Source organism: Rhopalosiphum padi, chromosome 3, assembly GCF_020882245.1.
Source record: "Rhopalosiphum padi isolate XX-2018 chromosome 3, ASM2088224v1, whole genome shotgun sequence".
NCBI classification, from domain to species: domain Eukaryota; kingdom Metazoa; phylum Arthropoda; class Insecta; order Hemiptera; family Aphididae; genus Rhopalosiphum; species Rhopalosiphum padi.
Window position 1 is genome coordinate 50,335,945 of NC_083599.1, and position 72,089 is coordinate 50,408,033.

Here is a 72,089-nt window from a genome sequence, read left to right on the forward strand (position 1 = left end):
ATAATAATAGGTAGTATATATGTATATTTATAGGTATACCCCAGATTCGAACAAAATATAGGTGGTGCCGCTTTTCCGGGAAGAAATCCTGCTAGTGTAGCACTTTGTCGGTTTCTTCGACGTTTATATTTTATTATTATATGTGACTCAAATATTATATTTTATAATTATCCCTATGTACGCGTGGTAATCCGATCGGGTCATCTGTACTATAGGTATCAACACTACTACCAATTATATATGTACGTATATTCTATTTATATTACTATAATGTATATAAATCTCGACCTCTCAGGCTCTCAATATATTATAACAACAACAATAATAATAATAATAATAACAATAATAGAAGACATCTGCAACGCGCTTCTTGCGCGGTCGGCCACGTAGAGCTCAAAAGAGAGATCGCCGCCTATACTATAGCTCTCTCATATTTTATTATATTAAAATATATATTATATATTATTATTATAAACGTATAACCGTCGCGTTCGTTGCAGCTGTGGAAAGGAAGGTATATATATAGTGCTGCAGTGTGGAAGTATTATTATTATTATTATGTGCGTTGCACGCAGACCGCCGGACAAACCTAATCTCTCCAGCGCGCGGTTTTTTATTATTATTTACTCTCATCCGACGACGGTTTGCCGGTACCGTTAACCAATAGCCGGGCCCGAGGCCGCCCTCCCCGTCGGAATGCTCGGCCGGCGCGCGCGCAACAACACTGGAAATTAGCAACGCCTCTGCCGGCTGATGGTCGGACGGAAGGACGGACGGACGGGCGGGGAGAGCGCACAGCCTTTCCCGCCCGCCGAGCTCGGTCGCTCGCACACACGGGCGGGCGCGCGCGCGCGCCGCGTAATTCGCTTTCGTCGGTTTTTTCCGCCGCCAGCGTTTTGGCCGCGAGCGCGCGTATTTCGCGTCGACGGTCCGAATCGCACGAGAGAGAAACGACACGCGGATGGAGATTGCGTACGATAATATCATAATAATATATTAAATATGGACGATAGTGTGCGTATTTATTTAGGCGGTAGACGATGGGCGAGAGCTTATTTTAATATTTACATATATCATATCATCATAGGTCGTACTTGCCGAGCGGCTGCCATAACACACACACACACCGAAAAAAACGTCGAAAACGCGTTTGAAAACGATGAAAAATTCTGCGCATAGTACATCCGTTTCCTATGTACAGTAATGTAGTAAACACATCCGTGTACGAACGGCGGAATAATTAGGTTATTAATTTTTGTAGGCGAATGTCATCCCGAAGCGGTCGGCTCGTCATCGGCTCGTCGTTTATATACATATATATAGCAGTTCCATTAACCGTACAGCAGGCGATAATGATTTGATCATAAAATATAATAAACGTTGTCACGACGGTATGTTCAGAGTATTCTCGTTATCCGCCGAATTCAAGTTTAGATAAAACGATTTCGCTGTAGAATATTAACCACTTTATTATACACACGGCGCGGGAGTATTTTGAATAATATTTCCAACCATCTGATAGCTGATGTATAGATACCGTGATAACGGGTTATATAAGTTATACGCGGAATACGGAGACTGTGTATAATAGTGCCTATACCTTAACGATGTATATACTATTATATCACGATTTTAAGTCTTTGTTACTATATGACGTAGGAACTCACCACGGTTTATTAACTTATTGTCGGGCACTGACAAATTTCAATTATATATATATATATATATTATATATACATATAGGTTACTGTATAAGCGTTGGCAACGTTGGCGTTTATATGTAGATTTGCTTAATGCGTTTTTCGCTGTCGAGTTGGTTCGGCGTGTTACGTATGTAGTATGTACAAATGCAATAATATTACATAGGTAAAATGTATAATAATAATAAAACAGCCGTGGTTTATCGAGCGTTTTATACGATTACGATTACATAATATGCGATATACCTACAAATAGTCGTAAAACACTAAAATAGGTTTTTAATTTGTTTTAATATACTGACCCGCTGATCTTGCTGCCGTTATTGTCGTTCAATTACCGGTAGTCGTCTACACCCACCCATATCATGTATTTAAACGACCCGCGATAACCTACATAATATATTATTATAGTATTCCGAGATGGGAATAACGCAGCATGACATAAATAATATAAAAATTGTATGCGTTTTACAGATTCTACGTAGGTAGGTGTTCCCCTCGTCGCTAAAGAACCCGCAACAGTCAATACGTAATAATATATTAATATATTTTATAGAACAACATATTGCTTATTCACATTTTCGTATGTATACAGAGGGATAGGTATACGATTTTATTAAATTATAAGAATATTATTTTTACCCGCAAACATTATTATCTACTGTCGAGATTTTTCCACGAACAAAAAACCGATATTTGCGAACATTTATTTTATTATGTTTACTTAATATTATATTACACTTATCTCTGATATTATATTCTCGTTTAAACAGAAACGGCTTGCGGCATCTGTATAAATGACGATGACATTATTTATTATGATTAATAAATAATAATCATTCTTAATACGAGTATAGTAAGCCTTCACATTTTTTAAATGGAAAAATGTTTTAAACGATACACGACCGACGTGTTATTAAAATTTCAACTTTATATAGTTCAGTGTGTATAATATTGTATTGAAAAACAATAAAACTCGCACACCTATAACTGCGGCGAATAACCCGCCGATCGTTGAACGAGTATATATTATAATATACGCACCGGGTGCACAAAGAGCAACGAATATTATATTATTATAATATTCACCGAGGAATAATGAGATTTTGATTTGCGACACGAATCACCGCGAGACGATTGCCGTTAGAAAAATATGTATAAATGCATCACACACAGCGGGCGCATAAATATATATATAACGTACCTATACATGTAACGCGTCCAATAAAATATAATATGTAATATACCTATGTGGTTATATAGTATGTGTTTGTAAAATTATGATTCGCGTTTGATATTCAATCAATCAAAAAAAAAAAAAAGGTAATAATATAAAGTATAAACAGCTATTTACGTAGTTATTTAAATTGTCCAATCAACCCGCCACTACGCAGATATACTGTACCTATTATCGTTTTTTATTCAATAATATTCTAATAATTATGTATGTATATATAAGTGTGTTACTCTTAAAACTGCATTCAATTTATTTTAATAATATCAGCGCTTCTAGAAGATGCGTTCTATTATTTATAAAATATTTTATCGTTTGTGCCTTGGTGTATGGCTATATAGTGTTTTACTACAATACTTATTGAGTACTATTATTATTCTAGTAAAAATAAAAGTGTATACGATGTGCCTGTATGATAATATTTAGGTGTTTACGTGTACCAACCAATACTATTAATTATTGTCGTTGTTTGCACCTATATATATATATATATATATATATATATAGTTCTACCTACGACTGCGATGCCTCAGCCGCACACAGTTTTTATTTTAACAATTCGCGGTCGCAGCCAATAAGTGTATATATAATATAATATAGCTGTACGTATTTTATTTATTTATTATTAATTTTAATATTACGTTATAATAATTTTCACATTCGATAGAAGGTCGAGTGGTAATTATATTTTATTATTTCTAGTCGTCCGTTAACGAATTTTCTCGGATCCCTCTGCCACCACCCGGAGGGATATATAAAATATATAATACGCACAAGCGCTCCATCTCTATCACCCTCTCACTCATCATTCCCACTCTCACCAACCAGCGCGCACGCGCAACGGGTGAGCGAGCGACGGTGGTCCCCGCAGGTCGCAGCAGTCGTCGTCGCCGCGTATACACGCGGGGGGGAGCGCGACCGATCGCGTCGCACAACGCACCCCAAAACGTAAAACTAGTTGTATCATCGGCCGCCGTGGCAATAGCGTCCCCTATTTATCCGTTATCCCCGCCGAGGCCTCGAACGGGTTCTTTTCCTGTAGGTACATAATATTTTATTATGATTTTTTCTTTATTTATCCGCGTGTATATGTGTGTGTTTATATATATATATAGAGAGAGAGAGGTACAAACGATCGTTATATATTATAACAGAACCCCTAGCCGGTGGCACCGTTTGTACCTAAGCGCGCGCCCTTCTCTCCTCCACCCAGCCCTGATATATCCGCGGTACGAAATCCCAACCCCCGTCGGAAACGCATAGTATAGTAGTCCTAGGGCGATTGGTTATATCCCCTCCTCTTGAGCATATACAGCGTACCTTCGTCGACGACCCGTGTCGTAAAACGGTCCGGTTTGTGCAGCGCGTGGTAATACCTATCTATGATAATATCTGTACAATAACCATCTGCAGGTTGCGTGTGATTATTATTAAATACACACCCGCGGGTTCCTATATAGATATCATTAGTATACCGCGGTCGCTGTCGTCGCAGGCGGATAAGTGCCATCATTTGCCGAGTGTTCAACAAATTTTACGAATTACGGATACGTGTGCAACACAAAAGCGGTTTCCATCGCGTCGTTCGCCACGCGCCCAGTTCAAGACCATAATGATAATATTAATTTAATCGTCATTACAATACGTCCGACATGCGCGATTCGGCTTCCGCCTTCGCCGACTAGAACGACACAATTTAGTACCCATCACTGTTGTTAATACCGAGTTGCCAACAAGTTTTTACATACTTATTTTTCGTAATGTTGCCACCGTATTATTATAGCGATGCGTACCTAACAGATACAAACAGATATTTTAATTGGCTCATTTTTTTTTAAAAAATTTTTGCAGCTTTAATTACTATACCGCTTGAATTTTGCTCGTGTGCGTCTGCCGTCTGTAGGCATATTATACTCGTGCATAGCTGTACGGCGTTGTATAATTGTTATTGTCGTTCGTCTCCGTTCCGTTTTGTTGCGGCGTTCAACGACCCGTTAATAAACATTCAAATTATGTTTTTAAAAAATTTATAATTTTCCTTCGCACAGCGTGTATACCTGCTACACGCGCATGCTCGTAAATCGTAATGGTGTTATAATATTATATTTTTATCGTGTTGTTTATCGTTTTGTACCCACGCTGTACGCGCAATGACGATTTATACATTATATATTATACACGATGACGATTTCTTTTGCGTTGTTGCTGGCGTGTAAAAATGATGATGTACTCCACATGTGTTTCGCTCACAAAAGACGGGGTTACACGCGTACCAATACACTTAACAAAACCCCAAACCGTTTTGGACACAATCCCAAAATATATTATGTAGGTCCCACGCGTGGATCCCTCGGTGATATATACATAATATTATACACGTATATACTGCACGTCCGCCACGCGATTTACAAATAATTAATCGACAACGCCTAGGTCGTTTCATTTTTACCCGACGTAACGCGTTTTTAGGGTCCTACACGATATATATGTACGATTTTATTATATCCCTTTTTTTTTTCATTCATCCAAAAACACAAAACGGTAAATCATATCATCTAGGTCTGTGTTCTATATATAGATACTGGGCGGATGTGGTACTGTCAATTAAATACCAAGATTAATGGGGTATATTGCCGCGGTATACCTAAAATCATTTCGATTGAAAATATCTCCATTCCAGCGCGATATAGAGAAATCACTTATTGATAATAATTATTTATGAAGGCAGTAACGTACGGAAACGTTCACGCCTTTTTTGGATAACTGAATAACAATAAAAAAAAATCAAATTATACTAATGAAATACCTAAAACGACATGATACGAGGAATGCTCTACATATATTGTCCATATGCACCGAGCCCCATAATTTCCGAAAACATTTTCAAAAGGTATATTTTTTGTATAATAATCACCTAGAAATCATAATTTAAGTTTGGTTGTTATAATATTATGCAGTCTCAATGAGAATATTTTAGGTATATAGTTATTGTTTATAATTTGTGTACCTACAAATTATTTAATCAAATGTAAACTCGATTAATAATGATAACAGTAAATTACAGTATATACATGTAAATCTGTAAAAAGTTACGTTTTTGCTCAAAAACAGAATCGAACATTATAATATAATTTGTTATACGCTATGTAAAATTAAATTAACAATAAAACTGAATCCGCTATACCTATAACAAGTCAACCGGTAAGTATCCAATAACATTGTATACCTATTACCATTTTATTTATCTGTTTATATAAATTATTTATGATTTTAATAAAATTAGGCATAGTAGGTAGGTATGTGGACGATTCATTTAGTATCAAATTTATGGTTTTTCTAGTGGATATAATACTTATAGTAGGTATCTAAATATTTTTTTTTCCTTAGTAATATGGCTGATAATTTAAGGATTTTAATATATAATTGAACGATTATCTAAATAAGCCCTACGCTTAGTTATATCTATACTCAATATTTTGTTTTGTTATGTATATTGTATGTAATGTGTTTATATATATGTTGGTAGGTATATTATGTATAATGTATATACTACAGTGTGCGTTGTGTACCGGTAATTTTTTCTTACAGTTCTTCATAATAATTCGTGTTACATAACTTACGTGAAATATAAAGCAAACAAATGGTTTTAGGGGGAAGTGACAACAGTAAAAATGACATTACATTAAAAAGCTGAAAATGTATATATTATGCTAGAAAACGGTGGAAAGCGAAGGGGACGGGAAAATAATAACATTCAGCATTTCTAACACTTTGTGGGAATTACTTAATGCCAGGTGGATTTGACTTTATGTAAATATACAAGTGGGGGACTGAATGGGTGGAAAAAATAAAATGAAAATAGAAGTGCTCTGCTTAAGGGGTGATGTTTCAGGAAATCCCGTCGGAAAAACTTTTCGATGGGGATTTAATTTTTCTTCAGTTTTGTCTCCGTGACAGATAACAACTACGACTAAAATATTATATATATATAGCCGCAAATGCCTCTGTATGGTTGTTTAGATATACAAACAAATATTTCGTATATATGTGGCGTATTACGTATATCAAAGCACATATTTCACGATTGCCGCGTTTCCGTGGCAAAATACATCCGATGCCGCTAAATTACCAGGAGGGGTGCAATCATAATTGGCTTATCGAAACCCTTATACAATGGCCTTTTAAAAGTCTTGACGATGTTATTATTACTGCACATTGGAAAGGGTGCGCGAGTAATAATATCAAAATTGACCTATACGCACCGCGGTCGAACACATACACATATATACATAGACCCTCTCATAATATATTTTGTATGTATAATGTATAATATATTATTTAATTATTATATCACACGTTTTTAGCTTTCTTGCTCCTATCATGTTATTACTATACACTTTATATTTTCCAAATAATTCATATTATCATATTATATATAAAAGGACAATGTGCATAATCGATATTTGGTATTATATTTACACATATCACTAAAATCCACTTGTTTATTATATTCTATCCATAAATAAATATTTTACATTACATAGCATACATGGAAGTGTATGACCCGCATGTGTGACGAATACCGATATATTATAGTTTAATGCCGACGCTGTAGACTGCAGTTGTAATAATGTGAGGTTTTTCCATCATTATAAAATGTATATAGGTATAATATCATTATGCCGGGTGTAAAATTGGTCGGGTTCTTAAAAAACCTCGAACAAAAAATTTCGGTTTTAATATTTTTTTATTAACTCTTCCTGTGCATGCGATTGATTATTGAGTGCATTGCGTGCTAAACGACAGATTAATACGATAGTAAAGTATACGTATATAAAAGACACGGATTGTTGCCGAATATGAAAAACGAACTTTGCTCATGAAAAGATAAACCGTTTACATGTGTAATGGGCCAAGAAATTATTGTTGAATAAACATTTGATTTAATTCTTTATGGATACGGTGCTTTTGGTTTGTACATATTTATATTACGCATACATACACACTCATATACACATCCACCCACCGACCAGCTTTAGACCCCTTAGCATCGGGAGTCGCGTGCAGGGTGTGGCAGAAAGTCATAACCAAACAATCTCGGGGGTAGGAATTGATTTTCGTCTCCCCGGAGACTCGCGAATGCGTTAAAAATGAACATATTGTTGTTTCATGCGTTTAATCATCGGTTACTATATATATACACAGTAGTGTGCATATATACACACACATATAAAATGTATACTCGCGCTTTTATATATATATATATGTATTATATCGCCTGCAACGAGCCCGCGAGTCAATGGGGAATTTAAAATAATCATATAAAACGCGTCAAGGGTTCGGAATTCACGTGTGTAATGTAGGGCGCCGGCGAATGCTGCGAAATACCCGTAAGATATTATTATATTACGTTATTATATGAACGATATATTCTAAATGCGTGCGCTCACATTGTGAGGGCGAATTCGCGAGGTTATTCAAATGTGTAATGGAATTGTCGGTGGAATATCGTACAATATTATTATACACTACTATACACTATTACACCGCCTACTACCGCTGCTCTACAAAATTACGCCAAGAGTATATATTATAATAATCAGTAATCAGTAATCACTATTGCGTATAATAACGCAGTACTGTGTCCTGTGTATGCTTCTAGAGCATAATATCATGTAGGTAATGATTATGTATAATATGCACAGACGGTGCGTATGTGTTGCCATAATAATGTATTGCTTAGGTACTCTGCTGAACGTGTAACCAAAACATTCGCTGCTCGGGCGTTTCACAGTCATGTATACATATAATATGATAATAATTATTGTGGCTTAAGTTATAACCACGTCGGCAAAAGTATATATAATTAATGATATACGCCGTTAAATCGAACTTTCGGCGTTTGGCGCCTTCCCAGCGACGACTATATATTCAACACGGAACTTCTTGCGGAACATGCGTAAAGGTAAGTTTTTTTATTTATCGATTTGAAATACATGGATTAGGCATATTTAACCTATATACTATACATAATACATTTATATATATGTAGATTGTACGAGAAACAAAGAAAATTCGTCCATTGTTTATACATAGGTACCTCTATACAATATATACATACTATACCTGTATTTAGAATCGACGCATGATATTATGTGATAATTATTATTGTGGTATTAGGTGCCTATAGGTATCTACCTAAATATCTATACAACAAAAAATCAACTTGCAGGTAATGGTGATATTCTATTTTCCGTATTATTCAAATTAATATACACTATATTGTCTACTATAATAATAAAAATATAATTTAATATTATTATTATTATTATATATATAATATTCAAGACAATTAATATCGCATCCAATGATCAAATATAAGTAACATGTATTATCTATTTAATTGTCAATAATAATTTGCATATCGACTGGGATAATTTTTCAGTTTCTAAAATTGGTGTATACCTAGTACCGCAACAATGAATATGATGATGTATATATTATACTAAGTTACATTTTATTACAATAGTATGTTACAAGAGATATATACCTATATGTAATGCAATATAATAATTAAATAAATTCAAGTATAAAAAAATCTAGGCATAATCTGTTATAACTTATAATGTGTGGGCATATTATACTGTTTTAAATAAAAATTCAATCTAAAATATGACTATATGTAGAAGGTAATATATACAATTTACAACTTTTGTCTCTATAATGCTTCTCTTTATTATAACACATTTGTATAATATTCTATATGGATAGCTTCCGGATACCAGATATGCATTTATATAACATATTATAGTAGTGGCGGTGTATATCTTAATGTATTATATAACATAAGTACTACATATTTTTAATGGACTTTAAGTATTTTTAATCTAGTTAAATTGTATACGTCTATATATAGATATATAATATATATACAAGTGAAATATATAGTGTAATACATTTGACTGTAGTAATAAACAATAAGAATGAAAATAAAGAAATAATAAGTAATAACTGCAATAAGTAATGCTGAAATCACAATTTGTTAATTTTTTTTTTTTTAAATTTGAATTAAAAAAAAAATATACATTAATTATTATTATTCACAAACAGTACTTAATTTCTTACATTCATATGTATTGAAAACGTACATGTAAGTAAATATTAAATACAAATCGTAAATAATATTCAACATATTTAATTGCATTAAGCCATTAGCATAATATACATTAATGTTTATTCTTATGTATGTAAAACTATCGTGTCCAATTGTCAATTTAGGCTGCTATGCAGTATTGCAGTAATAGTTGCATACAAATCGAAACGGAAGAACTTTAACTCGCTCTCGTAGTCTCTTTATTATTTTTCGTCATTGTTTCTCACATAATTTATTACATCACGTTTACGTTTGACAATATATCTAGGGATGAATAAATAGTGTCTTTGCGTATATAATATATACCAACAATACCACATTACTACGACTTACGATTATATTATAAAAAAAAAAATTCCAGTGGCTTTACCTTAGCTATACCTATTTAGAAAGGTTGGGTTGGTACTTAGCATAATATATCATAATTTTCTAATCCCTTGCGATAATACTTCCGAATAATATGAATATTTTATTGCTGTTTAGTTACAGGGAAACGCAATGAACCATTATAATTTATCACGTTAGATATATAGGTGTATAAGTTTTGTATTTTAATTATAAACAAATCACTGTCGAAAGCGTTTAACGCTGAAAAATATACACCGTTACTACCTACCATATCACTCTAAAAACCGAAAAGGTATTTAAAAGTATAAAATCTATAAATGTTTGTATTTTTTTTTTTACAAGAGCTGTGATTTATTGTTTTTATTTATCGCTTTTATGTATATTTACGTGACACTCGTGACAGTAATTCGATCGTATTATATTTTCCACACACTTATCTTTAAATTCGCAGAATCTAACTACACTTTTGAGCTTTCTTATATTTTCGATTTTATCTTCTCTAAAAATGTGACAAAAATAAATAACAAACATTTTAAATATATACCATGAAAATAAAATTGTTTCAATAGTATCAATCTAATTTCTCGTTAAAACTATCAACGCATATCTAAGATTTGGATTTTTATCAACATTCGATAATGTATAACTGAGCCACAGAATTTGATTTTAAAAGAATATATTGGCTTGAAGAAGTTTATGAAGAAGAGTTTTACTATATATTATGTGTAAATATATAATATACCTATATAAATATAATATAATTTAATACAACGCATCATGCTCGTAAAATATATCAATATATGCAATCACGGTGCCCTCATCCCCCCATATATTTTATGTGTGTGTGAGTCTGTGCAGAAATCCGAGAAAATCCGGGTGATTCGAAACGCATATATATAATTATACGTGTGGTAGTAGCAGGGTGGTTAGGTAATATATATATAAATATATATACCACGTATGCCCACCGAGGACCTCTTAAAAAGGGTCCGTCCCCTCCGGGTCGTCGTTGGCAGTAAAACAATCCGAATTCCGGCGGGCGGGCGAGCTAATTACAATAATAACGGACGAATCGCGGCGGTCGTCGGGGCAAACCCGTCCGCGGGGCCGTTCCTCCTCTCGAACGGCCGCCGCTGTATAGTACAAGCGCGAGTGTATATTAAAATAATAATATTATATATCATGATGTAGGTACCCCGGTTGTTTTATTTTGTTTAATATATTACACATCTCATCCGTCGAATGCTGAACGCCTCTACGTGATACCATGATAGAGTACAATATGGCAGCGAGATGAGAGACGTTTTTATTTTTGAACCTATTCAAACGGTAATATTTGTTAGTATTCATTAATATTTAAGAACCGAACAGCTAGTGAATCTAGTCAATACGAGGTGTAAGACTTGTTTATAAAATATAATATAATGTCCACATATCAGATTTATTTCGGATTTCCTATATGCATAATCTAACATTTAAATTTAATAAACTCGACAAGCAAAACTGCTGGGCTCATGATCATCACTCGGATGTAGAATTACATGGTAGTCGGTCAAAATGTCCAGCTACAAAAATGACCTGCAAGAGGAAAGCTATTAAAATTAATGGATAATAATTTAGAATTCGTATAATTTGAATATAGTATAGGTTTATAATTACTAATTAAAATTAATATTCCAGTCATCCATGTGATTTTAAAAATGTAATAATAATATATATTATTTTACGTCTTATGAAATTTTATATCTATGAATTTATTATAATTTATAACTATTTATAGGTATCTAATATTATTATAATATTTAAAATTATAAAATAACAGCTCGTCTAAAAAAATTAATACTCATTAGTTATTTTACACGTAACCTAAATTTGTTGTTTTAATAGAAACAACTATAGTGTATACTGGTATACTATAATTTATACTGTATTATTTTAATAACTAATGAAAATATAATTTGAAATACGATAATAAGTTTGATATAATATATTTATCAATATCGGATTGTATAAAATAAGTGATATACAATCTACTCTTTGTAAATAAGTCGCTGAGTTTCTACTTTACATGTTATAGTTTGTTCGCATTTTGAACGTGAATGGTTCGGCGACAAATATCTCGGGATTCCGCAGTATAAATTGTGACCTTGTAAAATGAACGGCATTCGGTCTAAACTGGTTGTTTATTAAAGGGACAAACTTCGTCCGGTAAAGCGCGTTTGAATAAGGTTTAAATTACAAAATAAATGCACTCACAGGATTTTAGCTGGTTTGGATCGGCAGGGGACCTATAGCTATTATTATAAAGCAGTGTCTAACGTCATCCGGGGATTAAAGCAACGCTATAGAATAAGTGTATGTATTTTTCTTACACTTGTCTTTTGAAATATAACATAAAGCCTATTATACAATATGTACAATTGTATCAACTATATATAAAATAATGTAATACAAACATGCTTTGTCCAATGAACAGTACTTGTCCAGCACTGTGGTATAATTTCAATGATCCAGAAGTGTCTTAACGACGTTTATTATATAACACAGAAGATAGAACCTACCTGTAGGACCTACCCTATTGGATTTAAAATAATATAGGTATGTATGTATACAATTGATTGTTATAGTACTATCTGAATGGGGTTAACATAATAATTTATGCTATATGAAATATAATTGAAGCATTTATATTCCTTTTTCTAAGATAAAGATGGTCATGGGATGTTATGCAGATTTAGCCTCTCAGACGAGCGTATAGTTTCTTAAACATATGTGATATACCTACACACTATCACTGACGCTTTTCTACACTGCAGTTATAAGTATACAACATAATATTATGTTCAATTGTATACTCATTAAGACTATACCATAGACGTGAGTTATACTTATTTATAGTTATATATTATATATCGGTATACAAAATATATCTTATTATATTATACCCATCTTATATAATTTATTATTATTATATATGCACGAGAGTGTATAATGGATAATATGATGCAGTGTGACACTGTGAGCAACATATAGCAATACAGTATAATAATATTTTAGTCGCCAAATTGTTGTCAACGTCGCCCGTACGAATATTGCAGTAGGCATATTATAAAATATTATTACAGTGTATATATAGGCTCCTATATTATACATGTCTACTATATTCCTCGCGATGCGCACTATAGTCTCGTTATATGTTGTCCAATACACTCGCCCATTGTTACGGATATACCTACAGCCGTATGTGTATAGTGTTAGTGTACAATGTATAATGTATATTATATTATTACTATCCATTATTACAATTGTTGCAGGTTATACTGCTTATATAACTTTTATAATTTATAACTTATCTTGGGGGGACCAACGTGTAATACAGGATGTTCAGTATAGACCTGTTAAAACGTTAACTATATATAGGTATGATATATTTAAGACGTTTAAGTTAAACGATGTCCCTTGTTAAATTTTCCTTTGTTGCTATTTAAATAAACAAAAAATTTTATTTTATGTAACAGTATACCTATAATATAATAATTTTAAAATTATTTATATAGGTCATATAATAATATAATATTTATTGGAGAAGAATAACGAATACATTTTTTTTTTAAATGTCGACATGAAAATAATTTAAAAATTATAATACCCGATTAAATGATGTTATGCCAACACTTTATACTATATATAGTATATATTATTATATTTACGCCGCAAGAAGTAGTTGATTGATTATGGAACGGGCTGTTTCGCAGAAAAATACAATTTAAAAGAATATCATAATATCTGTATAATATTATACATTATTCAGTACTTGCATGGCGAGAATGAGTGAGAAAAAACAATATAACTTCATTGCAGTAAACGACGTTAACGCTGGGCGTGCGTGAAATTAACTTTTTGCCAATTTTTTGTTATATTTAATACCGTGCAACAATTGTCAGGTACTCAGTTATAATAATCTTATTAATTTTAGATTATTTGATTAATATACAATCTAAGGAAATAATTTATACCTTATAAATTAATCCAACTTTCTATAATTTATATTTTACTCAGGTATGGTGAATGGTGATTACTGATTAGTCTTAGTTGACTTATGATGGTTTGGATGGATGGATTGTTGAAAGCAATAAGTTTGTTTCAATTATATAAATATTGATGTATTATATAATTTAATTTTGTATAACTTATATAGGTATATTTTATCTGAAATTCTAAATTTTGCGGTCAGACAATTATTTAAAATATTTATGATCGATTAAATTGATAATAATTTCACTTTAAACGTAACATTTTATATTATAATATTATGATGCTTATGAATTTTTACACAACAGGAATAATACGTCAATAATTTTATTTACTGCAATAGGTATAAATATGACGTTTTTTCGATCATAGTTACAGCTAGGAGATCTACGTATTTTTAATCAATTGGGATAACTATAGTACCTAATAATACCTAGCTATATATAGGATCAATATAATTAGGTACACGTCATGTGTACAATTTGATGATGAGTTTTATTATCTATATGTTATATTGATATATTACTCGATCGCGATCGACTGGTTGGCGACCCCGTATTGGTGTATTGTGTAGAGTAATTATGTTATTGATTTGCATTTGAACATGCATATTATGTGTTCGTAGTGTTACTATGGAACTAAAAAAAATAATCAAATTTAATACATTTTTTTTAAAAATTATACCTAGTTCTAATTTTGCCTATTTTAGGTTTAGAATACATGTTTTAATTGATTAATTCGATAATGATATTCAAAATGGGGGTCGTAATTTAAAAAAATTAAAGTTGTGCAAAATAAATGAGTTAAGAAAATTGTAAGTCATAGGAATTTATGTTCCATTAGTTTAGTTTATAATGTTCTGCTGACAGAATTGAAAAATAATGTAAGGGTAACGAGTGAAAGATTACTTACCTACTCTATTACCGCGGACACATGGTATTTCATAGATTTTTATTATTATTGCCTATGACATTTAAGATTCTATTTTGTTCACATTTCATTTAAATATGCTTGTGAATATATTGCCCATAATACTAATGTTCATATTAAAAATTCTCACAATGTAACCTTTTTATTTTGCTGGTAGGTAGGGCTAGAAATCATGTTAATTACGGCAACTTTTTAATTCGTAGTAGGTAAATTGTATCTCCGAAAAAAGGATACAAACAATTAATACTGCGTGAATTGCGTCTCAGAACATTTAAAACAACATGCAAAATGAACCATATACAGTTTGAACAGCCAGGGGAAAAAGTAAAAAATTGATGGAATAATAAATAATATGAAAGAAATATAAAAAAAATATTATTCTTTTAGTGGTGTGGAAATTATCATATATCCATTCAAATATTAATACAGTTATTATATTACCATTATAGTGCTATGTCTGAAAAATGGAAGAAAAATTTTAATTTTTCAAAATATCGCTTGATGTAATTTAAGTTTGAATAAAAAATATTTAGGGTACAATTTTATTTACATATTAAAATTAAAAATGGCACACAATTTGCATCCCATATATTATATTTACATATAGTACGTTAAAAACATAATTATGTACACGTATAGTTTTAATAAAATCAATTGTAATTTGTAGGAATAAACTGTGAAGGAACGTTTTAATATTTTTATAATATCAGCACAAAATTTAATGTAAATTATATAATCCATATTCCGTATTCATACTGTAGGTAAATATAATATGTGTGTATATAATTAAATATACTATGTAACAATATGAATCATAAAATGTATTTTCTGATATAATCCTGTGATTATGATATTACTTAAAGGTATACTATATATTATAATACGATAATATTTAAAGATTATTGACCTTTTATTTTGATATTTGCGAAAACGAATTAGATATGAATGGTAATAATAATAATATGCTTGTCAGATTTTAAACGCATCTCAAACGAGCCATCTGTAATGCGTGAGGTAGCCTGTGCAGTAGACGACAAGATACCTACCAATATATAATAAGATAATATAATATATTAAATATATTATTCGTTGTAGCTCTTACTTTACGTGATCAGCCAAAATAGTTAAGTGCAAAATATTATCGAATAAAACTTTGAGGCTAGTTGACCAGTTATTCCTAATCCTATAATAATCTCATAAACGCAAACCGCCACTTTGATGGGAAAATCAGTGAGATTTACTACACTTTATTAATTATTAATTACTAATCGGATATTTATATTTTTTTAGCGGGTATCTCCTTATTACTACGTTTATTAAGTTCGTCGACCGTCGTATATCTACATTATGTACATCTATATTCGTGTACGCGTACAATATTCGTAACATGTCCGTTGACATTGATACCTATTTAGAAATTGAGTACAAATTTACTAAAAAATAATTACAAGGTACCCATACAATTAAATTGCAATTTATACCCATGGGTATAGAACATGGCAGGTAAAATAAATATACTAAAAATAATCATTAATCATAGTAAAAATAGAAGGAGATCCTAGAAAATTATAAAAGCGATTCTACCACAATATCATACTTAGAACAACAAATCAATAACATTATAGCAGTTCAAAGCAGATCTCATATTGATTTTGCCTGTGCGTATACCTGCTATGAGTAAATCACAAAAACCTGTAACTTTTAATAAATGTGTCTCTTTAATACACTAATTATTTTTGACAATAATAATTAGAAAGCCCGTTATTTGCGATTACAAACACAGTAATAACATACTTATACAACACCATACATATTTTTAACAGGTATTAGGTAATTTTTGATGTTGCAAGTACTCTCCAGTCCTCCCATTAATTTACGTCCGTGGATAGGTACTCAGCTTTAATATGGTTTTAGTTTTAATTAAAAAACTAAAACTTTTTAAATTAATGAGACATTTTTACAAAAATCAATTAATATGTTTTCTTTTTTTCTTTAAACATTTATAACTTATTGTATAATCTCTACATTATTAACTCCTGCTTCTGTGAATTGTGTTTGACAGAAACCTTATAAGATAATTTCAAATAAAATTCTTTTGGTACGAAAAATCTTTAAAAAAAAAAATTAATTAATAATATTTCATACAAATAAGTAAATAATATTATATTATATTTGTAATCATTGCAGTCTCTGCGAAGTTAATAAAAACTGCGTTATTATTGTTCAGAAATCAGAATCCATAATTAATTTTTATAATATTATTGAAACCGCATAGGTATATTTATATATTATAATTTTCTTCATATTAAAATACCATCATTTACTAGATTTACTGTTATTTCTTCAAATTTTTGACCGTGGATCATGAATAATATTTTTAAAGGTTGTCTCATATAGTTTCTAAATAAACTTTTAAATAGGAGATTTTTATTTCAGTAGACCATTTTGGGGGAAGTAAATAAGCGTTAAAATAATATGTAATTATTTTATCAGAGAACGATAATTATAGTTGATTTTCAAAATTTTCAAATTTTAATTATAAGTAACGAATTAAAAATAGTAGTAAAAATAAGTTAAAAGTTAGAATTTAATATATATTTATTTTTTTTTTTTATCAAAATTGAAGATAAATTTGTTTATATTATAATTATAAATTATAAAATGTTATAAAAGTACCTACATTTTTTCTACATTGTTAAGCATATAGCTTGTACCTTGTGTGGAAGGTAGGAAGTTATCTAGTATTAATACATACAATAATCACATATAATATGCTTTAGTTGATGATTACAGGATAACAATAAAATAAAATAGTAAAATGTAAATAATAATTATAATAATAATTTATAATTAAGATTCAAGACAATAGTCAGAAAAGTAATATCATATTTTTTATGATAGATTTTTTTTTACAAAAAATTGTTTTATCATACATTTATTTTTATATAAAAAAAAGTAAATTTATAATAGTACAAACTAATTATATAGAAACGATGGATTTTAACGTATACAGTAAAATATTAATTTGTAAAGTAGTAGGTATATAATATAAAAGCTTATTATATCTAGAATTAGTATTAACAGTATCTATTTAATCTATTTTATAGTGTTTTAATTGTTATTCTTATGTACAGCATCGTTTAATGTTTTTAATTTATTATTTTTTTTTTAATTTGTAATTTATCAATGAGATCTAAATTTAAAAAGGTACTGCAGACTTAATGTTTTTAATTCATGACGATTTTGTTCCATTCGGGTTTTTAAAAAAAACGATAATACATCACGCCATCTAGTTTTGCTGCCATGACTTATACGCCGGTTGAGGAGATGTAATATGTTCCTCCTTCTTACATGATTCTAGCAAGTAAAAACACATACATACGTTAGTTTATGTGGTTTTCAACCGATGTACCTCGAACGTCCTTGAAGTGTGCTGCGTTTTATTTTGTATGATGTATGATGTGCATAATATGTTTGGTATATTATATGGATTCGTATGTTGTGAAAATTGTGTAGAAGACGAAGTGTACCGCATTGTTATAAAGGTTGAAAACCACTAGTTTATATATTATAGTGAAAAAAATATTTTATTTTCTACACACTATAGTTAATCACGGTAAAGATTTGAAAATGTTGAATTAATATCTATCAAAAAATTAGAATAAAAAAAAGTTATACAAGAAAAAATCTTTGATTACCAGCAAAAAAATATCGTTATTCGCTAATTGACTGTAGAATGTTTAGATTTGAGAAATAAGTTGCAAAAATTGTATTTTTTTCTGTACCTACCTATATTTTCGAATCTCGTAACACAATATGTTGGCAATAATCCTTAACTTGTGACTGTTATTTAGTTATTAGGTATTTGTTGATTGCATTTTTAATTTAATCATATCAATATAAAACAACGATCTTACTCGATAACTTTATGCCTACAAGGCTACAAAGGTACAAAACTACAAAACCGAACGGATTTAACTACATCATCTACTCTATAATATTATAGACACGCTATTATATTCTTGAATAATGTACTTTTACTATAATTACGTGGTGTTTAAATTTTATCATTGTATAGTATAGTATTATATAGTGTGTACTGTGTAGTAACTAATTTAATAGTTCAGTTCTACTATACTGCAACATAAGCGTATAACCATATAGAAACTATTATGTCTTAATAATACACATGTATAATATATAGGAAATATATGATTTATTTTAGCTATTATAATTATTATTATCTAGGTAAAAAAACCCTTCACGAAGCCCAAGGTACCTATTTACTATACAACAGAGTTAGCGCAATACCATAAATCGATAGGTACTTATAGATATATTATAATAATATTATATTATATCGTGTATGTTATGTACATATTATTAGTGTATAGTGTATTAACAACGAGAGTATCAGCAGTTTATGAATTGTCATCATAGTCTATGGAAAGTGAGGACAAGCTTTGTGCAGGGATGATCGGATATTTTTTCTACGTTTGTTTACAATAGAAGTTTACCAATTGACAATTACACTTAAATTATTTTCAAGATCGAAAAATTGCAGTTACGCTCGGTAATTTTCAGGATTAATAAACCAATAATTGGTTTGTGCTAAATTATAGCCGTTGATCATATATAGTTAAAAAATATATTCAATAAAACTTATATCACTTTATAAAAACATGCAATAATAATAAACATTTATTATAAATATAATAAAAATATGAAATAGTCAATAGTATAACATCATTGTGTTACTCCATATTATCTCAAACTGTAAATAAATGCAATGCAATGCAATATTGTAATGAATTGATTAGAACTTAGAGCTATACATATATTGATAGCTGTAGTGATAATCACTTAATTTCATCTATACTATACTATCTCTCTATACTCAGTCATACTTGTGCATGTTATTGGTTATAATTGCGTTTAATTGAAGTCCCAAACCTTATAGCTATAGAATATAAGTTTCAAATCAGGTACCTATTAAATATATTTTAAATGCCCGAATATTATATTTTTCTAAAACAAAAGATACTTAACTAATGACTCAGTGATAAATATAATATAAACTTTCAACTTTGAATTATTTTAGCATACAGCAGGTACAATGTGTGTGAGGGCCGGCGTTAGGGGTGGGCGACCTGGTCCTACGCCCAGGGCGCTTGTTGAAAGCGAGGCGCCTCAATGATATAATAATATTAAAACTACGACTACTATTTACATGGGAAGGGGTGCATATTTGTTTACTCGACTAGGGCGCCAATGACTCTACTGCCGGCACTATGTGTGATAATTCAATGTTGATGCCTGATGGAATTATAATGGACTTAAAGATATTTTTCATGATTTAGCCAGAAGGTAAAGCAAAAGTTAAGCACAATCAGTTGCTTGGCCTTAAATTTAAGGAGTTCAATAATTGGTACACACTGATGTCTAATCCTTAAACACAAATTTTGTTCTAGGCGCAACTCGCCGCAACTAGTCCATACGTAGTATAATATTATTATGTACCGTGATGACTTGTTCGGTCGAAATATAACGTGGTCGTTCCCACCATGTGATAATCGATCGAGGTCCGTGCGTTTTATACAATCGCGTTTCATGTGTGAACCGTTCATGTCATAGTCATTATACATATTTGATATTGAGTTAATGCGTGGCGTGTGTGTTGAATGGAGGGGAGGAAATAAATAAATAAACACGACGAACTGTAACCGTATTAGATTCTCACATTGCAGCACTTGCACCTGTTGCCTTGCCGGAATTATTGTCATGTGTTCGTCAGTGGAAAACTTGTTCAATATACGCAGACGGGCATTTACGTAACCATATAATATATACTCGCGAGCATTTCGTTTTTCTCGTGGGATACCTACCTACCTCCTAAACACTTCTGGAACGGAAGCCATTGTGTATCCGTTCCGCGTGTACATTGTAACATACACACACACGCCGTACTCACCATACTCGCAGCAGCGTGTTGTGTATATACGCCACCGGTAAACAGATGTCATACGCGTAAGACACGCCGCCGTCGGTCGGTCGGACGAAGACGAGAAGAGCTCGCCGGCTATAAGTATTATATTTAAGTGTTCATATATACATATTATTCGTTTATGGACATGAATGTGTGTGTGTGTGTGTGTGTGTGTGTCTGTCTGTCTCATACACTTGAGTCTACGGCGGAAACGCGGAAAACCCTACGGGTAACGCCCCGCTGCGGTGATGGTGGCGTGAACGCGCACGAAACAGGAGAAGAAATTAATACTAATAACATGTCGATACACATACACATTACACACACACACACATACACACACACGCTTAATAACATGGCTATTAGTCACAATATGTTTGTATCATCTAATGAACCACCGCCACAACAACCTTCGACACATGCTCGGACTACGGACACCGTCTGTACACGAAAAACATAATATACAAACACACATCTATATACACCTGTGGCTATGTATTATATGATTATAATTATTATTATTATTGTTATATACCCGCAGTGGTTACCACCGTACATATAAGCAACGCACGCACGCACACATACACACACTCACACGATAGCATAATAATATAATATAATATGTATTACATAAATGGCCGAGTGTATTTTGCCCAATCATTATTATTATTATTTAAACGGCACACAAACAGCTGATACGCATTTTCTAAGATGTACCTAACCTACCTGCAATAAATACCGAGTGTACTGTACACTTAACTATTCGTTAAACCCAGTCACATATTTCGTGTACGTACATGACTGTCCGTATGCAGACTGCTATAGTTGCTGGGCATATGCGGACATGCGGTGACGAAACCCGCGGAACATAGACGAAACGAATTGTGACGATGGACATATATATTATGTGATATTATATCATATGTGTTTCTATACCTATATTATACGAAAATAATAATATGGTAATATTTGTATTAGGCTAATTTTATTAGATTTTTGGTAAAAATAAGTCGACGACGTGATGAACGAATCACACTGCCCATAAAAAAATGATTCATGGATAATATTATTAATATCCTAAGTCCGGCCGCTTTAAATTATAAATCTAATTAGGACTCTGAACTCATACACTTATGCATTAATAAATTAAAGAAACACAGGACTATCAAGTATTGAGGGACTAAAAAAAAAACATCAAAACCTGTGTACGTATATATATTATATTATATGATTTAATTGTGCTATAACCAATCATTTAAATTTAAATGTTGTATACATTTTTAGAACATTTCACGTTTAATGTTATGTACAAAATTACAAAATACTTTAATGTAAAAAGTTCTAGTGGTCTACAGTGGTTATATTACTCTTATTATTATGGATGATAAAATGTCCTTATACTATCATCTTATATTTTACATTAAAATCATACCTATACATTGACGTCTCAGTAATTAATTTTTTAATTTAAAATACAAAATAATAATTTTGAGTTGTACGTTGAACTTTTAAAATAATACTTCTATGCAAATAACGTTTAATTATTATATTATTTTATTGGTTCATTTAAAGTAATTATCTGCCAAGAACAGTATAATAATAATTGTACTCTTGTGTGGCCCTCTGTTGAAGACAGAAGAGGTATAATAGTGCTGCGAAGTAAGTGCGTCGGTTTCCACTTTCCATTTGCAAAGCATCTATTTATTCAGTAGAAAAACCAAAGTGTGGTCAAATATTCAAATAATATATTAAGACAGATATTATCTCTGCGATCCTTCAGACAACCCATTAACACATACACTTACCCTACCCTTAGAATTTTAATAATTATAAAGGACATATAATATGTAGATAAAAAATAATAATAATAGCATAATGGAATGTGCGATAAAATTGCATTTACGAAAATGTTTTCGTGAATGGTTCAAAAAGCTTTTGTTGTATCACTTTCATTTGGTCACTACCGGAGTGTATACATATATAATATAGGTACAATATACATAATATAATTTTCACGAACCATGTATAGCCAAACAGAAATTAACATAATCACCTCGGTTTTTATTCTCCCCTTTATCTTTTAACACGAATAAAAAATATGAGAGGGCGAACAACCCAAGTCCTTTCATCCCATTTACTGTATATATATGTATTATGTATATTGCTCGTGAATTATGGTAATGCCCATTGCGAGGTACCACCCGCAGTGATTGTATTTGTTTGTTTTTTTTAACACATCGCTTAAATCAATTATCACATTATAAATAGTTTTTGTAAACATTTCAATTTCACGCGTTTTGTGTATGGTTAGGTTCATCATATGCCACCTTCATCATAATATATTGTCTATACAATTAGTGTATAAAGAAGAAAACATATAATACCATTGTAATATACACTGAATACAAATATATAAAAGTACCAATAAACTGTGTATAGGGAATCGCAGCACACTCGAGTGTTTTGTACTCACGTGCGTGTATTATATAATATTATTATACTCTATAATATCTCAAAATCGAGAATTTGGCATTATTTATTTATTTATATACATACGCTGTAAATATTATGATAAATCATTAAAATGTGTATAACCCCTTTTTTATATTATATTATCATTTTTTTTTTATTTTTTTTTTGTTCCTCCGAAGTTAATCGAAACGGAGAATAATAATGGCCGGACGATTTAGCGAAAGTCCCGCCATCCGGTGTCAGTGTCCGGAAACTTATTTCCCCATTTGTCCCGGGCCACGATAAATTTATAGCGGGAAACATTTTCTCTCTCTCTGTCTGTCTGCGCCCTCATTTAAACTCTGTCCCTCTCTCACTCGCGTACTTTCCACCCGGCTCTTTACCCCCGGTTCACCAACAAGGGTGGAACCATAATACGTATATAGCGTGAAAGGCCGGTAATAAGACCCTCCTCTCCTTAATAAATATCAAGGATGGCCGCACGGCAAATTTATAGTTTTAGGCTTACGCAGGAATTTAATTACGAAACATTTCACCGCAGAAATTATTATAATGTGCGCTTATGATACGACGATTGCAGTGCGCCGTTTCACGATGGACCGTGCGATATTTGTTTAATTCGTTTTGTGTCGACAACACGTAACCAAGTACCCAATAACCACGACAACAGAGACGTACCTATTAAAGGTATAATACAAGAGGAGCAAAACTCTAAGAAATATTTCATATCATAAATTCACTAAATAATATGATAATGTAAAAATTATTTATGTTTTAGTTAATAGCAATGTATTTTGTTAATTATTATTTTGTCATTTAAATACTATACTGGTGCGGTAGCATAATAATAATGTCAATTTTTTGTTACAGAAAATCGAACATCCATCGACCATCATCATCACACGTTATAAAAAAAACAACATTTAAATAAATGACGAATAATTGCAAAAAAAATAAAAAATATATACCAATAATAATATTGTTTTAAGTGGTCATAAATAATATTACGAAATCTATAATAAGTAGACACCTATTTATTGCACTACGTTTTATTATACTCGTTATCCCATTGTTAATGAATATTAATTTTACTTGTAAATATATTTAGGTCATTGTAAATAAATCCATACTAATTGTAGTTTAAACATTTTACATAGACGAGTACCTATTATGATAGTTAATAACATTAAAGTATCAATTATTTTATATTTATTAACAATTATTATTTAACCATTTTTAAAATATATTGACGTTTTAGTCTTACGAGTTAATTTATTTGTTTATTTAAAATCGGACTAAGCGATGGACTAGCTCAAATGATTTTTATGTAACGTTGCAACGTTTATTGTTTTGACTGAAATGTTTTTGACCCAATATAATATAAACCTTACTATATTGTACACATTTATATATATATACTGTCAGGTACTGTATATTTATTATGTTCTGCGATGCGTAATACGCGTGTATAGTTTTTTTTTTTTACAGCTACGGTAGCATGGTCCACGCCAGCAGTATATAGGCGCAGAATTAATTACAGGCAAGGCGCTAGTGGAAAGAGGCAGGAAGTGTCATATCCTATATAGGCAGCAAATGCCGGATATCCGGTTCATCTAGTGAAATCCCCTAGTTGCTGTATATACGCTGACAATGTGTATACGAGTAGTATTACATTATATGCGCACGCTGTATGCGAGTGCACGTGTGTAATATATTATTTCCGATGCAGTAGTACAACAACAGCTTCGAAAACAGTTTCGCATATAACTAAACTGCAAATCCTATAGCAGTATAGCAGTCTTTTCAAAAATGATTACAAATTAATTGCAAATACCATATTATAATATTATTATTTTTATTCTTAATATCAGTCTTATTCGATTTTAATATTTAGTGATCTGCAAAAAATATCCGAGTCCTTTGAGAAAAATTAATAATTTTAAAAGTTCGAAAAAAAAACAGAAATTAATATACTTAAAAGTTAAAACATTATATATTTATTATAGATGTGCAAAATAGTATGTTTTGTGTTGAAGATATGGCATGCAAATTTATGCAAAATTTTACTGATTTCGTTCAACCGGAGATTATGTAATATGCAAACATCTTGATAAAGTTATATTTAGGCCACGCAAAAATAAAGTATTGCTCATATTTCATTATCATACTAAACTTAATGTTTCAGAATTTATAAACCATATTGCAGTCACCATTGCCAGCTAAACATAAAAAAGGTTTTCATTATAAATTAATTTTTTTAATGCAGTTTAGTATATTTCGTAAAATTATTAACTAGTATAGTTTATATAATAGGTATATATGCCGAATTCGTAAATAATAAATCAAAACATTTTTGCAGTTTGATTTATAAATGAATATTCGTTTTAGGTTACACATTATATGAAACAGACTAATAATTAAGAGTTAAGTATATCGAGTATTGTAATTATTGAAATAACAAAGTAAATTACTATATGCATAATATTATCTATAATTATTTTTCATTATTATTCATGTATAATATGTGTATAGAAGTATACACTATACATATAAAATAGTTGTTTATTTTAATGCTTATTGATTGATTGTTTTATTTTAATTTTAATTAAATTTATTCAGGTTTTATCTATAAAGTGCATAAAATATAAAGTAACCATTACACTACCATAATAAATAATAATAGTTAAATAATATATATTTTAAAAATAATAAATAACAAAAATATTTGACTACAATTTTTATGTACCTACTTGAATTTGGTTATTTATTTTTAATTGTTTGTTTAATTATTTTTTTTTAATTAGGTTTATTGGCTTCTCTGCAATGCATTACAATTAACGAGTAAAATCATTTGCTTTTAATGATTTGTTCCAATTGGAATGCTATATTCAATGTAAAATATATAATAATATAAACTACTATCTACCTTGAATAATTGTTAATTGTTATTCCGTCGGCCGGCTGTGCAAATATCTATAATAATTGTACTCTTAAGACGTTTAGTGTCTATTTAATTATAATTTAACTAAAATGAATCTATATAATAAATTTAAACACAATTTACTCATGTATAAACGTTAAAAATAATGAAAGTGAATAAAACAGTATTTATAGCTACCTATATGATATAATGTATACATATTAGTTGTATTCAAATCAAATTGTTCGCATCTCCCGTCAACAGTACAAAACAATTGTTGAACTAGACCGCTAAACAGATAATCGAATTTAGAAGTACCGTTAATAGTGTTGATACGTAACGTGAACAAAAATCATTAAAAAGGTATGGGTACATATATTATATTATTTCATCACTGCACTACATAACTGCTATAATGCATTAATATTAAATCAAATTGACATTTAAAATATTAATTTATGAAGAATGATCAAATTTCAATAATGACACATACTCGCATATTAAATATTATTATATTAAATGAACTGTTGGTAAATAGGTTATAGGTACTTATTCAAGCATGCTGGCAGAATAAAATTCCATTCGGCGCAAGATTAAATTCAGTGGTTAAATTAGTAAATATTTAGGTATACCTATACCAGCTATAGATATTAAGAATCTTTATTATTTTAACAAACAATCAGGAATATTTTATAAACTATAAAATATGCCATATTTGTATTATGCGTGATATTAAATAACATAATATACAGTTCATAAATTCCCAAGAATGGTAATGGTCCTCCACCATGCGAGAACCATTGAATTTGCTACCTATATTATATCCTGTATACAAATGAATAAAATTATAGTATATTTATTTCGTATAAACATACGTATAGGTAATAAATAATAACCAAAGGATACTGTTAAGTACCCACCTACTTATTTTCAGTAAAAAACTCGAATAACGTTTTTCGACATATTTATAATTATAATAATACTATAGGCAATAATACATAATAATAGTATTTACGCTTTACAATTTTATATTTCAAACGATGTCAAGTAAAATAAAGAAAGACAAGTCTTTTAGGATACGTGCGATAAATATAATATTTTAATATTTCTTCCACCTACCGTGGTCGTGTATGCCTATTCAAAAGGTTTTCCGCTTCGGTTATATACCTATCTATTATATTGCATGATGATATATATTCAAAAAACTATTAAGTCATTTGTTTACATTAAAATAACGGAGAAACTAATTTTTGTTTTAATACGTAATGTCTTGATTGTATAAAATGTTTTCAATTACATAATAAAAACTCTTCGCTGTATATAGATTAATAATAATAAATATAGTAGACCGTGTTATTAGAATAATAATTTATGCAGTTAAAAGAAAGGTAATACATGAATGTATATTAAAGATGGGTGGTCTAGCATATATTGTAACATAAATAATATAATATAAAATATATTATATACGTAAAGTACTATTTGCGTGTATAGATAAAACAGCGTATTCAGTCGCATAACAATTTTATAAATATGTTATGTTTTACTGGAAGTAAAAAATGAGTATGTTAAGTATATATTTATTAAAGTCAAGTATACCAGGAATGATTCTAATAACGAACGTTGAATGATACATCTAAATAGTTTTTTCATTAGCTTTGATAAAGTAAATATATAGTAAATTCATGAAAAGGATTTTTATTTTAATTCATATAATTAATGTGCCCCTTAAAAAAATAATTTCTTGCATAAATGATAATAATTATTTTAACCTAAATAATGTTAACTATACCTACTCTAATTTAAGGACAAAAACCACAAATGTATGATAAAGATATTACCCATACCAACTCATAAAAGTTATTTGTTTGTAGTTTGTATATATTTGGTACAAAATCGTAAATAATCGTGAAATAATACGAACATCAGAATATACATATATCATTACTAAGTAATGATAAATGTATATTACAAATGGTAATTTATTTAACTATTTTTTTTTTTTTGCTTCAGAAGCCATTGAACCCCTTGCTGCAATACACACTTCTTTCCGTCTTACTTTATCAACTACAATCTCCTTATAATTCTAAGTCCTAGCGTTCTTAGATCATTTAGCGCTTTATTAATCTACCGTTGCTTAGGTGTGCCTAAGGACCTCTTTCCGACAGTTTAGAACTTCTTTTGCCGTCGTGTTAGACTTGTTAGAGTGTAACAGTTAGATCTTAGTACGTGACCTAGCCAGCTTAGTCTCTTGGCTCTAATTATACTAATTTTATTTAGTTTTCCAAAGGCGTCACACATTTCCTTATTTGACCTATCTCATTACAGTACCGTACTCAGGATTTCTTTCCCGGGGGAGGGGGGCTTAAGTCCTAAAGCCCCCCCTGGATACGGCACTGTTTCATCATATGTTTGTATTAAATTATTTATCTTCGGTCCACATATTATTTTTTAGAGGAATTTTCTTTCTACTATTGCCAGTTCTCATAATCATATACATACATTATAATGAGTCTTCCTAGTCGAATTTTTGATTTCTTTGATAATAGCTTCTGTAAAATATTGATAATATAAATTAATTAATATTTACCAAAAATATTGTATTTATTATATTAACTATTAAGTATTACTAGTATTAGTATAATTAAAACCTACTAATACAATAATAACAATAATATAATTATTATTTTAAAATATTTATATTTTTTATTATAATAATATATAGTAGTTATACAATAGATTATTGTTATTAATTTTAAAGTCAATACCAACTTACTGTAGAATGGTATAAATAGGTTCATGGACTCATGGTATAATAATTAGGCATGTTACGTAAAATTAATTTAAATGTTTTGAAAACGTCAATGTGTATATTAGTATATTAAATACTACATATGTATAATATAGGTATTAGGTATACTATGTAAAAGTTTTAAGTAACCGCAATTAATATTTTTGAATTAAAACAACAATTTTGATAAAATGTCTTTTAAATTATTTTTTTTTTTTGGTTTATTATAAACTAGTGAACTAGGTATTTATGAGGATCGTTGAACCTATTCACTGTGCTAGCCTTATAAATATTTTGATTATTTTTAAGCTATTTATAGACATTATCAATTTTTTTTCTATTAATGTCTATAAAAATCTTTCAACAATATCGATTTACTTATTTAGTTGTAATTCAAAAACTAATTTCGGTATCTACTTGACATGCTCACCATATATTCTTTATTGGAATCATATAATACAATTTTCAAAATATTATTTAAAGACTTTTGAGCTATATTTAGACATTTAATATAAAAATAATGTTAATTCGATAAAAAACTTTTAAAATTTAATATTAGGTTCCTCGTAAGTTTTTCATATATCATTTAAAAAATATCAAACATTTATAGTTATAATAATTTTATAAGTGTTCAAAGTTATAATTTTGACAAAATTCCAAATCTAATAAAAGGTTCCTCAGAAGTTGTTATTGTTGGTATTGAAAAAAGTATTGAGTGCGTGAATTCATATAAGAATGTATCTATGTTAAAAAAAAGTAAAAAAGATTTCAATATAAATTAAATTAAAATTTTTATTATTCTGATATTTTTCCATTACTATAACAGTATGAAAATAATAGTATACTTGCCATTTATAAATCAAAAGTTGCAGATAACCTTTCCGCGATGTTAAATATACCTGGTTATATTTTAAATTCAGAAATGCTCATTAGCAGCTGACAAAAATATAGAAGTCTGTACATGTTGAACTCCCGATTATAAAGTATATACATATTTTCATAAAGCGCATTATACGTAGATACATAATATTATATAGATTATATATTTATAGATATATACACGCATTTCGGGTGAATTCAGTCGAAAATGACATGGACGTTTTTATGGATCGGGTCAACAAAAAGGTCAATAAAAAGGATCCGATGAACGAAATCCCGGAAGTTCCGGTTGCATTGATGCTGGGCGGGTAAAAATCCTAGTTCCGGTCTGGCGGATGTAATGACTTGCGGTGGACGCACCAAAGCTTTATAGATGACACGGTCCACTGAAGAGAGGCGACAGTCTCTGTAGCAGCAGCAGCAGCAGCAGCAGTTTCCCGAAGCATTCACATACACATACACATACAAGGGCACGAGAAGATATCGCGGACGGGTGATGGTTTGTGTGCGGCGGTAGTCCGGTTAACTAGTATATACATATATGGTTGGGGAGGGGGGTTGCAATCGGATATAGAAAAGGACAAAATCTGGTAAAGAATCCTCTTTTTTCTCCCCCGGCTCTATATACACGTCCTTTCGAGTACGCACAAAAATGTACATATAAGGGAAATATAATCGATTTTCGTTCAGCTGTCTTATTTATTTTTTCAATATGCGTACCTAATAATATTGTATACAACGAGTCCGGCCACCGTGATACCGTCCCTTACTATTATTATTACATATATTATATTATGTTTTTTATATTTATATATAAAATATGTACGTACCTATTGGCACTAGACGAGCTGCGTGCGTGTGTGAGTGTGTACATAATATTAAATACGTACCTAAACGGCGTAGATTCGATGGCTATTGCGTATTTGGGCGTAAAATATTTCGAAAGACGTGTGTATAATATAATATTTCAATATTCGTGTACAATTTGTGCCGAAATTATGTGCGGTGTCAAGAAAAAAAAATAAAATTACCGTACGCACATTTTGTGGAATAATACGTATCTATTATATTATATTATATATATTATTTTACTTATATAGTAGCTCTACACACCTTCTGCTGCAGTGCGGTTGATTCGTTTGCTCGGTTGCGAACGCAATTCTTTGTTATTTTCGACGGAGCACAGAAAACCGTTCTTTTATTATACACCGACAAGTATATTATTATGCTCAATTTTTAAGATATTCAGCAGAGGGCAATGAGCGTTAACTAGTTTCAAAGTTGATTTGTTTTACTCTACTACTGTATATGTAATATAGTTACGTGTTTTGCAAGTATAACTGATGAAAACTGTGTGGGCTTAAATAATTTTTTTGTATTGTTTTGACCTATTTTGTAATAATTATTCAGTTGCCAATTATCTAAGTATATGTATAAACAATATGTTATCAATAATTTGTTCTAATATCATAATTAGGTATACTTACCTATACCAATGTACCTTATAATGTATAATATGTATTTTAAAATTTATTGTTATTATCATTTTAAATGAATTGTATTGTTTGTTGAATTTAAACAGTATAAGACTCGTAGTCTTCATTTTAATAAATTTAACTGAAATATAGTTCTAATTACTTTTTTACTAATAATTACCTTTAAAAATATAATGTAATACTATTAATAATACTATATATCTCATTTAATGTTTTTTATGTTACGGGTTATGTGAATAGTAACTATTTATGTTTATAAATGTATTATTTGTACTCGTCTAGGCCATGGCCCGCAGGTTACGTAGTCAACGGTAACGTTACTAACTATCACAATCGTGGCACCCTTTTTTCATTTGAAATTTTTACAAATTTAAAATAGTAATAATTTCAATTTTTTTTGGCGATTGTTGTATCCTAAATCTTAATGTATCCCCAAATTCAAAATTTCTGATAACTAAAATATTGTTAAGCGTACTTTAAGTTGGTTGGTTACCAGCGTGACGTCACATTAACATTTTTAAATAAGTATAATATTCATAATTAATATTATACAAGGCAGGGCATTAACGAGTTAAAAAGTTAAGTTACTTATAACTAATTTACTTAACGAGTTACTTTTTTTTCAAAGTAACTTTTAACGAGTTAAATAAATAAAAAAGTAACTTTTAACCTAACTTATATTTTTCTGTATTAACTTAAGAGGACGCCATACCCGCATGTGTTGTCTCTGTCTTACTAACGTACATCATCATAACACATTTTCGTTCAGCAGAATACATTTTGTGATGTTAGCTTTAATATTAGAGTAAATTTATCTATTATCAAATTTAAAGTTAAGAATATTATATAGTCAATGACAAATGATTTTATTGATATTATAATTTTAAAGTGAGTTATGAACATTTTAAAGTTGTAATATTTTACATAGCTATAATTCACTTTAAAATTATAATATCAATAAAATCATATGTCATTGACTATATAATATTCTTAGCTTTAAATTTGATAATAGGTAAATTTACTCTAATATTAAAACTAACATCACAAAATGTATTCTGCTGAACGAAAATTTGTTATGATGTACGTTACTGAGACAGAGACAACACATACGGGTATGGCGTCCTCTTAATGAGTTAAAATAATTAGTTAATTTTCTCAGCTTTAAATATTATTATAATATATTAAACTATTCTCAATAATATTTTCAAAATATTTAGATTAATTTTAAGTCATTACTTATTTATACTGTCAGTATAAACTCAAAAGCTAATAAGAATTTAGTCACTAAAATTATTTATAATATAAATATTTACCCTTATAATAATATAATAAATTAAATAAATGCAATGTTTTCGATGAATACTAATACACTTACCATATAACTAATAACTATAATAGTAATTTCAATTTACAGGTGACTCGCAATAATTTGAAGTTTGTGGGATTTATTAAAAACTTCAACCTACTGAAACTGAATACTGAGTGTTAAGATGAGGTTCAAAATATTGAGAGGGCAAACAACTTATTGGTGAGAATGTAATCTGTGTCTAAATTTCGGTTTTTACGATATTTTCATTTTTAAGCAAATTATTATGAGAATTTTTAAATTGAAATATTTTAAAAATATCATCATCTCTAACAATCTACCGAGGAGACTTCAAAGAAACTGGCTAAGTATTCTTGAATAATAATAATGCAAATATACTAAATTTATAACTCGCCTAAAAATTAAAATATCATAAAATACCGACACTTAAACACAGATAACATTCTTGCAAATAAATTTGTTAATAGTTTAAATTACTCAAATAATATATTATATATATATATATATATATATTTATTTATTACTGTTTAAGAATATTTTAAGTTTAAACATATTAAGTAGGTACCTCAGTACATGTTTTCGCAAGTCTTTTAAATTTTTACATATACAATATTTTTTAAACTGTTTTATATGATGTGATAATAAAATTGGTACTGATTATTAGTGAAAAATGACAATAATCGATAAAGGGTTAATAAGATAATTATATGTGTAAAAATTGGGTAATTAAGTAAACATTCTGTTATACAATTGCCAATTGGTATCAAGAGTACTAATAAGTAGATTATTGTATTGGATTTGTTAAATTTGAGCAAATTCAATGTTCATATTTCTGCCAATTACTTAGCATATTTTTTTTTACTATTGAATCTCGATAATATGAAAATGTCGGTAATTATAGAAGTAAAATGTTGGTCAAACATGAAGCCGCCTTAATATGTGACTATATTTAAAATTTAACCCACTCAAATTTTTTAAGTTTAAATTTGGACAAAATTACTTTTTTTAACTTAAACGATAGGTATATACATTATACAGTGATGATGAAAATTATTTTGTTATAATTTAAAAATATTATTCATTGGAACTGAAATGTATGATATAATGAATATCTAACCTAACCTATGCGCAATGAAATTTTTGATTTCTTATAAGCTAATATCTATTTTACTATATGAATCTTCTTTGCTGTCTAACGATACTTGTAGAAATATTAAATTAAATTTCGAGTTACATACACTTTTATAATATGATATTAATGTAAATTAATATCATAATGTTATTAATATAATATAACTATATTATAATTAATAATACATTACCCAAGAAATCAATCTACCTTAATATTAAAAGTAAAATAATTATAATAACTATATTAAAAAAATATATATATATATATCACGAAATATACATAGTGATATTATATTGTTATATAATATATAGGCTTACAGATCGTTTCCGCTCAGAATCGTTTTTTTTTGTACACAATACTAGGTATATCATTGAATTTAAATTTAACACACCCATAATAGTGACCCACTCAACACCTATAATGAACAGCAGAGCGGTGCCCACTTGCTCACCTTTTTCAAATTATATTTTTCTAGTTCTTAATTTAAAAATTATCGTTGGTATAAATCTGTTTGTTTTTAAAATTGTTTTTTTTTTTTTAGCTTTTATTTGTGGTTAGGTTAGCATTATAGTTTATAATGTTTATATGTATACAATTTTTGTACTTTTATAGTCTTCTTTTCCGACGTGAAGGAATATAATAATAATTATTAATAATTTTATAATAAAAGTTATATATAATATATGTACATTTATGATAATTATTAATTACTCATGAACTTAAATAACTTTTATATAAATTTTCTAATTTTGAAAACTTACTCGTATTATCTAATACCTATACAGTGTTTATCAACCTTTGTATTATGGCGACGCACTATTAAAATATTTAATGTTTTGCGAACACAAAAAAAAAATAAAAAATAATGGGTAATATTCAATGTAATGTAAAATAAAAAATAACAAAGAAAAAATATAACATAACAATTAATGATAAATATCGATAACAGATTACAAATTTTAATCATCATAGAAAATGTATTAAATACCTATTAATTTTTGTAAATTGTATCAAAAATGTTTGGACATTTTGTATAATTGTATCATTGAATATACTTTGTGGCATATTTGGACTTGGCGACACGCTAGTTGTGAAATACTGATCTAATATATGGTCATATACCTAGCAGTCATCCAGTCAATATAATGTATGATAATTATATTATACCAAGGATCCAAACATTTAGCATGTATAGGTATTTATTATAAAAATTTATATTTTAATTTGGAAGTTTTCTACTTTATCTTTTATTAATAACGAAATAAGACATAGCCACGGGCTATTTACATCTACGGTCCTTCGGATATTTACAAATGATATAACATTTCAAAGAGGACAAGAATATAAATAAGTAGTGATATTGAATAAAATAAAATAACTAAAAAATAATATACCTACGAGTACTTACCTACAGTTGATTATGCCAATTAGTGAATATAAATCATAATCACAATGTAGGATTAATATACAATTTTAATAATAATGATAATATTAGTTTTATCTGTTATAGGTATAGGTTATTGGTAGATATGCGTGTAGTTAACTGAGAAGGTCGTGTGAGGACGGCCTCGTTTTAATCTACGTCGAGGCGGATGTGCATGAATATTGTACCTAATAATGTTAGAATGTACCTACCAGTAGAACTGACTAACTGAGCAATGATCCATTTTGGATAGAGATTTCATGTGGTCATGGATTTCTTGAATTTGGACGTCTATAGAATATGTAAGTGGAAATTTCCTGCTAATTAGTTATATTAACTAATAACTATACATAGTAAATAACCATCTAAATAATTATTATTGTTATTTCATTTGTAACAATATACGAGAGCAGTTCAATATGCTGTAAGCTTATATAAGTCAGGCAGTGGCGGATTAAGCAATTTGCAGTGGCGAAACTAAAGTTTTTAGTTGAGGAGACATTGAATAAAATAACGCTAATACGCTTGGATTCCTCCCTTTTTATTTTACCTATTCGATAATACATTTTTTTCGTATATGAGTAATTAATAATTCCATCGTTCAAAATGACATAAATTAAATCATCAGCCATGAGGACAAACTATAATATGAAAACAACAATATTAAGAAACACGTAGGTACCTATTGGCTATCAGTAATAGCGATTTACAGGGGACGATGGGGTGACAACGCAACGGCGATGTCGGTAATTTAGGAAATCCTAATAGCGAGACGTGTCTCATAGCGAAGATAGTAAACCCCAACTTACATTAAAATCCCCCCTGTACCCGCGTGCCAATAATTGGGAGACGTTGCATCGTAACGTCTCTTTGATATAATATAATATTTGGAATGACCGTGCGGGTCGTATCTAATCTATTTTAATAATTCTCAAAGACTATAACTGTACAACGAAAAACCAATTTTAACAAATATTAAAAGATATATCATTTTTATAATATAAATGACGTTAAAATTTGTAAATATTTTATAAAACAAAATTATTTGTCCTGTGTTCTAATTTCTTAGTGGGTAGACGTTGTCTCATTGTCTCCTATGACGCTTCGCCACTGGCAATTTGCCGCCTAAAAGCAGGACATTTGCCTCCGTCTCAAATTATAATATATAATAATATTATAAATACATTTTAATCTTCAAGTGCAGCAAATTTGCCGCTCCAATCACCTGATTATTTTTCCTGTAGGGTAACCCAACGCTGAAGTCAGGTACCTATAACAATAATGTTAGTAACTTAACGATATATACTTCATATATTATATTATAATCATAATATTATGCCTCGGTGTCTGTTTTGTTTTAAAAGAAAGCGGGAACATTACATTTCACGGGTTTAGATTATCAGCATAGTACCTATATAGCTACCACTATAAATGTTCTGTAAGGTTATTCACTAGGTATCAATAATAATAACAACAACAACAACTTACTGGCGACCGACCGATCACGATCTGGTGTTACTGATAATACATTATCAATTATCATAATCACTACGTTATCTCCTTTTTAAAATATTAAATGTTTTAACATATTGGAAAATAACGAGACATGATGTTTTAAATTTTAATACAATAAATTACATTTAATGGCAATCAATAACGTTTAATTGTTCAATGCTTTTCGTAGCCAAATCTTAACGGAACTTTGTTTATTTGTATTACTTGTTGGTGACTTCCATTAACCATATATCATTATTCATGTCTCTTGGATACCTTAACTGGTTCTTATGTACTCAACCATTCAGGTATATTACTAACAAATATTTATTTTTATTTACTGATAACTGTTTGGGATGAAACTAGGGCATATGACACCTATGGTGTTTACTGCAGTCTGCAAGCGAGCCTTGAACGCCTCATAATTTTTACATTTCATATTAATTTTATGATTAAAAATTCTTGCACACACTACGATGGTAACTGTAGAGTTAAATTGTATCAGCTGCATTTTAAGGCTACTGTAGCGATACCGCCAAAACAGTATATTTTTACTGCCACCTCTATAGTGAGTACAGACCTCAATAGATTATTATATTCAAATTTAATAGTAGTAATTATTCTAGGGTTGTCATAAGTCTCAGTTTGGTCAGGACAATATCGGTTTTGAAATATAGTGTCCCAGTGTCACGTACATGTTTTGGTACAGTCAATTTTCCAGGAATTATATTTAATTATTAATTATTATGTTATCATTTTGTTTTTACTATATATTTCTAATATAAAAAATATATACTGTTTTGATAAATAAAATAATCAAATAAATTGACCGGAAAATCTATTTTTCAATTATTTTTCTGTCTTAATGACCACTATAATTCAAAAGAAAAACTGTGCAATAACGATAGTGACAAAAATTAAAAAGGACATATTATATTGTAGTAGTACATATCAATTACATATCAAGAAAATTATTTTTTTTTTATTATATAGGTGTATATTAATTTATTAATAATGAATTATTTATTTATTTACTTAGAAAAAGATAAACAAAAAAGGAATATTTAAATACAAAAATACAATGGATCTTATTATTATCACAGAAGAAATGTGTTTCATTCTACATTCACAGTTTTTGATAAAATCGTTGTAATGAGACATAATAATTCTCCAATTTGCTTGTTAATACAATAATAATTTTTTAAGAGGTACAGATTATTAAATGCCTATACTATTTTTGTATAAGAAGTTAAATGTACTATTTATATTAAATATATTGTTATAACTTTAATTCATTATTACTACTAATAAATAGGATATTCTTATGCAATAATTCAGTATGAATTAAAATAAATTTGCTGTCAAAATTATATACATAGGTATCATACATCTACTTGTGATAAATACCATAGGTGTCAAATATCCATTTTTTATTTGAATTTATCCTTAAAAGGACACCACACTTATATGTGTTATCTCCGGCTTACAAACTTACTATATTGCAAATTTCTGTGTTGTCAGTTTTTATATTAGACTATTTTTGAAAGTTAACAGTTCACAATTTGTTCTGCTGAATGCAAATAAGCTATGTTGTACATTTGTAAGATGAAGACAAAACATGTGGGTGTGATGTCCTTTTAAGATAATTTCTATTACAGTAGAATTTCAGTAACTACTGCCGGATTAATGAGGGTTCACATAAAAACGCTTTTTTACTTATTGAAAAATAAAAAATAATTTATTTATTATTAAAAAATGAATAACCATATTGTACTTCAACGTCAACTGAATAAAAATAAAATATCTAATAGGTTTATTCGGATTTAATCTGTTATTACTTAGTTTTATCGTGTACGATAGTAACTTTATATACAAATACATATTGGTATGTATAGGTTAATATAGCTGGATTAATGGACGTATCAGATTATCGAACGGCCAGATTATCGAGATTCTACTGTACATGATATAATAATATTAATTACTTGTAGTATTTTTTGATGATTAGTTTATTATGATTTGTACAAAATTAAACATTTAAGCTGACAAATGTGGTGTTACAATTATTATATATTATAATATCTAGTATTTTTTAACTGTAAAAAATCTTATTCTATTGTATTTATTTATTTTTTTTTTTTTATACACAAGATATATTTTTACATAATTTTTAACCATTTAAACAAGCTGTTTGATATTTTGTTTTTTTTACTGAAGTGGACGTTTTACCCGTATGTGTTGTCTCTGTTTACATCATAGCAAATTTGCGTCCAGCAGAATACATTTTGTGATGTTAGTTTGATGTAAGAGTAAATTTACCTATTATAAAATTTAAAAGTAAGAATAAAAAATTTCATATGCTTTTATTGATATTACCATTTTAAAGTGAGTTATAGGTATGTAAAATATTATAACTTTAAAAATATTTTCATAACTAATTTTAAAATGATAATATCAATAAAATCATATGACATTTTTTAGATAATATTCTTACCTTTAAATTTGATTATAGGTAAATTTACTCTTACATTAAACCTAACATCACAAAATGTGTTTTGCTGAACACAAATTTGCTATGATGTACGTTAGTAAGATACAGACAACATATGCGGGTATAACATTTTCTTAATTGCTTTTCATCATTATTCATACAATCATACTTCTTTGCCAAAATATACATAATACTTCTTATTCCCATTTTCTTTCTTACTATTATAATAATTATTATCAAAAAGTTTGCAATTTATTTTATTTGATTATAATTTATTTATTTTTAAATTTTTTATTTAACTATTTTAATTTATGTAACACCAAATCATACTTTGATGGTGACTAGTTGTTAATATGCTCTTGATAAATCTAACACTACATAACTTATAACAAATCCTCAATGTTTGTTAAATGATAATTTTGAACTTCTTTTAACTTCAACTTTTTTATTTTTTCATCTTATGATAAATATTAACAGTTACTATATAGTCAACACAAATTCAAATATTTCCATTATTTTTTGGTATGGTTTACTGTATTAAGATTAGTTATTTAGAATTTAATAAATATTGTTTGTTCTAAGACACCTTTGCTCGTTAAGCTATCTATTTCTTTGTTTACCTTGTTGCTTAGTTTAAACACCAATATATAGTTGTAAACATTTTATCAAAAATAGGTTCTTATTACATTTTTTAAGACTATCTCAGTTTTATAATTTTTTATTAACATAGTTTATTGACTTTGGTATAATATTTGGGTAGTTGTTGGCTTTGTGTTTAGTATATGTATTGTTACTTAGTAAAATTTGATTTTTTTGTTATATATCCTTTCAGCTTGGATACAGTTTATCCTACTGGACTCAACTTAAAATACTACTTTAGGTGAACAGGTTTTTGTTATTTTTATAGTTAAAAAAATCAATTTAACTGTTTATCTCACCATATTTATACTATAACAATACCTTATATCGCATTAATAAGGATGTTATATCCAAATGTGTTGTCTCCATTTTACTAACAATCATCATAGCAAATTTACATTCTGCAAAAATTTTTTGTTGTTACTTATTTGCTTAAAAGTAAGAATATTATCTTAGGCATCTCATATACTTTTATTAATATAACAATTTTAAGTTTATAATATTTTACATACCTATAATTCAAAAATAATAATATAAATAGAAGTATATGAAATGTTCTAGATAAAATTTTTACATTAAAATTTAATGATAAGCAAATTCACTCCGATATTAAAGCTAACAAAAATTTTTTGTATATATGATCATTTTTTTATGCATAGATTATAAAAATATTTCCACTTTTTTTGAGTTTACGTTATTATTAAAGTCATTTGAAATTTGAAATTTTTATGTATTAAGTATTTTAAAAATATGGTTAAAGACTAAAGTACTTGAAAATATAAAATAAGGTCCTACACAATATATTTTGTTTTAATAATTATATTTAAAATACATAGACACAATTTATTTTTATAAGCATTTGACTAAATTCGTCTAAATTACGAACATTCAAACAGCAAATTTTTTTTAGTTTAAAATTTATTAAATGTGCAATTTTTATTTGCTTTATTTGCTAATGCTTGAACATTTTATAAAATTTTCTTCATAAAAGTAATTTATATTGAAACCAGAATATTTAAAAAACTATAAAAGCATTATTTTATTTACAGACATTTAATGTTAAAATTTGGATGAAATAATATATTCAAATTATGAATAATTTTATTCAGTTTTATGTTATATCTAGTTCAAAAACATTATTCTTGGAAACATAAAACTTTTACGTACGCCTATTTATAAGCTATAATTATGTTTAATACACACAAAGATGTTTTTAAATGTAATGTTTTCGTAAAAAAATTGGATTTAGTTTATATTTTAGAAAAGTTAAAATAAAAATTCCTAAAAAAAAAGGGAAAACATATAATAAATTAAGGGGAAGAAATGGGAATTTTTACACTAAATCAGTTTCGACTAAATTGATTTCTTATTTTGATACAATTCAAAATCGAATAATTGCAGAAATTTTAAATCTATGTTTATATTATTGTTTCCTGTAAATATAGTATAATTTTCAAAATATTTTGACTCTTTTTATACTATTTAAAAAAATTAAAATTAAATTTTTTTTTTATAATTTTCGACTTAAAATAATTATTATTGTTCACTGAGTAGAAATTATTGAAAATTTGTTAAAAAATTCCTTAAAGTTATTTATTTCACAATTAAAAATATTGAGCATAAATAGTCACAATATATTTTTATAAGCGTAAAGTTAGAAATTGGAAAATTTGTCAAAATTGCACACAACATTTTAACTATTTTTAGTTAGAAATTCATAAAAACTTTTTAGATTCTGAACGGAGTGAATGTATTGATTTACAATGATGTGTGTTTTTTTTAAATTTTTTTTTTTATTTTTGTGTCTGTCATCAATTTTTGGAGCAGTAATAATGCTTCGATTTTTGACTTCAGCCCCTCTTTGAAAAGGAAAATTCATCTAGTTGGTACTTTGGGGGGGTCAAAATTTCCAATAGTTTTCAAAAGCGTCGGGATAAACCCTGAAAAAATTACGGAAAAATGGGAATTTTTACGCATAACCACTTTTTGACAAAATCGATTTTTTGATTTTGCTGTAACTCAAAAACGAATCATTGTAAATACTTGGAATTTTCACCAAATGTTTATATTAGCGTTATCTATTTACGATTTTTTTTTTTGAAATGCCGATAAAAAAAATTTGGCTTTCCAAAAAATCTTTGAAATTGAATACAAGGTTTATTATAAGTTGTTCTTATTGTAGAAAAAAAAATCAAAAATTGTTGGTCACAATTTCTGTTTATAAGCATTAAAAGTTCAAATGTTTACAAAATATGTCAAAATCGTGAAAATTTGCAAGGAATTCTTAAGTTGAAAATTCATAAAATTGTTGTGATATTTACCTAAGGTTAAAAAAACCCAATACAAGGTTGTCCATAACTTATTCTTCAAATAACTGTAAAATAAAATTCAAGCGACAATATGAAAAAATATTTTATGAGTGTATGAAATTTAATTTTTTACGAAATCACGTAAAATTATGATATATTACAATTTAAATATAGGTAATAATATAATATATATTACTATTTAAATATAGGTAATATTATAATATATCCTACTAATTATTCTAGCCTGACAAATCTACTCCGTTCAGAATCGTTTTTCGTATACAATGATACCTGTCATTGCATTCAAATTTAACGGTTCATACCCACTTTGCCGAATCCCAATTCGCCGACAACTCAGTTTGCCAACAAATATACCAGTTTTAAAATATTTTTTAAATATTCCCTTTTTGCCGACGTCTTGGTTCACCGACAAATTATTAATAAAGTTTCAATTTTTACGATTCGCCGACAGTGGATGGTACATTTAAATCCGCCCCCCCCCAATTATTTATGCAAATATACACATTACACTGTTTTGTAATGGGTGTTATAGTGCCAATGTTTATGGTATGTTATTATTTCAAAAATTAATATATATATTAACATATTATATAAATATATATCTATTTTATATTCATATTTTTATACATTATATATAATTATTTATAATTCATATATTTATTTATATTTAGTTTTATGCTCTTTTACCGAATAAAAGCAATAATATTTATAAGAGAATGTTCAATATAATTAAAGAAGCTGCCTTGAGAAATGATCTGGCTTTTAAACTAAAAACAATTCAAATTGATTTTGAAATAGGAATGACTGTTGCCAAAAAAGATTTATTAAGATATTACACAGAAATAAAAGGATGCCTTTTTCATTTTGGGAAATCTATATGGCGTCAAGTACAAACATTTGGATTGGTGCACGATTATTATACACAATGATGAAGTAAAAATACTGTTCGACGAATATATGCCTTAGCTCTATGTATAATAATATAGTATAACCTACTTTTATTTTTATATAATATATCTACTGCAATGTATTAATAACCATTTATACATGACAAATTTATATATACTTTTATTTTTTAATAAGTCGGCAAATTGGGAACATGTAAATAAATAGTCGGCGAACTGGGATGTCGGCGAATTGAGAGTCGGCGAACTGGGATTCGGCAAATTGGGATTCGACGACGTGGGAAGTCACGAATTTAACACATCCATTATAGGGGCAACTTCCGAGTGCGTCCCGAAATGTCCCTTATTTAATGTTCCGAATGCGTCCGGAATAAGGTCTCGCCCAAGTGCGTCCCAAGAGAAAAAGGTCACTACTTTGACGTAGCCCAAAAATATAAATATATCTAAATAAATAAATTATATCTAGAGATTTGTTCAGTTTTGTATTTTCGTATTTTATTGACTGATCTAATTTTTTAGATATATGATTAGAAGTTTGAATCAAAACGTTTGTGTCTATTTTAATTTTTGTTAACATTTCTAAGAAGGAATATATGTCCGGATGAGGTGTGTAAAAACATGAATTCAATTTTGAATGGAAGCTTTACACATCACTACACATATTGCACGTGGTTGTCAAAGACTAGTTACGAATAGTATGTTTCTACGTATGGAAATAAATGTAAACTAACACATTGCAATATTATTAGTTATCAATGCATTTTATCCATAAAGATAAATATTGTTAGCAATAATATCGCATTGCTGCATGTGCGTGTGGAAATGGACAACAATCGGTCGACCGACTGATTATTCTCTTTTGAGACAGGTATGTTGATTTATGCTGATATTGTAACAGACTGTCTTCACTTAGAATCGTTTTTTGTAGATTATATATTTATTAAATTAAAATTTAACACCACCCATATCAGTGACGCACACTCTATATTATTTTTATAGTATAAGTTGATATATTAAGACGGTTAAGTTGTTGAAATTATGGTCAACCTGCAAGTCCAATGAAAATAATTATAATTGACGAAAAATTGTATTTATTTATAATTGAAAATTAAAAACATAATGACAATCATTTAGTGTTGTTGATAAATTAATATAATTTGTTTTCATATTATGATTGTTTAATGTATACCTATATATAATTAAAGGTTTCGTCTATATTTTTGAACATTTACAAGAGCATATATTAAATAATTTATAATATATACATATTCGAACTATATTCACAACCATATTAAAAACCATGAATTTATCACATATATTGAACACTAATCGAACACATAATGCCTAATTTAAAAGTGTTGTATGTTTATATTTTGTGTTATCTAATTTATTTTCACTTCATATAATATATCCTCCCATCATATATTTTTGTATCTTCTCTAAAATTATTTAACAAAAGAATTGCTCTGACCTTTCCAAGTTTTTAATCAAATCATCACAAAGTACATAATATCGTTAAGTTAAGTTAGGCTCAATTTTTATTTAATTTCGAATCCTAAAACTGAAATTAATTTATATTTATACGTGGCTTTCATATCACATTGTCATATGTATATTAATCATATTTTTTTAAAGCCAAAGTACACGATCTATTATCAATGGACATAATAAGTATATGTGATATACGTTTTAGATAACATGACAAATATAAAATATCAAGTCAAGAAGCCTTTAAACAATGACACTTCATTGTTGATTTTCAAAGTTATAAAATTTATTTATTTATTTAGATATTATTTGTTTTTTTAGTTATTTTAACTGCGCCATTTGCTTTTTAAGTGTTTAGGAGAGCTACTCGGGATCGAGACGGGGAAAAAACGGTCTTGGAATCTTTTATATAAGAGTTTGGCTTCTTCATGGATTGTTTTTAATTTCAGGTCTGTGCAATGCCGTAACTGGAAATTAATTTCGAGGGGTTTTAAGCTAAAAAAATTGTGTCCTGATTTTATTATAATATTGTATAGGTTATTTTATTACCGCATAATATAACACGAAAAAATTTCGGGGGGGGGGGGCTTGGGTCTGTGTAGAGATTGTGTATTATCTTAGGGCGATGTTTTGGAAGGATTATATTTTATTTAAGTTTGACTTTTTTGTACTTGCCCATAGTTGGATTCCATGTGTCCAGAATGTAGATTATCATCCATAGAGATAATTATCTTATCATAGTCTGAGACTTATGTATTTAGTGTGATTGGTTGATCGGAGACAAATGTAATGTTACAGAGAATGAGGGATAAAATAGTGACCCCAGCACTTATACTACCAATAATCGACATGGCAGACTCGTATCGTATTAGGTACGTTTAGTTAGGTATGATTTGATAAGTAGATAGAAGGCTTAAGGAAGAAATGTTCTTAGTCTATATGTAGGAGACCTTCGTGCCATACTCTATCATCTTTTATAAATGAAATATTATGGTATCTAAATAATAAAATCTTATATGAGATACCGTCTTACCGTCGATTACCGTCATGTATTCTTATTTAAATTGTACTAAATTCGAACTTTAGCGTACTTCTATATTTACAGTATTCGATCTTCAATCTCTTATTTTAAATAGCCATACAATTATGATACAATAACCATGTCAACTCTTTAGGCATAATGTCAGTTTTATTAATTTTTCATTGTTTTCCGTCTTTTTTTAAACAGGAATACAACATGCTGACTCATAACTAATCAACAAATTACAAACCATCGTCTTCAAAACTATAATACCTAGATTATCTAGTTACTGCGTTATTGTACGAAAAATAAATAAGATTTGGTATGTATTAAAATATAAGTTAAATTTATAAAGTTGACAAAATTATTAACCTTTGGTGTATATTTTTAGTACAGACCAATAAAATACGCGTGACGACGTCTGTGGCGAAACGAATAACTAATATGAGCGATCTACCTGGTAGTTCGAAAACGCGTCTAGGCGATAAATTGTTCACATGCAACATTTGCAACATGACGTTCACTCTAAGCAGCCATCTTAGTAAGCACCGGCGAACACACACAGGCGTAGAGCCGTACCCATGTGATATTTGTGATAAATCGTTTGCCGATAACAGCCATTTGATGAAGCATCGACGGACGCATGCAGTGGAAAAACCGCACACGTGTGAATTTTGCGACATGTCTTTCGCTCAAATCAGGCATTTGAACAAACACCGGCGATCACATATGGGCGATAAACCATTCCCGTGCGACATGTGTGACAAAGCGTTCGCTGATAACAGCCACTTAACAAGACACCGACGGACTCATACTGGTGAGAAACCTTACCCGTGTGGCGTGTGTGATAAGTCATTTGCTGATAGCGATGGTCTGACGAAACACTGGCGGTGGCACACGGGTGAAAGACCTTACCCTTGCAATGTGTGTGAAAAGTCGTATGCTGATAGCAGTAGTCTGACGAAGCACCGGCGGTCGCACACCGGTGAGAAGCCATACTCGTGTGATGTTTGTGACAAGTCATATTCTCAAAGTAGCCATCTAACAAAGCATCGACGGACTCACATAACTGATAAACCGTTCCCGTGCGACATGTGCTTTAAGTCGTTCACTGATAATGATTTTCTTATAAAACACCGGCGGACGCATACGGGCGAAAAACCATACCCCTGTGACGAGTGTGACATGTCGTTCGCCCAAAGTAGCAATCTGACAAAGCATCGGCGGACGCACACCGGCGAAAGACCATATCCATGTGACATATGCGATCAGTCGTTTGCTGTTAGCGCTAGTCTTACTAAGCATCGACGGACGCATACCGGCGAAAAACCATATCCGTGTGAGGTGTGCGATAAATCTTTCGCTGATAGTGGAAGTCTGACAAAGCACCGCCGGATACACACAGGTGAAAAACCTTATTTATGTGACATATGCGATAAGTCGTTCGCTATTAACGGTAATCTGACGAAGCATCGCCGGATACACACGGGTGAGAAACCTTACTTATGTGATGTATGTGATAAGTCATTTGCTGATAGCAGTGGTCTGACGAAGCATAAGCGTACGCATACGGGCGAGAAACCTTACACGTGTGACGTGTGCGAAAAGTCGTTCAGTGATAGCGGTACCCTAAAAAAGCACCGGCGAATAAAGCATACGCAACCAGAGCAATCAATTTTGGCAAACATGTTAAAAGATGTCACGACTGTATCCAACGCATGATTGTGGAAAAAATTATATTTTTAATGTTAATAATACTATTACCACGAAATCGCCAAAAGTTATATTTATTAGTATATTCACGCATTAATATAAAAGGTGAATACAAAAAGGGTAATAGGACGATCGCCCCTTCTATTTATGTTGATTCTTGATAAATTAAAATATGTATTGATTTAAAATTCTAGTTTTCAAAATTAAGTACATATACGTTGTATTTAGTTATGGTAGCATAAATACTATTAATTTAGGGCCAGATCTAGGGGGGATTATTAATAACAGTGGCATATTAGATGGGAGCTGAATTATAAAAGAACGCTAATTTTATACTTTGCCCCAGATAAGAAATATGCTTGATTTGATCCTGACTATTACACTAGATATTAAAAGGACGTAGTACCCGCATGTGTTGTCTCCGTCTTACACACGTGAGACATTGCAAATTTTTGTTCACAAGTTTCAATATTGTGCTGTTAGTTTTGATATTAGAGTGACTGACCTATTATACTATTTTATAATAAGATTATTATCCAGGGCCGCACATAGTCTTTTATTGATATTATTATTTTTAAGGAAGTTATGATCATTTAAAAATGTACAGTTTCAAAAAGATCATAACTTACTTAAAAATAATTTGCTAAATACATTTTGATAAATTTATTATTTAGTTATGGTAGTATAGGAACTATTATACTTACTATATAATATAAATGATAAATATTAGTAAGTAAATAAATTATTAACAAAGACATTAAAAATTATTTTATGTATTATGATAAATTAATTAACCAAGTATGAAACTTAATTATTATTTTTATTTTATCATTTGCGGGAGATAGCCCCTTCAATATGTATATATTTATAAGTTAATGTAGTTTCATAATTTAAAATCATACCCGACTTTTATACACTCCTAAAACCTTTTAAGATAATTATATTCTGTAATTTTTCAACAATAAATTTTTATTTATTTTTCTATGTTCCATTATTGAATATTCTGTATTCACTTTTGACAAGATGACACCAGTAAATGAACACTCCTAGTAAATGAAAATTTGTTTTTATATATTGTTATAAGTTTTTTTTTATTTTACTTTAAGCTAGAAAGTTTGTTTTATATTTATATCCATTTGTATTGAAAAGAGTTGACAACTTAACTGATAAAATATTTATTAATTGTTATTGTTTATTAAAATTTTAAAAGATATTCCTATATACTTACTTAGTTTTTATTGATTTTTAATAAATGTAATTATATACTGTTTGATAAATGAAGGGTATACAATTTTAAAATACATCTATCTATCTTATTATATAAATTGGAAAGCAGTAAAATTTAAAAAAAAATTATCTTACTTTAAATTGTTAATAGTTGTGTTCATTTACTAGAAATAAATGTTTTTATTATTTGTGTATAAGCTATTAGTATATCTTAATTGTTAAATTATATTAACACAAAAGTTAACAATGTTCGGTAAATAATCATGATATGGGGGTTTTTCTGTTGATTAAAGTGCAATGGATGTAATAAATCTTAATTAATGTTCATATATTATTTTACTTGTAATATTGATATTATATAATATTGTTAGCTAATAAAGTAAAATAAAATAAAATAATGGTTTAATTAAATATTATATTCTTACTTTTAATTGATTAGTATTTAATATTATATATGTAATCAGTGGCGGAACTAGATTATTGGATGGCCTGTGTAAACAATTTTCGTGAAGGTTCTATGAGTCTATGACTAAGACAGAATTAAAAAAAAAAACTCAGAACTTTGTCTTTCTCATGTTACATCTTTATTCTTTAATACATTCAATATAATACAGGTACTGTCATATATTTGAATTATTTAAAAGCAGGTAAATATTAAAATTAAGTTGTGAATATTTTTTTCGACTTTAGTTTTGTTTAAAAGTATTGATCAATACAGACATATTTAATTTGTTTGCAGTTTGTTTTCAATAGGTATCATGGTTAAACCACTTATATGTGTTTGAGACATAGTATTTCTGAGGCAGATATTTATTAACTTCAGTTTTGAATAAGATCTCTCAGCACTGGCCATAGTTACTGGTAAAGTGAGAAATAAATAAAATGCCTTTAATAATTCCGGGAAGCTTGTGAAAACGATTCGAGCTCGTAAGCAAATATTGTTTTTTAAGTAGGGCTGTGTTTCATGCACTAAAAAACCTTAAAATGCATTTAAAGGATTTTCCTAGAAGTGGCACAAACATTCGATAGAGACTGGCACGATGGCCTTCTCTACAAATTAAAATTATTCCTCTCAGCTCCATACTTTCTAATAATCCGATTTTACCTCTGCGATCGTACATTTCCAGTTCGACAAGGCTGAAGGCGACTCAATATCCTCTTACTTTCCAATCTTTGATAGTGTTTCACAGGGAAGTGACTTGTCGCCCGACTTATTTAATATATATATATATATCAGATATTCTAAAAACAGCAAACACGACCATAGCAACTTATGCAGATGATACAGTTATACTTGCCCCCAATTCAGACTCCGTTCAAGCTTCAACCTATCCAAAATCACCTCAACTTAATAAACACCTGAGCAACCAAGTGGAGAATTTTAATACATCCAGATAAATCCTTCAATGTGCCATTTACACTAACAATCTCCCCTCACTTCAATTTCAAGGAGTAGAGATTCCTACAACAACACAGGTAAAATATTTGGGTATTTTCTAGAAATAAAGATTAACTTTGGGTCCAAATTTAAAGTCCAAACCTTTTTTTTAAACCAAAGGTTTAAAACCTTCAATAACAATTTATATTTACGTATATTTTTTTTAGTCTCTTTCCAAAGAATCATCTTTAGGAGAGATATTAGAAAGAACATTAAAAAGAGACTAGAATTTATGTTTTGCTAAAACTTTTGGTTTGCTAATTTATTATAGTTTTGTTTTATCAGGTATGTTCTGAAATTAAAAGGTAATGAGGTGACGGTTGACGTTTTATTATAAAAGACCAAGCCGCAAACTGTATGAGTTTTGTAAGATTATTTACAGCAAGATCAATATTATCAGATGTTTTAAGCTTGACATTTAAACGTGTTGAAATTGAAGCTTGAGTGAATTTGAGTATGGAGGTATTTTACACAAATAGTAACACGACTTTATATTTCTAATAACAGTATGATATAAATTTAACATACAACTGATCTAAACATACATCATTTGACGTACCGTTTCAGAGAGTGAGTCTTGTACACGACAAGAGCCCATTATATACGTGTCATTGACGTCATATTACTCATATTGTCATACCTATGTGTGTGTGTGTGACAATAAGTATTGCTTCACATTACAATAGAAAGTTAAACTATGATACATAATATATTGACACGTGCATCCGTGTGCTTACAATGTATGCATACTGATATTAATTGTACATTTCAACAAAACGGATTTGTTGATCAACAAGATCATGGAATTTATACTTGTTAGTAGAAGAAATTAATAATTTAGGAGACTTCTGACGTGTCACAGGGGAAGCGCTTACTGTTAACATAACTGAGGAGTGATGTAGGAATTAAGTTCAAGGAGGTTTTCTGTCTTATAGTTAAGGTTATTAGGAATCTTAGCAACAAAAATATCTAATATATCTGGCACAAGTGTGTTGATGTCGGTCAGTACGTAGGACGAAGAGGAGCAATAACTTTGAAATATTTGGTTGCAGTTAAATTTTGGAGAACTATCCCTCGTGTATTATTTACACGACAAACCCATATTACAGGTATTTTGCATTATAGTCACCTCCAACTATAAAATCATGTTTTATTGTGTTAATATGGTTGGTATGAATTTAATTTGTTATATTGTGTTTAGGAGAAGAGTATTGGCTGCAATGGTAATATGGATGTTATTTAATTTAATAGCTAGACCACAAGATTGCAAAATAAGGTTGGCAGAAATTTGGAAGAAATTTATAAATGATTGACAATTTAATTAGAATAGCAGCTACACCATACACAGAGTTGACTGGTTGATTAGTTTTTTATACATTTTATTATGGAATATAGATGGCAGAATATTTGGTGAAATGGGCCCTCTTATAAGAGCAATATCTATTTGTTTATTGTGAAATATAGTTTTAAGTTCATTAATATCATTTTTTTAAAGTTAAATATTGCTATAATACTATATTTACAATGGTAAATGTTACAATGAAATTATCAAATCATTTTTAGGCTTGATGTAAAAAATTGATACTATAGTATACTATTATTATATGCATTTCTTTAAATACACACGCAAAATTTACCATTTTTAACAGGTTTTAGGAAAAAAATACAAACAGTTTTGGTACCCTAATTTAATTTTACTGTAGTTGGTGTCATAAAACACTACTATTACATACTTACATACTACTATTACATACTTATTTGTTATTACTAATATGCACATTGCACAGGACATAAATATTATTATATTATTATATAATATGTACATACGTGTATACTGTATACGTATGCTATTAGTCATTATTAGGGTACGGAAGTTGATACATTTTGCATTTTTTTTGGGGGAACTTTTTAGACGATGCTCTGCTGGTCACAAATGTGTTTCATGAGCATGTGAATCTAAACAACTAATTTTTATTTTGCACTTTTTGGTGTTTATTACTTTTTAAGTAATTTTTTGACATTTTTAGGTCATTTCCCACATTGTTAGTCATTTTTAGTTTTTACTGATTTCACATTAGTTCAATTCATATTGTTTCTTGTCGACCATTATGTCAATAACTTACTTAAAACTTTGAAATTACCACGGACTAAGATTAGTACTTATCCGATTTTATCTCACCGATTACAGTCATAGTTGTAGAGTTGAAGTGAATATTATTGTACCTAAATTTTATTATTTTTTCATAATATTTTCGAAACGCCGAAAATTAAAACGTCAGTTAGTGTTCTTTCTTGTCTACTATATTTGTTATTTTTTTTATTTAATTTTTTAGGATATTTTTTGTCATTTTTAAGTCATATTTTGAGTAATTTGTATATTTTGATAAATGTACATAGAATTTCATAGTAAAATAGAGTACAATTAAAAAAAAAAATTTTTTTATTAATTTAAAACAAATAGGTATTTGTATTTTTTAAGAACATTTTTATCATTTTTATGTCATATTTGCATATTTTTTTAAATAATTTTTTAATGTTTTTAAGATTAAGGTCATCAATTTCCGAGCACTAGTCATTAGTGGGCCTCAAAGATTTTCTTACAAAATTGGTATAGTCCGCACAACTAAAAATGTTAGGAACCACTGTAATATAACCGATTAAATTTCATATCTCATCTTATCCTATTCTAAAATGTGACATAATTAATAGGTACACCGTGTTTGTTAGTGATACTTATTGATATAAGAATCAAAGAATTATGCGACTGCTAGCTGCTGCTGCTGCAAAAAAATGGTGCCCAATTGTTCATTTATAAAATTATGACGGGGATCGATTGTGTTCGCACACGACGTTTTTTAATGAAGACCAATATTGTACATTTACTGTTTCTCAAATATCATACTTTGAGACCTACAATCTACTTTTATTTTCCATTATAGTCAGAGATGAGCAAGATACACAAAAAAATATATATACATAAATATATAATATATATTATATTGATAAAACCGTAAATACTGATTATTATAATACTATAGTAGTATAGTCAATAATACCTATAGGGTACCTATATTATAAATGTTTAATTATATAAATGTATAATAATATTCACTAGTCAGGATTTAATTTAATTTATATTGTATATTAGGTCTAAAAAACTAATAATTTATTTATTTAGTATAATATAACGTCTTGTTTTCCTTTTAAAAATACTAATTTTTCAAAAGTCACATCTGATAATTTATTCCTTTAAAAATTGACATAATTCATTTATTGGAGTAGTTAAAATCAAAAAATCAAAAATGTGGGAAGGTCGATCTCAAGAAGACTTGATGATGAATTCAAATCTGTATTCAAAATTCTTATCACTTCATTATATCAATCGGTACGTTGGAAATAGAACAGTCTATAATCCTATGTTGCATGTGTGCACCTGATTTAATAAAATTAGGGCAAACTGCACAATTTTTTTGGGGCCCTCAAGTCGAAAAAATGTTCTAGAAAATTTTTACATAGAATGTACATAGAACCTAACCTAACCTATGTTAATAATAATAAAAAAATATTTATATGTTAAAAGTGTTAAATATCAAAATACCTATCTCAAAACTCATAATTATTTGTACATTATTTCATGTACTATAAATATAATTTAGTTACTCAATTTAGTTACTTGGTCTAGTAAATTAAGGACAATGAAAAGACAATACTATATTAAAATATTAAAAATACTTAAGGATCTTATTATATAAATTTAAATTAAAATTAATTAATTTCAGTTTTCCATAAAATTATAAAAATGGAAAATAACTTATTAATTTAACAATTTATTCTATATAATTAAAATTAAATAAAAAATGACAAATTTCTATTTACATTTTATCATAAAAAAGTTTAAATTAGTTATAGGTACCTATCAAATATTTCTGATGTTCAAACAATTTTCTATTATTATTATTTTAATATTTTGTGATGGTAACTTATTAGCACTGGGGTATGGAATGACAAAAATGACCAAAATCAACTGACAATTTAGTGATAAGAATATACTAAAGTCTGAACATTGACAGTTGGTATTACATTTTTGTGGAATTAATTAAAAAAAAAAAAATTTTCTACAACTTGCAGAGCCCGGGGGCCCCCAGAAATTGGGAGCCAAGTGAGTGTGTGTTAGACAAAGACAGAAGATCATCGCTTCCAACCCCCTTAATATTTATATTTATAAAATAATTTTTGTAATTTTCAATATTAAAACAGTTTATAATATTTATATATTTTGGATTTTTTATTCCATATTTTAAGAAAATTTGGTTAATACATTGATTTTTATCATGATAAAATCTGTTACCTAATCATTAATATTTAATTATTCTAAAATATATGTATATCATATTATATCAACTTATATAACTCAAAATTCAATGTTATCTTTCTGTAATTCTGTATATCGCTCTACTCAGGATCTAAAATGATAGCTGTGCTATGCATAATCTATGATTTAAAATGATAAGTTGGTAACAAATGTTCTTAGAAATATTTTATAATTTTGTAATATTGATGGTCATGTTGAAATATTATTCTTTTATTTAATGCATCATATATGTTACTCTAAACCTAAAAACTAAAAATATATAATAATTTTAAATCAGATGAATCATATTGAATAACCCTATATTATACTACATTTGCTAATATAGTATAATAGTTGACTATATTTTGATAAAATTGCAATTTATTTACATTAAACTTAATGCTATATTTTTTTTTCATAGCAAGAACTTTTATTTAAGTTTTATGTATTTATTCTTTGTTGGTATTAGTTGCACAGAGTATATCGTCAAAATAAATTATGACATTTTCTATATCAAAAAAATAATTAGGTAAGAGTTAACTTTTAAAAATTTCTGGTATTGATGGTAAATCAAATAATGTTCTCAAAAACTTATAAAATCTAAAAGAACTACTAAAAGAGCAGTATTACTAGATTCTTTTTGCAACATCAAGTTTTTAAAACAACAACGAGATAGTGGGTATTACACAATTGTAATTATTGGCGGTATCACATTTGATGCAAGTCGTAAATAAAACAACCAGTTGCCCATTTATCTACCTATATTATATAGATACTTATGAATTTTTAGCTTGTACCTATATATGTCTGTAATTTGCATTTATGTATGAATAGTAATAATATTATATAGTATGAAATGAAAATTTCATTTGCTAAATCGTTGCGTAGCTGCTGCCACTTATATTTGGCACACAAGTCAGGAACCGCTGATCTACATAGTAAAAATAATAGGTACGATGGAATAAAATAATAATAATACATTAATATGTATTAATTTTTTATTTTTGATGGGAAGCTTAATATAATAAATTGTTATCAAATATTTTATCTATTATAATAACATTTAAGAAAAACGTACGTACAATTATTGTTTTATTTGTAGGTTTTTTCATGTATGAAATTAATTTTGTGCTCAGAAAGGAATACTTTTAGGACACCAAGAAAAGAATGCCATTTGCATTTAAACATTTTAATCATGCGTCCAAGTAATAAATAATAATGTGAAATAATATGCCAGAAATTGATTACTTATCTGATAAGTTATAATATACACTTAATGTCTTTGGAATCTTTGGATACTTTTCTTTAATCATTTGGCCACATTTATTATTGATAAGTTGTTATCTGTGAATTTGACATCGAAATGTTTATTTTATTTTAGTGTTAATGATCATAGACATTAATATTTTAATCCACCTGTTTGCAACAAATAATTTATCATTTGTTACTGAATACTTATATTCTCTACAATAATTTTGAATTGTGAATTATTTTTTTAATAGTTAATTGAATAGAAACTGTTGTATCATCATTAAAATGTGTCATAAATACTTAAACATTAAGTCATGAAGTTTACTTTATATTTAAAGTTTTATTAGTCCTAATATTTAGTGAAAATAGTATACATTATTAAGTTTAAGCGTTTATTGATGGGTGAGTTTGTATGTATATTGCACTGTCAATAATTATTAATTGGTTTAGGTAAGCGGCTAATCTATGATTTAAATAATAAGTACCTAAATACCTATATAATCTAATACTTAATAGTTTCTTTCACATAAATATATGTTAATTAAATGCCTAATGGTTTAGATGCATTAATGCATTATCAATACAAATTAAAAAATATCGAAGTCAAAAGTTAAAGATATTTGTATGTATATTTTACTCAAGTTTTAATTATTACCATATGTTTTCAAATCAGTGGTTAATTAAAATATAATGGAATATTAGACTAAATTACTGTTTTGGTAAATGTAAATCAATTTATTATTATGTCTATTTGATATAATATATGCTATTTTTCAATTCAATTTATTATGTTAATACCTACGGTAAAAATTAAATCCAAATGTTACATTCTCAATCATGAATTGGCTTTAGTCCAACATTCCTAACACACTCATACCATATTTTATTTTGTCATTACTGTAGCTTTGCCAAAATACATAATCCTAGGTATTCTTATTTATAACAAGCACTATGAAGTTCACAATCATTTTTATCAATAATAATTTTTTTCTTTCTGAGTAATATGAGGCATTACTAATTTTACTGCCTAGTTAAAACAAATAAAGTTGATATTTTAATAAGTTATTTTATTTTATTTTGTTACAGTTCATGAAGTTTTTATAGTGAATCCAAAATGACTTCTAATGAGCCATTACTTGTTCAAGCTGTATATTCATTTAAAGGAAAAAATAATGACGAGGTAAAATAATTTGTTGATATTATTAAGTTTGCGCTTATTTTCAATGTCATTTTGATATTTTGAATTTTGATTATTGCTTGTTTTATATTTTTACGAATTGCCAATAATATTTATTTGCTTAAATATTCATTGAATTGTAATATTATATTTTCATGTCTTTAATCATTTTATATCCCTTAGAGGAGACCTTGAACCAACGTTATGGTATGATTTTATTATTTTTATATATTTTATACTCATTAAGTGTTATTTATTAATTGTGTGCTTAGCTTGAAGGCGTATATAAGTGCACGGAAAACATATGATTATATTTATGTTTTATTTTATTTAAAATTTTTTTTACTTAAATTATTGTAATATCTTGCTTCTAGCTGTGTTTGAAAAAAGGAGATATTGTAATTGTCACTCAAAAAGAAGATGGTGGCTGGTGGGAAGGAACCCTTAAGGAAAAAACTGGTTGGTTTCCATCAAATTATGTCAGAGAATATAAACCACAAGGTAAACAATTAATTTTAATTAATTTATAGCTATTATATTGTACATTTTATTACAGCAGCAGAACATATTACAAACAATAAAGTGCCAAACATACCGGTAGATTTAACTGAACAGTTAAGAGCTAACCGAGCTGTAGTTGTCATGGATATTGTAGAATCTGAAAGAGCACATGTTACTGAATTGAAGACACTAATCCAAAGTTTTTTGATTCCTTTGAAAAACTCAAATATGTACTGCATTTTCAGTATAATAAAATTTAAATATAAATAATAATAACAATAATTTGATTATAGAATGAATATTGAAGAGTATAATCAATTAGTAAATAATATTGAAGAAGTTTCAAAAACTCATGAAGAGCTTTTAGAATCATTAGAACAAGTATCTGGATTACCACAGTCCGATCAAAGAATTGGTAAACTGTTTCTAAACAAAGCATCTTTTATTAGGACTGTGCATTTACAATACTGCGCTTCTCATCCTAGAGCAGTTAATATCATTGATAAATATAAGTATGGACTATTAATTATTTTGTTTTTGTTTAAATGATAAATTAATTTACTTTACATATTACATGATTTTAATAAATAAAATAAATTTTAGAGATGAATTAAATCAAATAATGGAAACACAAGGTGCAGTTAGTCCTGGAATTTTAGTACTGACTGTGTCATTAAGCAAACCATTTAGAAGATTAGACAAGTATAGTGGGATGCTTCAAGAACTGGAAAGACATCTTGAAGAAAGTCATGTTGATAGAGGTGATACTCAGCGATCCATCAGCATTTATAAAGAAATTGCGGTTAGTAGATTTTTATATCATTAAAAATAAAATACAGCTACTATGACATTGAACATGAATTTGTTCAATTGTTTTTTTTTTTGGTAGGTGAAATGTTTCCTATTTTTTAAAACTAGATGATTTGTGTCCCTGTATCACTTAATAGTTAATACTATTTGACAGTTTTGGGCAAACAGATGTATGTGTATAATAAATATTTCTTTTAATTATAATTCAACATTGTTAATTGTTATTGTTTCATAATTATCAATTTATCTTTTAATTCAGCATGTAAAAGTTATGATGGTTTTGACAAAATATCGACAGCACCTTTTTTTAAGAGCATTGTTAATTTGTTGTTGATTTATTAGTTTATAATTTGTTTTTAATAAGCAATTATGCTTTTTAGGTTGAATATATTAAATTACAATTATTTTTTATTTAAAATAAGACTTGCATGATTTCAAACAAATCTCAAACATACATTATTTTTAAAAAATTTATGAAATCAAAATATGGAATAATCCATATTTGAATAAAAAAAAACAATTTGTTTCATAAAACACCTGTGTATAATATACATTTTATAATAGCTGAAAAACTCAATTGTATAAATGTAATATTGATCAGATCATGTCTATAATATGTGTAATTAGATGGTACTGTTAAGGTATTATTCAAATAATGGGAAAATCCAAATATTGTTAAACATTTTGTAGATGCAATTCATCTGGGAGTGAAATACAATCAAACCGCAATTCACTAGTTTATTATCAATATTCATATCCCTGAACATAATTTTTCATATATTCATTAAACACATTTTTTTTACATTTAACTATTAGATTGATTTTTTCAATATTTAATTGCCTATCATCGAGAGATTAAACAAATTACTTATTTAAATAACATTTAATAACTACTTTAAATTCATAAAAAGTTGTGATCATGAAACTTTTTAATATTTTTTTATTGTTAAAATAATGTTTTCAGAATAAATTACATAAAATCAATATTTTCCTTATTTCCCTAAAATTTTATTTTTCTTTAGATTTTTCTAGTTAATTTTTTAATTTATTTATAATAGGATAATATTGAAAAAATTACATTTAATTTTCCAGAGTGTATGCTTATCAACAAGGAAACAAAAAGAATTGGAATTATCAATATTAAGTGGAGTTGTACAAGGATGGGAAGGCACTGATGCATTAAGTTTAGGCGATGCAATTAAAATTGGTTCTGTTGCATTTGGCTCAGAGCATAAAGATAGATATCTTATGTTATTTTCTACTCATCTAGTTATTTTATCAGTATCCCAAAGACTAAGTTCATTTATATACGAAGTAAGCCAATGGTACAATCTTTATTATTATTTTCTTAACACAGCACTTAAATTACATTTACTGCCTTTATTTGTCCATTATTATTATTTTTATATGAGTTATAGAAAATTTCCACAATCTGATAGTTGTTAACTGCAAATCTTGATTGGTTTTAAATACAAATTTTTAATTTATTAATATTTATAAATTTTACGGTCAATTATTTGTATGTTAACTAACTTTATATTTTGTGGATTGATAGGTATCTGTAACATGTATGAAAATCGTTATTTAAAATCAATATTAATGTTAAATTTACTATTTTTTTGATACCAATGATAATAATCTCTAAACTTTCAGTCCTTGTCCTTTATTAATAACCGCCATATGTCAACATTTAATAATCATGTGAACTGAATCTTGCCATTTTAGTGAATATTGACATACAATAGAGATAATTAATATTCACTATTGCACATAAATATATTAAATAATCATCTTTAATTCATTTAAAAAACTTTATACTCAATTGTGATTGAAATAAAGATCAAGGCTTTTCTGTTTTACTCATTGGAAAAGCAAAGACAGTAAATGTTGGTATATTGTTTTTGAATATATAGTATTCAGATTTTGAAAAAAAAAATATTGCTTTGTTATTACTTTAATTATCAATAATCAATTGTTATTTGTTAAATAAAATGCAAATATATATAGCTATAGTTATATTTATGTGTCTTTTTAAGGGTAAACTACCATTAAGTGGAATTTGTGTCAAAAAATTAGATAATAATGGTGCCATTAAAAATGCTTTCGAAATATCTGGTAAGAAATAATTTTTAATCCAGTAATCATTGTTTTTGAAACGAAAGTTTTTTTTTTTGAATACAAATAACATATTTTTTAGGTCCTTTAATTGATCACATTGTCGCCGTTTGCCAGTCCAAAGAAGAGCAAATTGATTGGATACAAAAAATTAACAAGCAATTAGGAAATAAGTGCGTCCCTAATACTACATCTAGTAAATCAGTAAGTCTAAGCCTTGGTCGCCTTAGTGATTATTTCGCACATTTAGTATGCAAGGGTGTTATAACTAGATCACTTTTGAAATTAATTCTTTATACACAGTACATAAATAATATTGATACATCAAAAGTTGTTAGGCGTTATACTAATGAACATAGTGATTTTTATTCTCCTTGTAAAAGTAAACAACAATGTCTAGAAGGAACACAGTATGATGACAAATCTAATGTATCAAATAGTTATGATATTTCATCACCAAGACATTGTTCGTCAATGGTTCTTAAAGAAGATGGAAAAATTATATATGGGAAAAAGCTGTTGTTCACTCCGATTCAAACCAAAGCCTGTCAAGATCTAACTATGTCGACGTTGTATAAGGAAGATATGACTGATAATTATAATCAACATTTCTTGAACTACGAATCTAATATTGAAAATTTAAAACCAAAACATTTGACAATTCCATTGCTAAATACAGATAATAAAGATGACATTTATTTATCAGATAATCAGGATAGTACATTTTCCTTGTGTGATTTAAAAACATCTTACTGTTATGATAACAGTGGTGAAGATGAAAAAGATACAGAAATAAGTCAAGATTTTCAATATTTTAATTTCAAAGATCATAACAGTTTAAGGTCGTCTGATTCTGGGTTGGCTGATATCACAATTCCTATTGCACAGCAGTCACCATTACCACCTACTGAAACATCTAGTAGCAATTCTGAAAATTTGTGTAAATGTACTTCATCATTACATATCAACTCTTGTATTTTTGAAGACATAGATTCATTGTCATTGAATAATAAAGCTTCTATGCCACTAGACAAAGGTGTTACATTTCGTTCTGAACTTTATGCACATTGGTGGCTCAAAAAAAAGCTACAGGCACCTCCTGGCAGTTGTGATTCAGGCAAGATATTAATTTATATTTGACTGTGATTGTGTTGCTAGTTGTGTCACACACATTATACAGTTTGAAACTAACATCTGACATTTGCTGAGTTGATTTTTTTTTACAAATATTCTTTTATTATACAACAGATGCAAAGTAAGATAATTGATTGTATGCAGTAGCGGCTTGTATTGGTTTGACTTGGTAATGAAAAAAAAAAAAATGTATATACCTGCCTAAACTCAATTTCACAACAAAAAAAAATCAATTAATTTCATAATGAAAATGTTGGGATAATCTGGCTAATTTGGCCTTGTAACCATCACGGCAACCAAATTATATATACATACATAATACATATACCAAGTGTTTGATCATTATATAGTTTATACAATTAAATTATCTAATCACTGTATAAAATACTATAGTATACATTTTTTCTATAAATATAATATTTTGGTTCTTTATTTAAATTCTCCTTGTTTTGTTTTTCGTATTTACCAAAAGAGTGCGATTACTGTCGCACAAGAATTCAAGTCGCTACTGATTGTTGTCTATGTAAAACTTAAATTATTTTCTCTTTTTTTTATTTTGTCATTATTGTAGTGTTTAATAATTTAGCTTTTAAAAATTATAAAATATGTTATAAATGCCTAGAATCACATAGCCTATCGTTTCAGACTTAATTTTTCCACCAATGTGTATTAAATTATTTAAATAGTGATTTTAATGCTATAATACACGATGCTATTAGCATACATTTTAACATAACTTAATTATCCATGCTTATACAACCCTACCTTTAATAATGAACTAACAAAAATAATTTAATATTTTAAAATTGAATGAATAATAAATATTTACTATTTAAATTTTTCATGCTAATTGCTGTGGTTAATATTTCTTTTTAACTGTAAAATAAATGTATTTTTAATTATTATTTGTATAACTTATTATATAAATTTAATATTACATTATCAGTGTTGTATGTAAATCTTCATGGTTTTTGATTTCAAATATATTTTTTTTTTAGATGGAAAAAGGTAATAGATTAGCTTGGGATGTGACAAGACTTAGACCCATTCCACCACTTCAATTTTATCACAACATTAATGAAAAAAATATCTGTGTAACTAAAAGATGTAAGTATATATAACTATGGATTTTTAAAGTAATGAACTGTGTTCCTTATCCTTTATTATAAAAAGTTTTCTTATCCCTCTCTGTGCATCTTGTACTCGTAATATTGATATGTAACATCAGTGTGATAGAATTTATAGCTAAATCTCTCTTAGCAAAGGTATCATAATTTAAATTGTTAAATAATTACAATAATAATGTTACATTATTACAAACATAATGCATTCATTTCACATTATTTTATTTATTTTTTACAAATTCTTCTGTAACAACTGTAACAACTGTTAAAATGTAAACTTGTGTGGGGTCTTAAAATCTAACAATGTGTTTGTTGGCAATTTTTAAATTATAATTAACTAAAATTAACTTTTATCTTATAAAAGTATATCCTAAAAATCTATTTTTCACTATATAAAATCCAAAGTTAGTGTGCAAATTATAATAGAAATAATCTCTTTCACTAGTTATTAATATTAGTTATCTCCTTTACAGCAATCCCTTTCCTCATAGCTTTATATATGTTTCTAATATTCCTATTAATATACTGATTATAGTTGCTATTACCACTATATTATATTTTTAAATTACATTTTAAAATAATGTTATTTTTACAACCTAAATTTGGACTTAGGGTAATTTAATTGTCTTAATTAAAAATGTTAATTATAAATAAAATGAAAATGTTTTCTTTCTAATATAGCTGAAAGAACATTTGAAGATGATGGGAAAGTCTTGAGAGTATTTGAAGCATTTTGTTCAAATACAAAATCACGACATGCCAGTTCAGGTGATCATTCTTTGTTATTGTTGTAAATTATGATATGAAACAACATTAATAGTTAAATAATACTTATATACAAATTTATTATAATTTCTGTACCATTAATGATTTTATAAGGCTGTGAATAATGTTTTTTGGCATTAAATAGTATTATAACTGATACGTTAAAATAATACTAAAACTCTTTTTCCTGTTAAGTAAAATTTTGAAAATTTAAAAATTATTGCTTGGTACTAATATTAATGTACTTTTATGTATGAATCAGTTTGTTTTTATTTATTTATTTATCATTATCATTATTATTATTATTATTATTATTATTATTATTATTATTATTATTATCCTGTACAAAATTATAATCAAAAAATGTATGCTTAATATGGATAAATATTAAATTTAGAAGTAGTTAGATACAAGTTTACAGTTGCATGTGTTATATTTAAACTATTGATGGGAAAATATAAATTTATTACAGTATTGTATTGCAGGAATTTAAATTGAAAATCTGCCATTGAATGTTACTTCTCAGACGTTAGGTAAATTCAAAAGGACTTGAACCCAATTAGTTAATAAAATAAACATGTTAATTATGGTTGAAATATACAAGGTTATTGCATAATATATATAATCAAATATTTGATGATAAAAACAAAAATGGCAGCGTAAACGGGTAACATATTTAATTGATTAAAATCAATTTTTATGCCAGTGTATTTTTCATGATAATAAAAATTGATATATTTTGTAATTTGTGATATCCCTTTACGCAGCCATTTTGTATCTCATGATAATAATAATTCTTGTCGATATGCAATAACCTGTATATTTCAATCATGATGTTAATTATAATTTTATACTATTTACTATATTGTACATTTTTATAAATTGTTTAAATAATTAAATATATATATATGTCTGTACTACAATAAATTAATTTATAAAATCATAGTGTTATATTTTAAAGAAAATTATAAAAATAACATTTGTAATTATAGCGTTGATTCATTTTTTTCTAAATAATTCAATAGCACTTAGTAGTTGATTATGATATTTCGATGAAATTTTTTGTTTATAGGTGGCATAACACAACAATTTAGCCTCTTCATTTAATTAAGTACCAACTATATTCAATTTCCTTTTCAAAACGGGGTTGAAGTTAAAAATCAAAGCACTATTACTACTACAAAACGTGATGAAAGACACAAAAATAAAATAATAATAATAAAAAAACACACATCATTGTAAAATCAATACATTCATCACTCCGTTCAGAATCTAAAAGTTGAAAAATTTATTTAAATTAAAAAAGAATTTTTGGATTACGGAAATACCAAGAATAATAAGAAAACTTAACCCCCTCTAACCAAGTCTGAAGCCATCCCTGGCGCGTTCCCTGTGATACATACCGCTTATTGTGAGTGGACCGATCCCACTCAATCCTTTAAAACATATGAATTATTTCACCCAATAAAATCTTACCTAAAATTATCGGGAATATTACGTGAGTTGAATATTTAACATGGTTAATGGTCAAATAATATTTTATAAAACATGTGTTTGATAGTGGTACGCTAGCACAGCTGCCCAATCTCACAGATATATCTGTAGTATAGATAACAACTCCTTCAAAATATCCATCTTATAATGTATTTCCATTGAAAGTAGTTATTGACGAAAAACCGTGTTATTTGGAAATTATTTTTATCACTGAGGGTGAGAAAGACTACTTTATATATATTTCTAGTTCTAATTGTTCACGCTTAATACGCTCACAAAATACTCTGGGTTAAAATTCAGTATATTTTTATGAACGGTGTTTCGTTAGTTTCGATAACCAAAATTTGAAATACAAATTAAGTAGAGAGGCGGTGTCAGAAAGGCATAACCTTTTATGTGGTATACATAAACCTTTACTCCTCATAATACCTACTGCCGATATAGTAATCAAATTTATTGCTTAGTAAAATGTTCAACGTAACCCATTAGTAATATATGTAGAATATATGTAGCCACAAAAGAGTTTGATGCAAAAAGACGCACAGACAGTTGGGAAAAGTTGGAGGAAAATTTATTACCGACGAAAGAGGAATTTTTTAGCATGCTCAAGAAACAGCATATCGACGATACGGAGTATAGACGTGCTATGTTTGAACATGCAGTCAAAGCCTACATATAGCACGTCTATACTCCGTATCGTATGGGATCACTTCGGTTGCACAACGTTGGGAGGGTATAGCGATCTCTACCACAAAATCAATGTGATGCTGTTGACTAATATTTTTGATAATGTTCACGATTTATGTTTGGAAACGTAAAATTTAGATCCCGCTTTCTATTGTACAGCGCCGGGATTTGGCTTTGACTGCATGTTCAAAAACACTTCAATGAAGTTTGAGCTGCTTAGTGATTATAATATGTTATTATTATTTGAAAATGGTTAGTGAATTATTTTTTTAACACGAATAAAAATATTTATTTATACATTTTTTTAGGTATATGAAAGGGATTAGTACAAGCGAATAAGCATAATCGTAAATTTGGTGAAATTACTGGAGGGGCTGAGCAATATATACTCATTACGTCTACATAATGCTAAGTCCTGTAATTTAAACTTCTGGGGGAGCTTAGTCCCCTTGAGCCCCCCCCAAGATTTCGCCTATGCGTATATATGCTTTGGTAAGGCTAGTACTGAAAAAATTGCGGAATATGATAGGGAAAAAGACAAATCAAGGTTGGTGTATCAAGAATGTAAGAGCATAATTTTATTTATTAACGACATTTTATTTTTTTTTATTTTTAGGTAATGATTTGTATGCGCGGGGAATATCTCAATATATGCCAAAAAGCTAGGAATGACTGAGAACTAAGAATGTGTTCTTAAGTTGATGAACAACACAGTGTTTAGTGAGTTAATATATTATATTATAAACAATATACATTTAAATTTTTAAACTTTTGAACTTCATTTTTAATTTTTTTTTCAAGTTAAACGATGGAGTATACGAGAAAGAGAATACAAATAGAGATAGTGTCAAATGAAAGTAGAGTGCAAAAACTTCTTAACAAAACAATGTTTAAATACGCAACTTTTTATAGTGAGAATCTGAGTGTTATAACACTAGAGATTAAATTTATATGTTTCTGTACACCTATTTATAAAGGTATAAATATTCATAATATAATACATTTTCTATGATAAGTTGAGTTAAACGATGTAGAAAATTGAATATTAGGCCATAATTTGTTAATACTTTTTTATCATTTCTTTTATTTTGTCTATCATATTGTAAATACATAATACCATACATATTTAATTTAATAACCTAATATATAATGTAAATGTTGACATATATAAAATATATAGGCATAAATATAAAAAAAAATCATTGTTAAAATATAATATTTTCATGATTATTGAATAATAATAAAAAAAAAAAAACAATGTATACAAATATAAATTTTAACAATACTTTTTAAACCATTTCCATACTTGGCTAATACTTTATAAAATGTACATTGTTTAGGATCAGTGGCGTAGTTACAGGGGCAAAGGGGGTGCTGGCTCGTTCAACCTCCTCTAAAAAATTAACTTTTAAAATATGGTAATTTAAAATTACTGTATATTGAAGTTGTATAGTATTAAGTTCTACATTGTATCATTTATTTTATTATTTTCATTTACTGAAATTAATTACTAATTACTACCTATATACTTGTGTATTTGACATGATATAATCCATGATTATTATGAACAATTTTGAAATTCTGCCCCCCACCCCAACTAAAATTCTTAGCTACGCCATTGTTTAGGATTAAATTCCATTTGGAAAATACAGTAAAGTAAAGCTTTGTAATCGAATATTTGTTCAATGCAGGGTAGCCCAATTCTTCGATGTTTATGATTGGGATGTTTTGTATAATTTCGTTAAAAAGTTGTTTTTTTGTTAATATTTGACAAGACGGATTTGAATTTTTATGAATTTAATATTATACTTAGCTCCCATACTTAACATAACCGTAATTTATAGATATTCGACGATAATAATGTTCAGCTATTTGTTAGTTTTTCGAATTTTAGTCTTGTGTAAAGTATGCATTTGAAAATTCAATGTTTCTATATCTAGAATATACATCTCTTTAATCATGTACATATTCTTTTTTCAAAAAGTTATTGAATGTCGACGATAATTAATAATAATATAGTTTATCTTTATAATAAGTTTCAATATTATTAAGTTGATTTATTATAAAGGGTATTTGTTTTTTTTTTAAAGCTCTAAAGAATTTGACGTTGCTTATAAGCAGAGCTCGGAAGTTATAGCACTAAAAAAAATAATTTTTAGCGCTTAAATATGCACATAAAAACATAAAATCATCGCTATAAATAGCACTAAAAATTGGAAAATATGCAAAATAAAATTTTCAACAAATTTTTTTAAACATGAATTTTAAGATATATTTAATTTTACAGATTTTTAATTTTTTTCATAGAATATGAACAACATACATATCGACAGGAATACGACTGCAGCACAATAATACAACTAATCCAATGATAGTGCGATAGTACGATGTGACTGACACGGTTTTAAAAATAAACAATTTATTGGAAATGAACGGAATTGTCCGATTTAATCGACAATAACAACGGTCTAAGCCCTAAGGCCGTTTATTTCGGATGCGTACCATTTTAAAATATAACAATTTTTTTCGTTCACATATTCGTTGGTGGCTGTTGGGTAGGTTAACTAAATTTAGATTTTAAAAATATGCTCCTATAGTATGTATTTACATGAAAATATACCCAAAAATAGCACTAAAAACCTTAAATTGGCAAAATAGCAGTAAAAACCATAAATATGCAAAAAATAGTAAAATAAAATTTGATATAGATTAGAGATAGAAAAACAACTATTAAACACATTAAAAAAAAATGATTTACATGAAAAATACTTACAAAGAAATTGGGTGGCTATATAGCTACAGATGGAGCTAATGTTATGGTTGGTAAAAAATCAGGAGTAGTAATTCGATTACGTAAGAAATATCCAAAACTTTTTACTTAGCATTGCTTTAATCATAGGCTTGAACTATCAGTATCTGATACAATAAAAGACGTACAAGGAATCGATCATTTTAAATGCTTTATAGATAATTATATAGTTTGTACCGGAACCTAACGGATAAAACTGAATGGAACCGTGTTAGCAAAATTCTTCATGAAAAAATCAAAGAAATGAAAAATGAAACGTTCAAATCATACTTGAGTGGTCTCACTGCGATGGATAATACCGATTATTCGTAATGGAAAGCCACAAGGCTCATGAAGAGGCCTCGTGTTCAGATACCACCTCTCCGTAAGGAAGACACTCCGTACGGCACCTGGGCACGCAGCGAACAAGAAAAAGCCGAAATATACGCTCGGAATCTTGAACATGTATTTATGCCAAATACTATTGACTCTGAGCTTGACATTTTGCAATGCCAGCCGCTTAATGCGACACGTGAAAAAAATCAAACATTTCTCGCCGTTGGAAATTGCTAAAGAAATTGATAACAACTTAAACCCAAAAAAATCACCAGGCTATGATGAAATTAGTCCAAAAATACTGAAAGAACTTCCAAAGAAGGCTATCATTCATCTTACACACATATTCAATGCTATTTTGCGCACGGAATACATTCCAGAACAATGAAAACGGGCACAAGTGATCATGTTGCTCAAACCAGGAAAACCACCTGAAAATGTTACATCATACCGACCGATATCACTCCTACCAAGTTTATATAAACTTTTAGAGAAACTTCTGCTTAAACGTCTAAAACCGATTATAGAGGAAACAAATCTTATACCAGAACATCAGTTTGGATTTCGCAACGGGCATTCGACGGTCGATCAAGTGCATCGAGTTACTAATGTGATTAGTAAAGCTCTTGAAGAAAAAAGTACTGCTGTGGAGTATTCCTTGACGTATCCCAGACTTTTGACAAAGTCTGGCACAAAGGATTACTCATCAAACTGCGTGATCAGCTGTCACATACCTGGTATGCTCTTTTGAATCATACTTGACCGACCGTCAATTTCGAGTCACACACGAAGAAGTGACATATCAGCTGGAGTACCGCAAGGTAGTGTTTTAGGACCTATCCTGTACCTACTCTATACGGCTGATAAACCAAACGATGACAACACAACATTAGCTATGTTTGCCGACGATACGGCAAATTTATCAACACGTAATAGTCAGCTCACTGCAACTGATAACTTACAGAAGTCGATTGACAATATCTTTGCCTGGATAAGACGTTGGAAAATTAGGATCAATGGCGATAAATCGGTGCACGTTAACTATACGTTACACAAAACCGAAAATATCCAATTAGTACTGAATCAAACACCAGTCCCACAAAAAGGTTCAACAAAATATCTTGGAATGCACCTTGACTCTCGTCTAAACTGAAAACACCATGTCCGTCAGAAAAAAATTCAGATTAAAGAAAAAATGCGAAAACTTTATTGTTTAGTCGGACCCTTCTCTGAATTAACCATCGAAAACAAACGTCTACTGTATGTAGCAATTATAAAACCGTTCTGGATTTATGGTATTCAACTGTGGGGTTGTGCCAGTAAATCTAACATCGATGTAATACAACGCTGTCAAAACATTGCCCTTCGGACCATCACTGCAGCATACCGGTTCGAAAGAAACAACGCAATTCACCGTGAATAGCAGACGAAATCCAAAGGTTTGCTTGCAACCACGAGACGAGGCTAGATCACCATGTCAATGGCCATTCAATTATTAGATAACTTCAAGGACATCAGACGTCTTAAGCGTCTTAAACCATACGACTTAGTTTAAGATTTTAGATTAAGGCAGGAGCCACTTCATTGGAAGTGACTCCATCAACGTGTAATATATATATATTTATATCTAGTATGTAAAATATGTATAACTGTTAAACATATTTATAAAGACCTTTGGGTCGTTTAAATAATAAAGCCTCAGGGCTTTTGAATAAAAAAAAAAATATAGTTTGTACAGTCAATCACCAAAACATTCTCGTGCTTTGGAAGTTTGTTGCCAAGAACTAACCACCCTGAAGATACTATCTAGAAATATAATCAATCCCGCAGACCTTAATATCCTGAAATATAATCATAACCGCAGAAAATACTATCCCGAAATATAATTAATCCCGCAGAATATTTTATCCCGAAATATAACCAATCCCGCAGACTATTTTATCCTGAAATATAATTAATCCCCCAGAACATACCTTTTGTCACATACTCCGATTACTCGAAATATTCCATGAATGAACACATGAAATATTTAATAATACTTTATTTAACACGCGGTGTCCAGTGGTAATCGAGTCACACGATCACCACCACTGATCCCCAGTTGGAGTTTTAATCCTCCTTATATATTGATTACATTATGTTTTGTTTGTCTTAACCTAGTTATCTTATTGACTAAGCATGAATTAAATTATTGTTTTCTTACCCTAGATACAATATGTTATATTGAATTGTTATAATTGTTATTTTGACCTACTTGTGCGTTTGTTTAATTTAGTAGAAACAGTAATGCAATTTTATTTATTACCTACGGCTCTCTACTAATAGGCCAAAAACCTATGATTGAATATTTAATCTAATTATTAAATACTAGCATTTCTTATTTAAATATATATTTACTTTTAAAGATAATACAACACTTCCGAAAAACAATTGATCCCACAGAATATTTTAACCCAAAGTATAATAAATCCCACAGACTATGAATTATGTTTGAATGATGATAATGTAGATAATATGATAAAACTTTTTAACTATTGATCCCACAGAATATTTCATCCCGAGATATAATCAATCCCAAAGACTATATTATTCCGAAATATAATCAAGCAAGCTGACTTTATTATACTGAAATATAATTAACCCCCGTAACATACCATCCCTCAATACAATTGATCCCACCCATTATTTTATCCTGAAATTTAATTAATCCCTTAGAATATTTCATCCAAAAGAATATTTTATTCCGAAATATAATCAACCCCGCTGACTATACTATCTCGAAATATAATCAACCCTGTTGACTATAATATCCTGAAATATAATTAATCCCTATGAACATACCTTCCTGAAATACAATTGATACCTCAGAATATTTTCGCCCAGAGTATATTAAATCCCGTAGACTATACTATCCTCCCCGCATGGGGTACCCTTTTTGGGTAACGGGTGTGACATCCCCGCGGACCTCAGTTAACCGGTGACGGTGC

At 28.5% G+C, this 72,089-nt stretch overlaps 2 protein-coding genes and 1 long non-coding RNA gene across 13 annotated transcripts; all 3 read left to right on the plus strand.

Moving 5' to 3' along the window:
- Nucleotides 1-36,021: 36,021 nt before the first annotated feature.
- Nucleotides 36,022-49,540, plus strand: LOC132926781 (zinc finger protein 271-like). 6 transcript variants are annotated; one of them, XM_060991176.1, is made up of 4 exons: nucleotides 37,385-37,625; nucleotides 37,684-37,885; nucleotides 46,399-46,513; nucleotides 46,583-49,540. In XM_060991176.1, the coding sequence occupies exon 4, from the start codon at nucleotides 46,636-46,638 to the stop codon at nucleotides 47,911-47,913; it is 1,278 nt and encodes a 425-aa protein (XP_060847159.1). In that variant the 5' UTR covers nucleotides 37,385-37,625; nucleotides 37,684-37,885; nucleotides 46,399-46,513; nucleotides 46,583-46,635; the 3' UTR covers nucleotides 47,914-49,540. The 6 variants fall into 6 exon arrangements, with proteins under 6 accessions (XP_060847161.1, XP_060847159.1, XP_060847156.1 ...); XM_060991178.1 differs by lacking the exons at nucleotides 37,385-37,625; nucleotides 37,684-37,885 and adding an exon at nucleotides 36,022-36,125; XM_060991173.1 differs by lacking the exon at nucleotides 37,684-37,885.
- A 6,773-nt stretch (nucleotides 49,541-56,313) lies between these two features.
- Nucleotides 56,314-64,786, plus strand: LOC132927013 (rho guanine nucleotide exchange factor 7). Of its 6 annotated transcripts, none has more exons than XM_060991461.1 (12): nucleotides 56,314-56,573; nucleotides 57,258-57,351; nucleotides 57,532-57,555; nucleotides 57,723-57,849; nucleotides 57,905-58,079; nucleotides 58,143-58,361; nucleotides 58,453-58,651; nucleotides 59,752-59,973; nucleotides 60,696-60,774; nucleotides 60,857-60,978; nucleotides 62,907-63,015; nucleotides 63,714-64,786. In XM_060991461.1, the coding sequence occupies exons 3-12, from the start codon at nucleotides 57,553-57,555 to the stop codon at nucleotides 63,824-63,826; spliced, it is 1,368 nt and encodes a 455-aa protein (XP_060847444.1). In that variant the 5' UTR covers nucleotides 56,314-56,573; nucleotides 57,258-57,351; nucleotides 57,532-57,552; the 3' UTR covers nucleotides 63,827-64,786. The 6 variants fall into 6 exon arrangements, with proteins under 6 accessions (XP_060847444.1, XP_060847443.1, XP_060847440.1 ...); XM_060991460.1 differs by lacking the exon at nucleotides 57,532-57,555 and having other exon boundaries at nucleotides 63,714-63,800; nucleotides 64,283-64,786; XM_060991457.1 differs by lacking the exon at nucleotides 57,532-57,555 and having other exon boundaries at nucleotides 56,314-56,621.
- A 1,227-nt stretch (nucleotides 64,787-66,013) lies between these two features.
- Nucleotides 66,014-67,090, plus strand: LOC132927592 (uncharacterized). Its single transcript, XR_009661770.1, has 3 exons — nucleotides 66,014-66,525; nucleotides 66,595-66,698; nucleotides 66,780-67,090. It is a non-coding gene; the product is annotated as an uncharacterized LOC132927592 (long non-coding RNA).
- Nucleotides 67,091-72,089: the final 4,999 nt, after the last annotated feature.

Coding starts and splice junctions, on each gene's coding strand:
- LOC132926781 (XM_060991178.1), top strand. CDS start 46,636: ATGAGCGATCTACCTGGTAGTTCGAAAACGCGTCTAGGCGATAAATTG.
- LOC132927013 (XM_060991457.1), top strand. CDS start 57,286: ATGACTTCTAATGAGCCATTACTTGTTCAAGCTGTATATTCATTTAAA. Junction 57,352..57,722: donor AAGGAAAAAATAATGACGAG/GTAAAATAATTT, acceptor TCTTGCTTCTAG/CTGTGTTTGAAAAAAGGAGA. Junction 60,775..60,856: donor AAATGCTTTCGAAATATCTG/GTAAGAAATAAT, acceptor CATATTTTTTAG/GTCCTTTAATTGATCACATT.